Here is a 69474-nt window from a genome sequence, read left to right as displayed (position 1 = left end):
AGGCCAGCTCTCTGCTATGGCCCGGGAAGGCAGTGGAGGATGGCCCAAGTCCTTGGGCCCTGCACCCGCATGGGAGACCAGGAGAAGCACCCGGCTCCTGCCTTCGGATCTGCGCAGTGCGCCAGCTGTGGCGGCCTTTTGGGGGGTGAACCAACGGAAAAGGAAGACGTTTCTCTGTCTCTCACTGTCTAACTCTGCCTGTCAAAAAACAAACAACAACAAAGACCCCCAACACACCTCTGCTGAGCAAGGAATTGCCCTTCTCTTGTGACAGGCCCTGGAGCAATTCAGGTGGTTCCGCCGCCTCTTCTGCTGTGGCAGTGGCAGCAAGGTATTATTCACAGGGGCCATTGCTGTGGGGTAGCGGGTTAAAGCCCTGGCCTGCAGCACCGGCATTCCATATAGGCACCAGCTGCAGTCCCAGCTGCCACACTTCTGATCCAGCTCTCTGCTGTGGCCTGGGAAAATGGTAGAAGATGGCCCAAGTCCTTGGGCCCCTGTACCTGCATGGGAGACCCAGAAGAAGCTCCTGGCTCCTGGCTTTGGATCAGCTCAGCTCTGGCCATTGTGGCCATTTGGAGAGTGAACCAGAGGATGGAAGACCTCTCTCTCTGGTTCTACCTCTCTCTGGCTCTACTCTCTCTATAACTCTGTCTTTCAAATAAATAAAATAAATCTTTAAAAAAAATAAGGAGGTCATTTTCCCCAGTTGGACTGTTTAAAGAGACTTGCTTTATTTGGCTTTTTAGGGTTGAGTTATTTTCTTCTTAAAGGAGACGAATATTAACTAGGAGGTTTTAGTGATTATTTTCTTCCCTTAAGCAGATCTGCATTTGTTTTTTTTTTGCTGAAGGTAAGAAGCAGGAAAACTGCTGCTGTTCTCCTCCAGCCGCACCCTCCGCCCAGAGGTGAATTCCAGGGACTGCAGTTCAGGGTCTTCTACCTTTCATTGTTCTGCTGATGTGGGAGCAGCTACTGCCTAGCGTACACTGAGATGCAGCCAGCAGCGGGGCGAAGCAGATGGGCAGGCATGCTCCTTCCCTTTGGTTCTTCTCACGTCCTGGACTGGAAGGACCTGCTTGCTGGCTGGGGGATCGCCAGTCCTCCCTCGGGCAGTGCCTTAACCGTCCCTGTCTGGAATATTTACAAGGTCACCAGAGGTTGTCCAATCATTCCCTAACTAAATCTCCCTGTTTTTAAGTAGCTGACACTTGTCATTTACAAAGTTCCCTTTTGAACCTTGTGCAAGTGTTCTTTGTGGGGCGGCATAAGTAAGTGATTACCAAGAACAAGCCTTGGTCACTTAATCAGGAGAGCATCCAGAATATCTTAAATCACACAAACTAAGTCTTTTCAATTCATCAATTTGTGCAATATTAATTGAACTTCAGTGTGAAACATGAAATTTTTTAAGTTTTATTTATTTATTTGAAAGTCAGAGCTACACAGAGAGAGAAGGAAAGGCAGAGAGAGCGAGCGATGCGAGCGAAGTGAGCGAAAGGTCTTCCATCCACTGATTCACTCCCCAATTGGCCTCAATGGCCGGAGCTGTGCCAATCTGGAGCCAGGAGCTTCTTCCGGGTCTCCCATGTGGGTGCAGGGGCCCAAGGACTTGAGCCATCTTCTACTGCTTTCCCAGGCCACAGCAGAGTGCTGGATCGGAAGTGGAGCAGCCAGGACTGGAACTGGCGCCCATATGGGATGCCGGCACTACAGACGGTGGCTTTACCGCTACACCACAGCGCCAGCCCAAAAGATGAAATTTTACTAGCAGTATTTGACAAATTGGACAATAACAATATTGTTTAAGTAAGTACTGGTGGTTACTTACTGGAACTGGAAGGAACCAAAAATTATAATTGGCTGTCTTGCTAGAAGCCCTTACTCAAGTTTCTGTGTTATTTGGTTTTTTTGGAGTTTGGCTAATTCCTTTTTTCCCTTACATTTAAAACAACAGCCACAACTGTATAATTACCAGTGTTTTTTTTTTTTTAAACACAATGTTTACTGCTACTTATTTTTAAAGATTTATTTTTATTTGAAAGTCAGAGTTGCACAGAGAGGAGAGGCAGAGAGAGAGAGAGAGAGAGAGAGAGGTCTTCCATCAGCTGGTTTACTTCCCAGATGGCCGCAACGGCCAGAGCTGCGCTGATCCAAAGCCAGGAGCCAGGAGCCCCTTCCGGGTCTCCCACATGGGTACAGGGACCCAAGGACTTGGGCCATCTTCTACTGCTTTCCCAGGCCATAGCAGAGAGCTGGATAGGAAGAGGAGCAGTCGGGACTAGAACCAGCGCCCATATGGGATGCGGGCGCTTTAGGCCAGGGCTTTAACCCACTGTGCCACTGCACCGCCCCCAAGTGCACTCATTTCTTACTGTGGTTTCTCTTGCTCCTTTGTTAACGTCCTTTCTTGTGGCTTAAACCACTTTGGCTTTTTCTTTTAAAGTAGCACAATATGAACGTTTGATGAGTGGTCCTCTTCATCGGAAGTGTGGATGTAGTGGTGTGAACAGTGCTCTCGGTGTGTGAAGCAGCGTCCAGGTCATACCTGGAAGCAGCCACATCCCTTTTCTGTGCTTAGGAAGGAGCACTCTTGTTCTGTGCGGTCAGGTGAGTCCTGTGGGAAAATGCGAGACAAGTAGAACACAGGTATCATTGATTCCCTCCCACCAAGCTTTTATTCATCTGTTAGGGAGAAGAATCCATTTTGTCTCTTAATAGCTAAGCGTGAAATGTGATACTGAGTTCATTTAATTGTCACCCACCTTGTTTGTAGTCAAACCAGATTATGTCATTAAGAAGTGATCATCATTCAACAACACCTTAGCGTCTGAGTGTGCATAGGCTTTAACACAGTCTTTGATTATGCCAGGTATAGCATAGACAGCACGTACGTGCTCTCACTTAGAATTCTCATTTATGACACGCTCCTTTTACTGACGGATTCTCTCCCAGTAACTGACAGTGGTGATTTTATTTGAGATGTTAATAATGGCTAGTGTGTAGGAAAAGCCAGGCACCGCGCTTGGCACGTCTGTGCTTCTTCATACTTAGTTCTCTCCCAGACCGGATGAGGGACACACCACGTTCCTTTTTTCACAGGTGACGGGAGTTGGTATACTTGCCCAGAGTCACACAGATGGCAGATGCTTAGAACCGAGCCTCAGACGCATCCTCTTCTGATTATAAATTCTCCGCAGCACAGCAATGCCCTCGACAATCTTTGATAAATGAAAAAAAATCTGTGGCCACATTTTTGTTTGATTTATTTCAACAGTAAACATGTAAAGAAAGTCCACTTCGAGTCCACCACGTTGGACCGGTGTTGTGTACTGGGTTGAGTTGCTTGCTGCCCGCAGTGCTGGCATCCCCTGTGGGCTGCTGATTCAAGTCCCAGCTGCTGTAGTTCTGATTCAGCTCCCTGCTAATGTGCCTAGGAAAGCAGCGGGCTATGGCCCAGGTCCTTGGGCACCTGTACCCTTGTGGGACACTGTTGGCTCCTGGCTTCTGGCTTCTGCTTGGCCTAGCCCTGGCTATTGTGGCCGTTTGGGGAGTGAGCCAGTAGATGGAAGGACCCCCCCCCCCCCCCTCTGTAGCTCTTCCTTTTAAATAAGTAAAATAAATATTTTTTAAAAATCCACTTCATGGCCACCCACAGAGCTTAGACTACAGTCAGGTGTATATTTTTAATAGGATAGGCAGTTTATCTTTTTCTGTATGTTGGACTATACACAGTTATGCATGAATTTCAATTTTTTTTTTGCACCAAAATAAACTTGGCTTGTAATTCCATCTTCAGTGAACTTTTTGAAGTGTACTCCTAACGATGTACATCTGCGGCTTTGTGCTATAAAGTAATGACTTCCTGAGAAGTGGGCTTGATTTAAGTGAACTTGTCTGCACGTTCTGTGTTCTCTCCATGCCGTCCTGTCCATCATCCTTTCCCCTTCTTTTCTTAATGAATTTTTCTGAGTCCAAGGCAGAAAATCATGTTAAAGTGGAGTTTACTTACATTAAGGTCTAAAAGGTAAGAACTGTAATGGTTTCTGCTATAATTTGGCCTCTGTTGTATTTTCAATCTTCTGCTAATTCCTTGTGATCAAATGTTTACTACTAATTAGAAATTAACGTTCTTTATTTGAAAGACAGGGGTGAGGAGGAAGAGAGAGATTGAGATTGAGATCTTCCTTCTGCTGGTTTGCTGCCCAAATGGCTGCAATAGCTGGGGCTGGGCCAGGCTGAAGTCAGGAGCCTGGAACTCCATCTGGGTCTCCCAGTGGGTAGCAGGGGTGCAGGCACATGGGCCATTTTCCATTGGCTTCCCAGGCCCATTAGCAGGGAACTGGATCATAAGTGGAGCAACCAGGACTCGAACTGGCACTCATAATAGGATGCTGGCTTTAAGTGGCGGCTTAACCTGCTGCACCCCAGTGCTGGGTACGAAGTGAGAGTTCTTCACTGTTATGGCTGATGAGTAAATAGGATTTGAATGCTTTCGTTTGAAGATAATGTGTGAGCTTACGTGGAAGAGAAAAGGGTAGCAGCTTGAATGAGGACATTTTCAAATGATCCTGGATGTAACCATACAGAAAGAGATTCTAAATATTTTGAGAAATATGTACCAGTTTGTCTCAGGAATTGCAAATATTGATTAAAAACTGATAGCAAAGTTGAATTTCATAAAGAGTTTTCCTGTGATTTCAGGTTTCAGAAAGCCAGTGATTAGAAGACATTAGTTTTAGGAATAGTAAGCCATGTTTTCTGAACATTGCTGTATATATAATTTTTATCTCCTTTGTAACTTTTCTTTCTACAAAAGAGCTCTTTGAGTTAAAGAAACAATTTAGATTGTGACTGCAATTGTGGTAATTTGCCATCACAGCCGCACATAATTCCTTGTCTCCATACAGGTTAAATTAGGCCCCTGCTGTGGTCAGGTTGGGTAAATAAATAGAAAATGGTGATGCCTTTCAAGAATCAAATGGTTGCTTAATAGACTTTTCTTTTGAGAGCCATTGTAATTTAGATTATCTGCCAGATATATGGGTGTTCTGAACTGTTTGGTCTTCTAAAGCATTACAAGCTCTGAAGAGAAAAATCTTGAGAACCCAGCATGCAAAGGCAAACCTTAGCTTCTGCTCCTCCATGTGCTAACACATTTTTAAATTGATTAAAAATCTGGGAATTCTTATTGAAAAAACTCACTTATGATAACTCTCTTAATTGTTACTTGAACCTAGTTTTTGACCTTCAGGGAAGCGTACCTGTCAGTCTTTACACTTGGACTTCAGGTTTGTTGTCCGTGTTAATGAGTGCAGGTTGTAAAACCTACGTAGGCCCTGCCCACATCTGCACCTGAGTCTCACAGAACAGTCCTGTGTGCTGAGCATGCCTTTGCCACTATTGTTCAAATAGCACTGGTTCTCAGGGTAATCTGTCCCCCCTCGGGAGGCATGCTGGTGGCAGAGCTGTAGATCTTAGCTCAACCTGGCTCTGGAGCCCAGTCTCTCCTCTACCGTGCTGGCCCACAAGGTTATTAAAAGACACCTTTCAGGAGTTGCATTTGTTATGTTTATTAATGCCCCCTCCCTCATTAAATTACCCAGGGAAGGAAGAACTAGGTGAAGTGTCAAAGAGGGGGACTGTAATCTAGAATCTTGTGATTGCTGCTACACACTTAGAAATACCTGTTCTGAGCAGGAATCATTTCTGATGGTGACTGTTTATTTCTTGCTGAGCTATTTAAGGACTCCCTCCCCGCCCCAATTTTGAACGATACTCTTCCAGGAAAGAGAAGTACAAAGTCATTATCCCTACTGAAAGATAGGCGTGCCTGAAGTAAACGGTTTAGTTACTTACTCAGTGAGAATGGTTTTTCTATGGCAATAATTTTGTGTATGATCATTTTACTTATTTTGTAGATTTATAACATGGTGGCAACTGTGAAAGAATCAGTGCGCGCCCCCCCCCCCCCCCCATTAACATTCCGTTAGCTCTTCACATGAGAGATAGTCATAGAGACATCATTTCCTTGGGAGGTGTCGACACTGAGTGTTGAATGAGCACTCTGTCTTGATGGAGAATTCTGTGTGGAGGCTTGCTTTATTTTTGAGGGGTCAAACTGGTTGTTTATGAGACAGAATAAAGCAAATAAGAAAAGGCTCAATGAAAATGCAAGAGCATTCAACTTGCAAGTCCCTATTTCTTAACACGATTGCAGAGAGTAATCTGGGCTTGCATGTAAAAATAAAAGTGGGAGCTAAGACATGTCAAGAAAAGTTGATGTTTAATTAATAGATGTTTAATTAATAGTAACTGGGTGAGAATACAAATCGAGTCACCTTTCCCAGTGCGTTGAAGAGTTAAATCGATTGACCTGACACATTCCAATCAAGGGCTTACTCTGTGCTGGAGGCTGGATAGTTCTTTAAAATCTTTTTTTGCTTCTTCTGTAATTTTTTAATTATTTTTTTCCTCCTATTTTTTTTTTTTCTAAAAATTTGTTTATTTATTTGAAAGGCAGAGATAGAGAGAGAAAGAGAGTGATCTTCCATCTGTTTGTTCATCCCTCAAATGGCCAGGAGTCAGGAGCTTCTTCTGGATCTCCCATGTTGGTTCTGGGGCCTGGGTACTTGGGCCGTCTTCCTCTGCTTTTCCCAGGTGCATTAGCAGGGAGCTGGATTGGAAGTGCAGCAGCTGGGACTGGAACCAGCCTCTGTGTCGGATGCCGGCATTGGAGGCTTAACCGTCTATGCCACAGTGCCAGCCCTGGCTGTATGCTTTTAACAGATGCCAAGAAGCTTATTAAAGCATCAGAGAGGTTCTGGAACACAAGGGCACCTCTTGCAGTAGTGGATTCATGAGCGGCACCCAGAGGAGTGTGGAGAATTAGTAGTACACAGATAAAGTGAGCAAAGTTGGATCCTGGCTGTGATGGCTGCCCGGTATTTTCAGTATAGTAGTATTGCGTTGGTTTGTTTTCAGCAATAGAGTACTTTATAATGACTTAATAAATGACTCTAGGTGTCAACACACACACACACACACACACCTCCACTCAAACACCCACAGACCTAAACTTATTTTTTAAAAGTGATATGCTAGGACTTGTTTTATTCCTAAATTGTTACCTCTGAACATGATCTTAATTTTAGTTTTCTGGAAAGGTGCTTGTAGAAACAACCTTCAGGACTAATTGTGAGGTTTCATGAGGTACGAATCTAGTGTGCATTTCCTGGCTAGATAACCATCCCACACATCACCACTGATCATTTTCCATTTGCCTCTCTCTTTGTTAAGAAGGGGAGAATGGGGGAAACGTGAGTGACTGTGGGACAGTGAGAATGAACCTGGATGAGAAGCGTGAATGTGAGAGTATCTGTCCTGGAGATGCGAGCATTCTGCTGTGCTAGAAACAGTCACCCAGCGCGTGTGCGTGTGTAACAGTTTAAACGCTGACTTAGGTATCTTTCCCTGTGGTGGTTATTAGATGTAAATGATGGACATTTGGGATTGGTATGGGAAGTAGGGATCAAGAACAACCAGCACAATGTCTGGCACGTAGCAAGAAGTTGTCACTTCACATTACACAGTGGTACCACACCATGAATAATGGTTTAAATCATAGTTTGAAGCAACAGGTTTGGAACCAGTATTTTACTGTGCTAGTTAATATTACTAAGTTAAGAATGACATCTCCTCAAAAGTAATAGATTGAACCCAGTATCAGAACACTAAAGTGAATGGCAGAATCATAAATACAGGTGTCTACTCATTTTATGAGTTAGTCCAGTTTTCTCTTTTTGTGTTCATCTTAAGCAAAGTTCAGAATACTGAAAGCATACAAGATGAGACAGACACGACTATGAATTCTTCCAGAAATCTTTAATATAATTTGACCTTAAAATATGTAATACTGGAATATATTCTGCAAACTTAAAAAAAAAAACACTCATACAAAGAGCCTTCTATATTTCTTGACTTTTTTTTTTTTCCTTTTGGGGAGAAAGGGAAAAGGTCTGCGGGATAAGTTTATTTAATATGACATCAGTTGAATAAAGCCAGCTGTGAGTAATTATCGCTGATATTTGATTTCCAGCTGTTTTGTTGAACTGTTAGTGGTTCTCAAGGTATTTGGATATTAATTAAATGATGGCTCAGTGTAAAGAAGTTCTATTTAAAGTAGTGGCGCATCAAATAGAATGTTAAATTTCCCACCTGCTAAAGACTTTGAATTCTTTCTGCTGTATTTGTTCTTTTTAAATTTTTTTAAAAGATTTATTCACTTATCTGAGAGCAAGAGTTACAGAGAGAGGGAGAGACAGAGAAAGATCTTCCATCTGCTGGTTTACTTCCCAGGTGGCCGCAATAGCCAGAGCTGGGCCTATCCAAAGCGAGGAGACAGGAGCTTCCTCTGGGTCTCCCATGGCAGTGCAAGGGCCCAAGCCATATTTTGCTCTCCCAGGCCATAACAGAGAGCTGAATCAGAAATGGAGCAGCCGGGACTCAAACCAGCACCTGTGTGGGATGCCGGCACTGCAGGTGTCGGCTTTACCTGCTATGCCGCAATGCCGGCCCCTCCAGCAGCATCTTAACCACTAGGCTACTTGCTTGCCCCAAGATCAGATGTATTCTGGCAATGATTTTCCATATATTAAATCTATATATAACACAGAAAGAGAATTAAAAAGAATACTCTGTTTGCCTAAAGGCTTTTGAAGTCGGTTTATCAGTAGTGAACAATTCATATCAGATTGAATTTTGAACATCAAATTCTGCACACAATTTGAAAAGAAATCACAGAGGATAGAAGAAAAATACAAGATAATTAAAGAGTGAACTAAGAAGTTAGGAAATAGAAACTGGTCGAATGTGCTTCATAGCCTTATGGAAAGGGCAAAGGCGTAAATCAAACCAAGCAAACCCGCATCGAGGCTGGGTGGTGCTTGTGGGTCTGCAGTGCTAAGTACCGGGCAGACCTGCCGGGTTAGTCTCATTACTTTGTTCATCTCCCTGGGCTTCACTGTCAGAGTGGAGAGGTTAGCGTGGTTCTCTCCGGCCACCTCTCTGTCACACAAGTTCCCGAATGTAGTGCTTGTAGACGTTTTCCAGGGGTTAGGAGGAGCAAAAGCAGGTGCAAGAATAGGGTCCCTCTCTGGGAGCACAGTCTTTAACAGTGGTATCTGTATTGTCCCACAGATGTTTCTTACGTACGTTCAAAATTCCAACTATGAGAAAGGAACATGTGATAAATTCCTTTTGGATGATGCCTGGATGGATGTTTAGGAGATGAGAATAGGGGAGAGCAGGATAGAGTGGTTTGAATAGGCTGTTCCGAGGATGTGTGTTGATGCCCCTCAGGGTGGCTTGGGTGGTCAGTGCGTGCAAGGCAGGAGGCAGCGCGGTTCTTGCAAGGCAGGCATGCAGGAGGCAGGCGACCTCGGATGCAGGCTGGGAAAAGCACTGGGTGCCTGTGTGACAGTTGCGATTTGGTGGTCAGTGGAAGTATTTCAGCGGGCGAGGGGAGCAGCCTAAAAAGCTGCTTGCGTCCCTTACTTTTGCTTGCATAATAAGTGATGAAAATGGAGGAGGCCCTGGGCTTGTCCCTGCTATTAAAAATAAAATGAAAACTCTAAGACTTAACAGGATTTTTCAAAAAACCTAATTAAACGTGTAAAAGAAAAGAGTTGCTGCAAGTAGCAGCCAGCTTGAGCATGACTCCTAGGGAGGCTTCGTTGCAGTCGGGGGGCCGCTTGTGTCTAAGGCGCATGGCGTGCATTTGGGCACCATGTGAAGAGATGCTTCAGCAGGCTCGGTGATGGCGGGGGCTTGGAAGTCATCTGTGTAGGCTGAGGAGAGATACAGCCCTTTGGGAAGAGGTCTGGAGAAGAAACCCGGCACACAGGGCCCTGCGTAGCCTTCAGAGCTGTGTGGTCAGGCCTGGGAAGACCTGGGGAAGGACTGTCCAAACGCAGCACTGGCCCCCTTCCTGATGTTTTGTCTTCCCTTTCCTCATGTGTTTCTTTTTTCCTTGTTTGTCATTATTTAGCATCTTCAATGCTTTATTTAATCTTGCCTGTCTGACTAGACGGTCATATCCACAAAGATAGGGATTTTGGTCTGTTTTTTTTTTTTTTTTTTTGACAGGCAGAGTGGACAGTGAGAGAGACAGAGAGAAAGGTCTTCCTTTTGCCGTTGGTTCACCCTCCAATGGCCGCTGCGGCTGGCGCGCTGCGGCCGGCACACCGCGCTGATCCGATGGCAGAGCCAGGTGCTTCTCCTGGTCTCCCATGGGGTGCAGGACCCAAGGACTTGGGCCATCCTCCACTGCATTCCCTGGCCACAGCAGAGAGCTGGCCTGGAAGAGGGGCAACCGGGACAGAATCCGGTGCTCCGACCGGGACTAGAACCCGGTGTGCCGGCGCCGCTAGGCGGAGGATTAGCCTGTTGAGCCGCGGCGCCGGCCGTTGGTCTGTTTTGCATGCTGTTGCATTCTTAGCAGTTTACAGTAATGCTTGAAGCTTTTCCTGGCTCAGGGGGAGAAAAATATTAATTTGATTTAAAAAGATCATTGGTGATCTTGGAGAAAGATGTGCCAGTAAATTCAGGGGCAAAGGTCACATTTCCTGAGGTTATACAACAACTAGATACCTGTGAAAAGCGGGACAGTAGAGCTGCACCTGCCATTCCAGAATGCTGGCCAAGGAGCAGAACCCTGGCTGCGGAGGACTTGGGAGGGACCAAGTGAAGGCTTTCCAAAGCAGGACACTTGTGTGCTTGTAGGACTGGAAATGATGCAGAGGGCGCATTGTTAATAGTTCAGAAATCTGAGTGTATGTTGTTATTTTACTTGCAATTCTGTTTACTTGAATGGCTTACTAATTTCAAAAAAGACATTCAAAAAGGGGATAAAGAAGGGAAATACTGCTTCTGTTTTTTTTCACCCCTATTTTTAGTTTGTAAAACTTTAATTTTTGCTCAGGATACTAATAATAAAGGCAGAATAAATATTTTCAGGGACAAAAGGGTGAGAAGGAGTTTACTAGACTATCAGACTTGTTTTTGCACTGAGTCTTCAACTCAAAAGATAATTGGTCCCCTTGGGCAATACCCATACCTAAATATTTGGTGGAATTCTCACTGGCATGATAAAGCAAGGGTTCGTAAAGGTTACATGTGTATCGTTTTAATGGTGTGCAATACTTCCTTTCTTGAACAAAAAGGTAAAACAGTGCTCTGGTTTCAATGAATAAGAAATGGGACAGATGGTATTTATCTGACATATAGGTTAAGCTTGCATAACCTTATATTAAATGACATGGCAGCGCAAGCAGTTTTTAATGTGGTAGATTTAGTTTCATAAATATCAATTGTTTTTTAATTTGTTAAAATTCTCTTGAACATGAGGATCAAGAACAGTAACATTTTAAAAATAAGAAGTATTATATATACAGTATATTATCCAAGAACCTGATGCCATCGCTCAAAACATTTTTAGAATTTATTTTGGGGTCTTGATCAGAGTGGCTTAGTGAATCCCACAAAGAAGGGAACCTCTTTTTCATGCAATTTTATGTTATTTTTGAGCCTGATTGAACTTAGATGACAACTCATGCAACTTAGTTCTGGGTGGATGTTGGATGCCCTAAAAAAAGCCAAACCTGCCCGGATAGTGTGAAGACCGTGCCCACAGGTGTTCTTGAGCACGCTTACCTCATGCACATCCCAGCGGCCAGGACCTTCGTGTGAACGGCCAGGCCAGTGAAAGGCAGGAAGCACGTCCCCCTTTTTTGCGTTTTGTTTTTCCTCTCCCCAGTTCATCGTGTAGTTGGCAGTTGACTTTGGCAGCTGTTGGGTGCAGGGTGGTGGAAGGCAAGCCCCACCCTTAGCCAGCACAGCCGGTGGTTCTGCAGAGTGGGGTTTCCTTCCCGGGGGCCTGCACGTTTTGGCAGGAGGCCTCACTCTATATTGTTGTTGAGCTGTAATAAATTTAAGTAACTCAATAAATGTATGCTTTGGAAATGACATCACTGCTCTAATGCCTGATGTTAAATATAGGATCTAATCATGTTTCTATATGCACATTAGGCACAGAGAGCCACTTGTCAAGTGAAAGCAGGACAGGTCACAGATAGTTGTGATTTTTCATGTAATAATTTGGTTGGTGCAGGTATCCTGCAGACCAGAGGCCAGGAGAGCGATAGGATATGGGAAGTGTGATAACAGCTGGCAGCAACGACAGAGAGACCGAAAGCAGTTGTTGAACTTGGGGACAATACAGGGAAGGGGCGAGACCTCAGAGTGCGGGTTCTTCCCTTTGCCAGTCTCTGTTGAAGTAGAAGTGGTCATTTTTATTAGGAAAAGTATAAGTTGTGGTTAAGGAGTCTTTGTTTCTTCCCAAACCCTGCTATTTTCTGCTTCAATTTAAAGAAGTCTATTTATTTTGAATTGACAAACACTGTCCATGCTTTTGTTGGACCAGCATGTTGTGAAGTATGTGTGCACTGTGGAATAGCTCAGACCAGCATGTTGTGAAGTATGTGTGCACTGTGGAATAGCTCAGACCAGCATGTTGTGAAGTATGTGTGCACTGTGGAATAGCACTGTGGAATAGCTCAGACCAGCATGCGTTACCTCACGTACCATTGTTCTGTGCGAAGAATCTTCTCAGCACTTTTTGAGAACGCAGTGCATAGTTTACTGTAGCCAGCGTGTTGTACCACAGACTCTTGTATCTATTCCTTGTATCTAACTGAAATTTGGTATTTTTTGACCCACATTGGCCCCCGTGCCCCTACCCTGGCACCACAGCTCCAGGGAAATATTCTACGCTCTGCTTTTTAGATTCCACACACACATGAGTAAGTGCTATCAGTGCAGTATTTGTCTTCCTCTCTGGCTGTTTTGCTTAACGTTACGTCCCCAGGCTCATCCTTACTGTCACCGATGACAGCATTCCATCCTTTCCCGTGAGCCTGTGGTGTCCCGGTCTGTGTCTGTGACCACGTTTTCTTCATGCACTCCTCCACTGGTGCGCACTTGGTTGTGGTGATGCAGCAGTGAGTGTCCGTGAGAATGTCTTTCACATGCTAATTTCATGTCCTTTAGATAGAGACCCTTTAGTGGGATTACTAGCTCATGGTATTTTTAATATTTTGTGGAACCTCTGTGCGGTTTTCCATGATTGCGCTAGTTGACATTCCCACCAGTGATGTGCAAAGGTAACCTTTCTATTGCCTCCGTGTTTTTGATAACAGCCATCCTACCAGGTGTGAGGTGAGTGATGTTGAGCATTTTTTCGTTGACCTGTTGGCCATCTGTATGTACTCTTTTGAGAAGTGTCTGTTTGGGACCTTTGCTCATTTTTAAATTGGGTTATTTGTCTTGTTGCTATTGAGTTGTTGGAGTTCCCCCCAGGCCTCACTGGCGACCCCTTCTCATCCCAAACCATGGTGGAGCTTCTCTGGAATCGCTTGCCAGCATCCCAAGGCAGAACGCAAGGGTCCAAGACCATTTCCCTGGAGCTCATGTTTCCTTTCCTGCCGCAACTCCCCCCCCCCCCCCCCCCCAGCACCCACCATACTTCTGAAGGCCACGTCTCATCTTTCCTGGATCACTACAGTGAAGTGTTACCGTTGTACAGTTCCCAACCTGGCCTTGGCTTGCTCGGAGTTGTTGGAGTTCCTTGCGTGTTTTCGATAGCAGTCCCTTGTCAGGTGTGTAATTTGCAGGCGTTTTCTCCCACTCTGTTGAGTGCTCCCTTGGCTTGCACAGTGCTTTAGTCTGCTGTGATCCCATTTGTCAATTTTTCTTGCACTGTTGGGGAGTATCCAAACCAATCACTGCCCAGAGCAGTGTCCTGGAACATCCCCCCTACGTCCTCTTCTGTTTCTTCAGTTTCAGGTCATAAGTGGAAGTCTTTAACCCATTCCGAGTTGGTGCTTGCGTGTGGTGTGAGACAAGGGTCTGGTTTTGTTCTTTTGTGTGTGGGTAACCAGTTTTCCCAGCATCCTTTGCTGTAGAGACCGTTCTTTCCCCTTCGCCTGTTCTTGGCACCTTTCTGAAAACTCACTTGACCTTAAATGAGCGAATTTATTTCTAGGCTCTCTTGTGTCTGGTAGTCTACTTCTTAGGTATCTGTTATAAGACTGTTACAGCACTGTCTTTTACTTCATTTTATTTATTTTTTAAAGATTTATTTATTTATTTGAAAGGCAGGGTTACAGAGAAGCTGAGGGAGAGACAGAGAGGGTCTTCTGTCTGCTGGTTCACTCCCCAGATGGCCACAACAGCCGGAGCTGGGCTGATCGGAAGCCAGGAGCCAGGGGCTTCATCTGGGTCCCCCACATGGGCGCAGGCGCCCACGTACTTCAGCCAGGCACGTTAGCAGGAAGCTGGGTCTGAAACTAGCATCTGAGACCGGAACCAGTATTCTGATGTGGGGTGCTGGCTTTGTAGGCAGCAGCTTAACCTGCTGCGCCACAGCATCTGCCCCACTTAATTCCTTTTCCATAATCTCCACTCCACCCTTTCCAAAACTCTATCTGGTTGGATGGCTACACCGTCCCTTTCCCCTGGCTGCCTCAACTTTTCTGGACAAATCTGAATGGGAAACCATCTCTGAACACTGCCTAAAATTTCTTGAGTATGTTCGCTCATTGCTGACCAGTGGTGGTGGAAGGCTTCAATTACTTGAGTGGAATGTTCTCATTTGCTTCCCTTGTCCTCTTGAGAAACAAAAACGTCCCAGAGTAAGTAAAACTGCTGGTGGTTGGCTCCTCAGTAAAGCATTCAAGATGGGAAAAACAGATGTCAAAGTATTTTTGTCTTTTGTCCTAGAAAAAATGGCAGCAATGAGGTTTTCTATATTTAAAACCTTCTTCCTTTCAGAGCGCACTTCCTTTTTGTGAAGAGGCCATAAAGAGCCGTGTCCACAGTGGCCCCTCTGCTTTGCCTTTATGAAGACCGCCAGCCTCCCCCAGGGCTGCTGAGTTCACAAAAGGCTGATGGGGTCTCTGGGGGCAGACCTGAGGCAGGAACCTGAATGTCCTGCGGGTGCTGGCTCTTGGTGTAGAGATAGGAATTCCAGGGGTGATGGGGGCCCGCTCTGCCCAGCCCCAGTGCAGCACGGGTTCCCTGAGCTGCGCCAGCACCAGACCATCCCTAAGCAAATGAACTGAGCACCGAGCCAGAGGTGTTGACTGTGTTGTTAGAGAACACAGGGGAGGGTCTTTGCCTGATAGCCTTAAAAACTGTCGTGAAAAGTGGTCCCGAAATTGCTTTATTGTAGTGGGGTGTAGGTTTCTGTGTGTATACCATTGATGTAGCTTTTCGGTATTTGTATTTAAATGACTGTTAACTGAAAATATAGTCACTTGTTGGGGAGCAAACATTTGCCTGTGCAAATAATGTGGGGAATTAAAATCTGACGGCAAATGTGCAGTCTGAGAGATTAAAGAAATAACTTTGAAACGCAGGCATCTTTTGTCGGGTTTCTTCTTCTTGCTGCCTAGATGTGAATTCTGGGAAGCTGTAGGCTGCGGCGTAATGCATTGTTCTGAGGGGGAAATACTTGGACTGGCTTTTGAAAAAACAGGAATTGTGGACAGATTGGGACACTTGATATTTTTCTTGTTCACAAGGCAAAGTTTTTGGTGAGAGCCAGCTTGTTGATATTTAAATTTCAATCTGCTAGTGATGAGCGTGTCTCACTAAGCAGTGTGAATGGCCTGTAGGTGATTCTTGCCTGTCCCTCGCACCCGCCCTGCTCTCCTGTGTAGGTTGGAAGGTTATCCAGGGAACTGCTTCATCATTACTTTTTGTCTCAAGTTTAGGAATTGTTGAGAAACAAAGCCTGACTGAGAGCACATGAAGAATGTCCTTTTCAGGAGAAAGCAACCCAAAGAAGTTGTGGACGCACGGGGAAGAGCTTGAATGTGTCTGGTCCTGGAACTCCCCGTGCCTGTGTCTCGGGCAGGCTCAAGGACTACGCCAGGGCCTTCCCATAAGTGACCAGTGACAGAATGACCAGGCTTCCCTGGGCTTTGACGTTTGTATTGGAATGAAATCCCAGTCCTAGAGGACTACTTTTCTTTTGGGTATAATTTAGTAAGCTCAAAGCAGTCAAAAAGATCATGGAAGATGGAGTTAAAAAAAAAAAAAAAGACAAATTAAGGAAAAAGCTATGCAGGGATTTCAGAATCTTTTGCACCAAAATAAACTCGCCTCTCCATTGTTTTCCCCACGAAGTTTTTGAAATCTCCCTGTATTTTGTCTTCACGTGATTTAGGACCACACAACTATTTAAGAACATACATACGACTTCTAGCAGAAGTCGTACACTCTGCGATGGCTTTCACTCCTCACACATGCTCCATGTGTATGTTCCATGTGTGTGATGATGTAATCCTGAGGCATGAATGGCTGGGCAGCACAGGCTGCCTGGCAGTGTCCTGAGCCAACGTTTTTGTTTTCATTGCTTTGGTAATTGAATTGCCCTGGGGAGGCTGCTTCACAATACACATCTCCCTGCCAGGGAGGATGGCAATGAAGCGGCTGTGATGGGCGTGCCCATGGGCTTGCCCTCTGCCTCTTTGGTTTAGGGGCTTGGAGAGAAAGGGATCATCACACTCCCTGACCCCGGTGTCTGTGTGTCCTGTGTCATGGTGAGACCACACGCTGTTTTGAGGGGGCTCTGGGCAAGGGCTGCCACCTTGTGGCCATTCGTGGAGTCGCCGCAGTCTACATGGGTGAGGCTGGACCCCAGCCTGGGATCACTTTGACTCTTCCTTCTCAGGGAGTGCTCACCTTAGGGACCTGCATACCACCTGCCCTGCAGCAATGCCGCCTGTTCTCCCTCTGCACCCAGAACACCCACAGTGTTCTGCTAGCTGCAGAGATAGAAGGAGGTGGAAGAGAAGACAGGCTGTCTTTGTTTAAGATACAGGTATTAACCCCTGGAAGTCAAGTGACCACACAGAGCACAAACACAGGGCCTGGGGCCAGCGGGAGGGGCAGGAGAGACTCCGTGTAGTTCAGAAAGGAAGCCCAGGGAGACTGGGCGATCTTTGAGCAGGCAGACGGAAGGGAGGGCGTCTTGAGGGACTTTGTTGTAGGCGGGCCCAGAGGTGGCTGGTTACAGCTTAGCAAGGGTGCATGCAGGAGGCCGTGTTCGGGCTTTATTCTGAAGCCAGGGTTTGGATATGGTGCGCCCTGCAGGGAATAGGGCAGCCCTTCCCCCCCCCCCCCCCCCCCCCCCCGTAGGTGAGGGTCCTTCTGCAAGTTTTAGGCTGAAGTCTCCACTTTCTTCCCTGTAGGAGCTTAATTGCCGCTTGTGAACCTGCTAGAAATTCATGTTTTGCAATGTTGTACATGACAAGATTTTGTGAGGCATGTTCCCTGGCTCTACCTCTCTCTCTCAGTAACTCTGGTTTTCAAATAAATAAAAATAATTCCTTAAAAAAAATAAATCTTAGAGCCAGCGCTGTGGCATAGTGGGTTAAGCCTCCGCCTGCAGCGCCGGCATCCCATATTGGCACTGGTTCCAGATCTGGCCGCTCCACTTCCGATCCTGCTCCCTGCTAATGCACCTGGGAAAACATTGAGAGATGGCTCAGTGCTTGGGCCCCTGTGCCCATGTGGGAGACCCAGAAGAAGCTCCTGGCTCCAATCTGGCCCAGTGCTGTCCATTGTGGCCACCTGGGAAGTGAACAGTCAGGATGGACGATTCTCTCTCTCTCTCTGTAACTCTGATTTTCAAAACAAATACATCTTCAAAAAAAGAAAAAGGAATATGGATTTAAGCGTAAGTTAATGGAATACATGCAGACATTTTTAAAGCCTGCATTTTAGAGTGTTATGAAACAGCTTTTGGCTATGGAAAGTAAACTTAGGAAAATACTTAATCCAGTTCTGCCAGTTTTAAATATATTTCTGTTATTCTTTCTGGGAGGAAAACTTAAAGGGCTGTTTTGAAATTGGAAATTTTGCGTGTTCCCCTTTTCGTCATTCTTAGGGATATGAGATTCTAAACCCCTGTCATTTGGAAAGTATATTAATAACAGATGTGATGGCCTAAAACACACGTTGGTTATACTTCTCTCTAAACCTGGTATAAAAATCTGGGTTTATAAAGCAGACGATCCAGGGCCTTTGTGTGTTCTACAAGTCACACACACCCTCGGCTCTTTCTGGGGGGTAGACATGCATGCGTTAGTTTGTGACAGTTCTGATGCGCACACATATGTTATGGGTATTCAGAAGTTTAGAGTCTTAGGATTACTTTTGCTTCCATTCGGATCTCAGACTCAGCTACTGTTCTGTGTGTTGTCAGGAAACTGCAACTTCCGCGACACAGCCTAGCCAGGTAAGGATTCACCTGGCCTGGCAGATCTGGTCTCAGTAACACACCGAGGATCATAGCTGGGGAGTGAAGGGGCCTGGGTTTGAACTCTGCCCCCTCTGACCCCAGACACATACTCTTTGCTTCTCAGGAGAAGCCCTGTCTGTGTTTTTTGGGTGGGAATATGTGAGCTCTTCTAAAGGTTTGGCATCAGTAGGCAGCGATGCTCCCTGCCTGTCCACCCCTTCCCATCTGACTGCAGACAGGAGTCTTGACCCTTGGGTAGTGAGCTTCCCAACCCTCGTATTAATCATGGTCGTTGCTCGTGGGCCTTTGCCCAGAAGGAGAGCTTGCATTTTTGTCTTTGCAAGTTCCTCTCTCTGGATGCGTGAGAGTTGCTAACATTGGCGGTCCCAGTCCGGTGACCCTGGTCCCCTGAAGCAAGAGGCCCGTCTCCCTCCTCCTCCGGTTTGAAAATCCGTGGACTGTCCACCCCAGCAGGCCTGCTGTTTCTCACACAGGCACAGGATTCTCACTCAACCTGCTTCTAAACACAGTGTAAATACCTTGCTTAGGATATCAAGCAAGCCCATTTCACAGGGGAGACGGTGCACATTTCTCCTGGCGCCTGTGACTCTGGCCCGGTGTTTTTGTTGTGCACAAGCAGTGAGGAGTGGCAGAGGACAGGAGTGGGTGCAGCAGCATATGGAGTGGGGGCCGGGAGGAGGTGGCGTAGTTCCTTCTCAGCTCTCCGCAAGACCGCGCTAAAACACACGCTGCATGCAGGGAGTGAACTTCTGATGCTGGCAAACACACGATCCCGAACGGCCGGTTATAAGTGAATGATAAGTGTGCCCTGAAGCCCGCTTGGTCCGAATGAGTCTCCAGGGAGAAACTGGAGCAAGAGCCCGGAGGCTGCCGCTCTCCCTCTGCCTCTGCCGTTGGGGCGCCGCTGCACGGTGCAGATCTGCGCAGCAGGGCGGCGCGGTTAGGTTGTGAGCGCTCCTGAAAGCCCTCGGGCGGTGCTTGTGGATGCTGCAGGTGGTTTGCCTGGGGGAGAAGGGAAGGGAGGAGGGAGTCTGCTTTTCCTGGGAGCCTCTTTTCGCTTCTTTCTGGTGGCCTGTCCATCTCTTGGTCTGCTGGGAGTACAGCGAGTTTTAGAGCTTTAGTCTGCTCTCAAGTAGCATGTGTTTCTGAGCAAAGGAAGTCCTTCCTGGGGCAGAAGGAAAGGCTTATTGTTCTAAAACACGCGGCTTCCTGGTTAGAGCAAGCTGTTCCTATTTGTGCTCCAAGACTGGAGAGTTTTTTGGGGGGGCGGGGGGAGAGCTGACATTTTAAGGTTCCTTTAAAATAGTAACAGTCGTGTGCATTCTCTTTGTCTTGGGAGGTTAGACATTTCCCGGTGTGCAGGACCTGCTTGTTTGGCCTCAGCGGAAGTTGGAACACTTCAGGTGATCTCACTGCCCAGCGTTTTGTTTTAATTAGTCAAGTTTGTTGACATACAACTTTATTCTGTTTATATCTCTTTTGTTTGTGTAGAGAGAAAAAAACAATTAGAATGCAAGACTACGAAGGCCATATAGGAGAATTCCCTCCTATGTCTTTGCTGAGGTCACCTCCCTGGTTTGCACTGATTGTTGACTGGTGCAGGTTGATTGAGGAGCGGGGTTTTCTTAGCCCTCACCTATACTCTGCTTCCTTGCAGGGTAGGGGCAGTCCCATGCCAGTAACAGTGTTGCAGTAAGTGGAAGCCAGGCTGCGCCCTGAGATGGGGAGAGACGCCGTTAGGGGTGGTGCTTCCGGTGGGAAGGGGGACAGCAGAACTGCATCCCCTCGCAGGGACCTCTCATCCCCCCAGACGTCTCCCCGTCCATGCTGTGGACACAGTTCATTTCTCTTGGTTGTGCCGCCTGGAATCTCATGTTCCATGGACATGCAAATGCAGACAGGCAGCTCCTGGGGAAGGCTCCAGGTCCCCACAGACCTGCGTCTGTGTTCAGATGGGAAAGGCAGGGTTTGTGAACTTCAAAATATCGCTCCTAGAAATGAGAAAGGGATCTTCATTTTGGCTTTCAGCGTGGTGTACCTTCCCTGCACCCCCTAATTGCCGGGCAGCCTAACAGTCCTGCTTGGCTCCCAGGGTAAACTGAAGAAAAGCTTAAATGCAGATCCCCGCCCCCTTAGGTTCGCAGCCGTGCGTGCTCGTCTGTGGTCCACTTCCTTTCATCCCGAAGGACCAGAGAGAGTTCTCCGTGCCTTTGCCACAGCGCCTGTTTTCCCTGAGACCCGGCTCCGGGCTACTGGTGCTCATCACCTCGCACAGTCAGATTTTGCTGGTTGCCTGCCCTCTGGGCTCCGATTTCTTACCACTCCTGTTCGTTCCAACTAGGAAATCTCAGGTCTAGGTGGAGTCTGTCTGTAAAGTCATCTGGCTCAAGCTAGCCAGTGCTGTCTTCCGTGTAGCACAATGTCACAGAATGGTGTTCTCCTTTCCCTGGTTTGTAAGATCCTTGTGTCATAGACCATTTAAACCAAGCTTCTTTTGCATTAACATACTCTAAGAGCAATAGGAGGAACTGACATAATTGGCAAACTAACACCTAAGATGTCTGTAGTCTGGTTTGATGCATAAGGTACTCACATGAGGTAGTTCACACAGGGTTTTCTGATTGTGTGTTTGAGTGACGCACGTCCCTGGGAGGGTGAGTATTTCATTATGCAGCTGTATACAGCATGTTAATGACGTCACTGAGTCCACCGGGTCTCCCCTTCACTTGCTGGGCTTTGTGATGCAGGCTCAGTAACAACTCTGACCTGTTTCCTTGTGTCAGGGACGAAGGCGATTAGTGAGTACGGGTGGTAAGATCCCACTGTTTCCTAGGCTTTATTAACTAATCAGCAACCTTACTTAATTTGCAAGTTTTATTTAGAGTGTCTAAAGGTAAGTAATGGCAATAGTTATGTGTAGGTGCTTGCTATACAATCATGTAAGTTACGTATTCACATGAAAATTGTTTTGTCCATGTATATCTTATTGACACATGATTTATTCAGAAATGTGATCCTTCTTTAATTGTGAAACCCCATGCTATTAAAAACAAAGCAGTAGGTTAATATTGTGCCATTTGGCCAAGGAACCGGTCTTTTGATTTTGATTTTGCCTGGTTGAGTTCAGAGTCAAGTCCGCTGTTTTCAAGGCTTGTTCTCTTTCGAGGCTTTGCCTTTCCTTGGTCCTGTCTCTAAGCTTCCAAATTCTGTCTTCTGTCGTGTTTCTTTTAGACTTCTTCCTTTCAATGAACAGATTTTTGAAATCCTTTTTCTTTCTAATATTTTTCCAAATAATACTTTTTTCGGTCCGTGTAAATTTATCTGCTTGATGACTGTTTAATGAACCTAAGTATTGCATGTGTCTGTGCTTAGGTGGAAGGCAGTGTAGACTTTGGGCAGATGGCAATGGGCTGATGGGTTCGTAACAAAAACATGTAAGAATTTGGTATTGGGCTCACCATGTGAGCTCCTCAGAAGTGAAAGGGCACTGCTCCTGTGTCGCTGACGGCTTCAAGCAGCATAAACGCACGTATTTAAACCAGATCATGAGCTTTGGAATTATCCAGAAGGACTTTTCATTATAAGTCTTAAAAAAATGAATTCTTTTCATTAATTGGGACACTTTTGTTGATTTTCCCTAAATGCAAATAGAACATTATGATTAGAATTTGCTTCCAAGGAAGGAATTTTTTAGCTTTGGCAAGGCACACAGTGTTAACTGGATGGTGGAGAAGATTTAATTTCAGCTTTTTTATTTGTATTTTTACATTTCAGTCGTTACATTCACCTTTTTAAAAGACTTCTTAGAAGTCAAAGACTACAGATGAATAAAATGGAAGGCTGTCATTCACTTCATCCGATCGTTTATCACATTGAAAAATTCCTAACATTGATGCATTTTAAATCAGAATGACTTGAAATTATAAATCAAGTCTTTTCCCCCCCTGCCTCTTAACACATCATAATGTTTAGAGATTATGATAAAATATTTTAGGCTGAAAGTCGTGGTGTTCTCTTAGAAAGGTTTCTGGTTCCTCATCCAGTTACACTGTGAATTGTTGACCTCGGGCTTTGGTACACGGAATTCAGTGGCACAGAGTTCTCGTTGTTCCTGAGTCTTTTGTAAGGCCCCAAAAGCTCCTTCTTCACGGAACGGTTTAGGTTTAACCAGGGAACTGTGACTCGGACGCTGGAGGGTCCGGGACACTGTTGGAGGAAATTAGAGGAGACCTGAATGAGTGGGGACTTAGTGTTGCTGAGATGGCAGCGCTACCAGCTGGTCCGCAGTCAGCTGCAGTGAAATCTCAGCTTTCTGTTTTCCTTGTTTTTGGGGCGGATATTGACACTTTGATTCAGAAATTCAGATCGGAAATGCTAGGTGGTCAAGAGAGTCAAGACAATCGTGAAAAAGTAGAACAATGTTGGAACACTCACATGTGCTTTAAAACTCGACCCCAAAGCTGTGTAATCAGCACAGTGTGAAACTGGCATCCAGATAGGCGCACAGACCAGTGGACCAGCACTGAAGGTCCAGGAATAAACCCTTACACTTATGGGCAGTTGATCATTTTCCAGAGATTACAATACAGTTCAGTGGAGGAGAGAATAGCCTTTAGAAATAGAATTCTAGAAGAAAATACAGAAAATATAATAGTAAATCTTTGTGATCTTGGATTGGTGTTTTTTTTTTTTTTTTTTTGGACAGGCAGAGTGGACAGTGAGAGAGACAGAAAGGTCTTCCTTTTGCCGTTGGTTCACCCTCCAATGGCTGCTGCGGCCGGCGCATTGTGCTGATCCGAAGCCAGGAGCCAGGTGCTTCTCCTGGTCTCCCATGGGGTGCAGGGCCCAAGGACTTGGGCCATCCTCCACTGCACTCCCTGGCCACAGCAGAGAGCTGGCCTGGAAGAGGAGCAACTGGGACAGAATCCGGCACCCCGACCGGGACTAGAACCGAGGGTGCCGGCGCCGCAGGCAGAGGATTAGCCTGTTGAGCCGCGGCGCTGGCCTGGGTAATGGTTTCTTAAATGTGACTCTGAAAAGGACCTTCAATCCAGAATTCACAAATCTCACAATTTAATGATAAAAAGACAACTCAATTAAAATATGAAGAATTTGAATATTCACCTAAGATTATATAAATGGCCAGAAAGCATGTGAGTTAGTCATTAGGGAAATGCAAATCGAAACCACAATGAGATATTACTTCACACCCAGTAGGATAGCTAAAGTAAAAAAGATGGACAATGATAAGTGTCAACAAGCATGTGGCAAAACCAGAATCCTTTTGCAATGTTGATGGCTTATAAAATGCTACAGCCTCTTAGGAAAGCAGTTAGCAGATCCTTAAAAAGTTTAGCAGAGTTACTGTGTGAGCTAGCAGCTCCCTTCTGTGGAAGTCTACCCATGAGAACTGAAAATGGCATTCAAGCAAAAACATATGCACGTGAGTTCACGACAACATAGTAGTAATAGCCAAAAACTGGGACTAACCCAAATACCCATCAGCTAACGAATGGCTAAGCCACTGTAGTCTATAGTCACAGTGGAATATGACGTAGCATTAATGAAGAAAGTGCTGATCCATGCTATAAGATGAGTGGACCTCCAGAAACATCATGCCACGTGACAGAAGCCTACCCTCCAAGGCTGTGCATTCCACTGTAAGATGCCATTTACAGGAAATGTCCCGAACAGGCAAATCTGGAGAAGGAGAAAGTAGACTTGTGCTTGCCAGAGTTTATGGAAAGAGAGAATGAGGAGTGACTCTTTTTTTTTTTTTAAAGATTTATTTTATTTGTAAGAGTTACAGAGAGAGAGAAGGAGAGGCAGAGGAGTGGGGAGAGGGAGGGAGAGAATGAGAGAGAGGTCTTCTACCCTCTGGTTGACTCCCCAGTTGGCCGCAACGGCTGGAGCTGCGCTGACCTACAGCCAGGAGCCAGGAGCCTCTTCTGAGTCTCCCACACAGGTGTAGGGGCCCACGGATTTGGGCCATATTCTACTGCTTTCCCAAGCCATAGCAGAGAGCTGGATTGAAAGTGGAGCGCCAAGACTGGAACCGACGCCCATATGGGATGCCGGCACTGCAGACTGGGGTTTAACCTGCTGCACCACAGCACTGGTGCAGCACCAGTGACTCAGTAAGAGTCACTCATTACTTAAGTCTTTTTTTGTACCTGCTACAATGTGATCCAAAAAGCAACATATATTTTCTTTTCTTTTTTTTTTAATTTTTATTTATTTATTTATTTTTTTTGACAGGCAGAGTGGACAGTAGAGAGAGACAGAGAGAAAGGTCTTCCTTTTTTGCCGTTGGTTCACCCTCCAATGGCCGCCGCGGTAGGCACGCTGCAGCCGGCGCACCATGCTGATCCAATGGCAGGAGCCAGGTGCTTCTCCTGGTCTCCCATGGGATGCAGGGCCCAAGCACTTGGGCCATCCTCCACTGCACTCCCTGGCCACAGCAGAGAGCTGGCCTGGAAGAGGGGCAACCGGGACTAGAACCCGGTGTGCTGGCGCCGCAAGGCGGAGGATTAGCCTATTGAGCCGTGGCGCTGGCCATATTTTCTTTTCTAAAATGGAAATATTTCAAATATGTGTACCTCTTTACATAAGAAATATTATTTTTGTAGAATCAAAACAAATTGAATATACATTCATTTTTAAGTGTACTTTTGAAGTAATATGCATTGATTTTATAGTAAAATAATTTTATTTAATAATGATGGTATCCTATATATATATATATATATATACATATACTGGGAAATTAAAACTTTGCAATGGCTATTTTGATGTACAAGTCAGAAAATAGGTGATAAAGAACAACTTAAGAAGATTATTTTCATAGATTAGTTTGTTTAGGTAGATTTTGTGCTTTTCACATAAGTGGTTATAATGGAGGACCTTTGTGCAATTCCTTTCCCTTGAATAATGTTTAAAGTCTAAGAAAACATGTGCTTAACGGGGGAAACAGTGGTATCGATAGCTTGTTTTTGCCTGCAGGTCGAGTGATGTCTTTGATAAACTTCTTTCCCTGGAAGTCTGATAATCTCTATCTTTTCCTTTCAACAGGATCTGGAAATAGTGTATTCCTATTTACATGGTATGGAAGCCTTGTCAAACCTGAGGGAGCATCAACTCAGGTAGGTCATTTTCATATTTTCTTAATGATGGAATGTTAGAATTTTGTATTACTTCTTTTTTTTTATTGTTAAGAAGTAGGCTTAAAGAAAAGGTATGAGAACTCCCCTTCCTCTAGCCTCTTATATTTGGCTTTATAACTTTTCCAAAATTGAATTGAATTGCTGACATTCCTATTTTACGAATATTCTTCCACTCCTACCCTGGTGTGTGTCTCTCTCACCCCCTCCCTGCTCGAAAGTCATAACCACCATTTGGTGAACATGCCAGAAGGGGCCCCGCTTGCCATTCTGGTAAATACAAGTCTGCCTCTCACCCCCACACAGATACACTCGAAACCAGATTGTTATAATTCAAAGAATGATTCGGTTCATTATTTTTGTATGTTGTAGGTCTTTGTATGATTATGTTTATTGCATTAAGTAAACTGCCCTTCTTTTGGGTGGGGAGCAGAATATTTGTTTTTGCAATCACTTCTGTTGTTTAGTAATTCAGTAACTTTATTTAGGGTTATCTGGACTTAATATATAGGAACAGGCGTAGGGGAAGGTTTTAGGGTACAGCAGCTGTAGTGCCAGCTGGGACACTGACATTTCTACATGAGAGCTGGCTCAGGCCCAGGTTTTTCTGCTCCCCATCCAGCTCCCTGCTAGTGTGCCTGGTGGCTCAAGGACTTGAGTCTCTGCCCCCAGGTAGGAGACCCAGATGGAGTTCCTGGCTCTGACTTTCACCTGACCCAGCCCTGGCTGCGGTGGCCATCTGGGGAGTGAACCAGTGCATGCGAGAGCCTCTTTCTCTCTCTCCTCCTCTCTATCACTCTATCTGAGGAAGAAGAGAAAGGAAGCAAGCAAGGAAAGAAAGAAAATTTCAAAAGTAATAAAGGATAGGAGTGGTTTTACCGTAACTGTAGTAGGTGGTTTACAGATAAACACCAACAGGGACCTAATGGACAGGTCAGGTCTCCTCCAGTCCTGACCTGTAGTTTTTAATTATGAAAGGAATTCTTGTCCTATATATTTCTCCCTTACTCTTTCAACACTAATTAATTTGTGAGCATGTCAATTTTGTCTTTAGTTGTTAATTGAAAAAGGTACCGAGAGGATTGAGCACTTCTAAAATTAAATTTTTAATGAAAATCATTTAAATTTAAGTAGATTGCAGATTAAGTGTTTAAAAATTCAGTCAAGTTTTATTAGAAAGGGCAAAACCATTGGGGTTTTAGAAGATGGCTCAAATTAAGGCAAGAATAATTTTTAAAGCGTATAACTTTGATTTTATGTCTTATCATGACAAATTTCTTGAGAAAAAGCTATAACACCAATTGTTTATATAATTGGATGCAGTTAATCTGCAAAACTAAAACTGACACTTCTGTTGTGCACATACACCATGCTAACGGGGGCTGGCACTGTGGTGTATAGAGCTAAGCCTCCGCCTACAGGGCTGGCATCCCATATGGGCACTGGTTTGAGTCCTGGCTGCCCTGCTTATGATCCAGCTTCCTGCTAGTGGCCTGGGGAAGCAGCAGAGGGTGACCCAAGTGCTTGGGCCCCTGCATCCACATGGGAGACCCTGGAGAAGCACCTGGCTTTGGCCTGGCACAACCCTGGCTGTTGCGGCCATTTGGGAAGTGAACCAGCGGATGGAAGATTGATCGATCTCTCGCTCTCCTTCTGTCTGTATTCCTGCCTTTCAAGTTAAAAACACACACACACACACACACGTGTAGCATTCAGATACAGATGCACTGTGTGTTTATAGTAGGCATGCATTTAAAATTATTTAGGTAATAGTTATTTTATACAGTGGAAATAAAATGTTTAATACTTACAGAAATTTCGAGAATTCCAAAAGTGGAAATACTACATACACCCATCATTTAGCTTGAGAACTATCAACTTTGCTTTTAGAGGTCACTTTGGTTAGAAATAACCACTTGCTTCAAGGCTGTAGAAGGTTCATTTTGGAGCCTGTTCAGACCCTTTCTTGGCATGAGCTTACAGAGAGTGGCCTTTGAGATCTTATTCTGCCGGTGTTGAAAATTCACATTTATGGAAAGCATCTGCTTAGGCAAACATGAGTTCTTTTTTAGAGCAAGATCAGGATACCAAATGAATACTAGCAGTAGCTTGGGTTATAATACTACCGTTTCTGGGAGTGATACTCCTTTAGATCAATGGGTTTTTTTTTTAATTTTGTAAAGGTTTTTTACCCCTGGATTAATGGAGAACAGTCAGCTAAGACTTCCATGCAACATGGTCATGTGATTACAGTGGGAAAATGCTCTTGATGAAGATTTCCCTTTGCCCGTTCGGGAGAGGACGCTGGAGCAAGGGCACTGTTGTCCCATGAGGAGGAGAGAGGGTTTCCTGCGTGGGACGCTTCAGCTGCTTGTGTTGTAGCCGCTCCACCTGGGAGCCAGCAACTGATTCCCAGCACTTAGGGCCATTCGCTGTGCTGTGCTAAGATCACGCAGTTGTAAAATTTTCCTGTAAAAAGTTAATTTATTTGAAAGGCAGGTTGACAGAGAGGAGGGTGGAGGAGAGGTCTCCTCCATCTTTGGTTTACTCCCCGCATGTCCACGACAGCTGGGCGGGGCCGGGCTAGGTCATGAGGTTGGCACTGCATCTGTCTTCGTGTCCGTGGCAAGGGCCCACGTGTTCGAGCCATCGCCATCGTCCATGCTTCCCCAGGTGCATTCACGGGACCAAAGCACAGGGCGAGAACCAGCACTCTGATGTGGGTGTCCCAAACGGTGGCCCAACCTACTGCCCCCTGCTGCTCACCCCAGGATAGCACACTTTGTGTGATATGAAGCTTTTCAGATTTTCACTTAGAAATGACAGATTTTTTTTTTTAAAAAAAACCACAATTTTAGTAATAGTTTAGTGTTTCTACTACCTTAACTCACGTGGACTAGAAGTGTTGTATTTGCCAAAGGGGTAGAGGTTCAGAACAGAGACTAAAACTGCGAAAAAACAGACTAATTGTTTGGAACTAATGAGAGTTGCAAACAAGCATCTACTGGATTAAGTATTTTCTTCAACATTATTGATGAGTATAGTTGTCATCATACAGGCACCTTTAGATCATTAAGTAGCAACTAAGCCATGGTTGTTAAACTCTTTAAAGAATTCAGGGACGATCCGTGTGCTTTTGGTGAAACATTTCCTAACAATGTTTAAACACAAAAGCATTTTGCTGCTTACCATGTAAGAAATTTTACCATGGCTTTCTGATAGCACCAGATAAATGGATTCTGTAAGCAGTGAGCAATTGCATGCCTGCCGTGCGCTGGAGAGTGATATAGGTTGTTGATGTCAGCCAGACCCTTGGCATCACAGAACATCCATGTTCCTGGTGGAGCAGACCACTTGAGGGCAACAGATCACTGTGCTTTTCATTCAGATTTCGGTGTGTGGGGCATGGTATGAATGGATGCTGGGTTGCCGTGACTTCAGAGCCAAAAGGAGGTGACGGTAACTGGGGAAAAATGTCTGCCGTGTGCAGGTGCCCCACAAGTGCTGTCCCAGCAGCATACTTGGTGCAGCGGGAGGCGAGGCCATGGTGCAGTGAGGTGGTGTAGGTGGGTAACTGGTGTAGTAGTTGCAGCAGTTAGTACAGGACTGTGTTCAGGGACAAGCAGCTTGGGTTTTCTTCTAAAGACTGTGGCAACAGAGGTATGAGATGACCTGCTTTTCTGTACGGAAACATCTCTCTGGATAAGGGCATGGAAAAGAAAAGGCAGAAACCTATACCCAGGGTGCTGCTAAGACATAGTAGTGGGGTAATGCTAGTTCCTACTGGATCTCAGCTGAGGAGACGGTAAACAGGATCAGTGTTGTAGGATGCATTTTGGAGACAGGTGCTGGCAGAAAGATGGAGAGAAGAAAGGAGAGGAGTGCAAGCTGCCTCCAGGGTTGAGGGCCTGTGTGTTTGGTGCTGGTTTTGGGGGAGGAAATTCGAGTTCTGTTTTGGGCATTTTATTATATTTAAAAATTTTTTTAAAAGATTTATTTATTTGGAAGTCAGAGTTTTACACAGAGGAGAGAGAGGGAGAGAGGTCTTCCATCTGCTGGTTCACTCCCCAGTTGGCTACAACGCCTGGAACTGGGCTGATCCAAAGCCAGGAGCCAGGAGCTTCTTCCAGGTCTCCCATGTGGGTGCAGGGGCCAAAGGACATGGGCCATCCACTATTGCTTTCCCAGGCCATAGCAGAGAGCTGGATCAGAAGTGGAGCAGCCGGGACTTGAACTGGCGCCCATATGGGATGCCAGCACTTCAGGCCAGGGCGTTAACGTGCTGCGCCACAGTGCCAGCCCCAGCTGTTTAGGACATTTTAAATAGGAGGTGTCCATCATGCATTCAAGGGGCTTCCTGGAGTAGACATTTGGATGAGTGAATGTCTTGGCGGGAGATGAGGTCTTGGACATTGCTTCGGAAGTATGTATACAAGAAAAGGGGTTAAATTTAAAGTCACAAACTGAGATTGCTTGGGTATCTGACCCAAGAACAGAGGTACAAGGACAGCCTCTAAAGGTGACAACGTTTAGAAGTCCAGTAGCAGAGTGGGATGGGGAGACTCCAAAGGAGACCAGTGAGTCAAGTGCAAAATCCAAAGACAGAAGTCTGAGGAAGACAAGTGGTACAAGGAGAAAGGACTAACCCAGTGCTGAGAGGTGCGGTTCTCGTAGGAACAGATGGGACTGAGGTGACCAGGAGCGAGCGGGTGACTCACAGAGCCGTTTCGGTGGAGCTTCAGGGACCAGCTGAAGGGGCAGTGAAGGGAGGTGAGCGAGCGGACACAGGACATAGCTGTGCAGGAGACTCTGTGACGGGCCGGCAGAGTACAGAGGACAGCTGGAGGGGGCTCTGGGTTAGGAAAGCAGGATTACCGGCTGCATGGATACTGCTGAGCTCGTTTGTGTGTCACTGGGAGCGAGTAGTGGAGCAGCAGACACAGAGGGCGATGTAGGCGTGCGGACACACAGGGCTCACGGGGCAGGAGAAATAAGATGCAAAGTGGGCATAAAGAGGCAGGGCAGAGACTGTGACTTAATTTAGGACCAGGTATTTTTAAAGATCTATTTATTTATTTGAAAGTCAGAGTTACACAGAGAGAGAAGGAGAGGTGCAGAGAGAGAGAGAGAGAGAGAGAGGGAGGGAGAGAGGTCTTCCATCTACTGGTTCACTCCCCAGATGGCCACAACAGCCAGAGCAGGGCTGATCCGAAGCCAGGAGCCAGGAGTTTCTTCCAGGTCTCCCACGTGGATGCAGGGGCCCAGGGGCTTGGGCTGTTTTCTGCTGCTTTCCCATGCCATAGCAGAAAGCTGGATCGGAAGTGGAGCAGCCCAGACTGGAACCGGCGCTCATGTGGGATGCTGGCACCACAGGCGGCAGCTTTACCCACTACACCACAGCGCTAGGCCCCTAGGGCCAGGTGTTTTTAGACTCACCACTTGTGAGCAGCAGCCTTTCCCTTGAAGAACTGTGATTAGACCAGTGGGGAAAAAATTGTGTGTTTACTGACATGTGTTCAAGATGTACTGCCTCCCTGTGGTGAAGTGGACATGCAGGTGCCATGTTTTGAGGGAGGGGGGCAGTAGGGTGGTGGTCATGTGGCTGTGAGAAGAACCAGGGAACAGAGCAGCCCTCATTGGCTCCGTTTGTTGGACTTGGCAGAGGGGATATGGATGTGGGTTTGATCTGCAGTTCAGAGGATGGTAGCCCCCATGCACCAAAATGCAGGTGCTGTGAGAACGCTCACTCCTACAGCCAGCTTTTGCTATGCTAGTTCCTTCATAGAAGGAATAGGCATTCTCTGTGTTGCATTTCTGTACTTTTTTTTTTTTTAATATTTAATTGGATTTAATGTAACAGGAAGCTTCTTAAAAATGCCATTCTTCAGATCATTTTAGACACTTAAATAGTATTCATGTTTTCCATAATTTCCCCCCCCTGGGAAAAATTAGAGTTCTAATGCTCTGTGTAGTCATCATTCATAAAAAAACTGAGTTAACAAATGCCCGCTTTTGTCTGGAATTCCGTGCAATTGAATAATGTTAATGTTGAGCTGTGCAAGACATTGTCACTTTATTTTTTTAAAGACTTATTTATTAGAGAGAGAGAGAGAGAGAGGTCTTCCATCTGCTGGTTCACTCCCCAATTGGCCGCAACAGCCAGAGCTGCGCTGATCTGAAGCTAGGAGCCAGGAGCTTCTTTGGGTCTCCCATGCAGGTGCAGAGGCCCAAGGACTTGGGCCATCTTCTACTGCTTTCCCAGGCCACAGCAAGAGCTGGGTTGGAAGTGGAGCAGCTGGGAATGGAACCAGCGCCCATATGGGATGCTGGCACTGCAGGTGGAGGCTTTACCTGCTACAACACTGTGCCAGCCCCGAAATTGTCACTTTTGAAATGGATAGGTTTTCCTTGCTAATTTTTGAGCTCTTTCTCATTCACCATTGACCTTGGGAAACATTAGTTTATTCACATGCCACAGTCCTTTTCCCCATAAAATAACTGGCAAAGTTGACATCTTGGTAGGAGTTTTTTCCCTAACATCTTAAGCATATCTTGTTTTGTTCTGTATATTTTGTTAATTCGGATACCAGAAGTATTCATGTTGAGGTTAGTAAATGGTTGTATTATATAAAACATTAAATAAAAATGATGTTAATTTGGTTCCTTTAGGTTTTTAGCGGGTTTTTCAGTGCCAGATGTTGAACTCATGTCTTCATCTCTTTTACAGGTTAATGTGTGAAACTGTGAGATACGAAAGACACGAAGCAAATGAGGTTTTATACTAGTAAGTGTCTCCTTTCTGTTTGTAGAATGTATAATGAATGTAGTAACTAAATTTCCCTAAATTATCAATGGAGTGTTAGTAACAGTGGGCTCAGCATTAGCTTGTTTTTTAATGGTTTAGATATTTGAAACCTTTGAACTGTTTCCTCTCATAAAATAAAGGCTCACAGTCCTTTCCTGGTAAGTTCGTGTTTGAGTCTGCATCGTTATCTCTGGTGAGTGGGCCAGAGATAGTATGTCACATAGCGGAGCATGTTGACATTGTTATCATTATGGAATACGAAACAGTACTGTCCTCCCAACAGAACAAAGCATGTGTTCCCACAGCCACAAGAGAAGAGATGCGAAGTAGCATGAACATTAGTTCAGAAACAGGGAAGCAAGTTGCCCTCATCTCTCTGAGTAGCCTTTCTTCCTGATGTAATACTGATGCTTTAGAGATACATTCTAGATCGCTGTAAAACATGAAAGCTATTTTTAAAGAAGGTGGTGACATGCAAGAGATCAGTGCGACCATAGGAAAGACACATAGACGTACTTGATGGCATTTGCCATGAAGGACTCCTGTTCTGTTTAATTTTTGCTTCAGTTTTACAAAGCACTAAGTAATTACCACCTCCCAGGCATATCACAGAGACTATTGAATGAAATGTCCTTAAGGAATCCATAGTCTTTTGAATGAGGTAGAAATAGAATAAAAGGAAACAAGGAAAATGATTAAGCCCAAACAGCTGAGTGAAGAAGTGTGTATGAAGGGTAAAAGACGTATACTGGAGCGCTTGAATGACATGGCCTGTCTACTGAGCTCTGGGCATGTGCCCTGCGGCCGGAGGGAGGCACGGGGGCCTGGGCCCTTGCTTAGAGCCTTGTGAGCCTGTGGCAGCTCTCATGCCACTGGCCTGCAGTGAGGCTCGGGGTGATGAGTCAGAGAGGAGGCAGGCTGGGGTCACACCTGTTTGTGCATGCAGCTGGACATGAGTGATTTCCCTGCTAAAGAACATAAAACTATAAACACTTTGTAGAGACTGCTGGAACTCACGTACAGACCCCAGGAATTCATCCTCTGGCCTTGTGAGCTTGGGGCTGCTTCTCTTCCATCTCTTGTTCTCCCTCTCCCAATTCCAACTGGGTTACTTTGAAATGAATCCCAGACATTGTGTCAACCTATCCATAATACTTTGATGTGTTTATTTATTTGTTTGACACACACACACACACACACACACACTGCTTCCATCTGCTGGTTCCCTCCCAAAACATCGCCCTTTTGGAGCTGAAGCCAAGAGCTGGAAACTCTATCCAGGCCTCCCCTGTGGATAGCGGGAATCCAGTTCCTTTAGCCATCACTGCTGCCTCCCAGGGTCTGCCCTAGCAGGAAGCTGGAGCCAGTGGATCAGACGCCCAGGCACTCCAGCGTGTGACGCGGTGTCCTCACGGCTAGGCTGCAAGTCCTGTGCGCGAGTCTCTTAGTCTGCAGCTTGGTGGCCAGTTTTCAGGCAGCAGAATCGTGTGAGCAAATGCCTCCTCACCCTGCCAGCCCCTCACAGGTGGCACCTTGGCTGTGTGGAAGTGGGAAGGGTGGGTTTGGGTGAGTGGGGGTCAAAGGAGGCAGTCTCAGTTGTCAGTGAGGTGGGAAGTACTTAGCTGAGGCAGAGAGAGGCCCTGGGGGAGCTGGATGGTTTTAGCAGAAGATAGAGGGGCTGGCATTGTGGAATGGCAATGCCAGCATCCCATAGAGGCTGCAGTTCCTGTCCAGTTGTTGCAATTACGATGCAGCTCCTGCTATGGCCTGGGAAAGCAGCAAAGGATGGCCCAAGTGCTCGGGCCCCTGCACCCACGTGGGAGACCTGGAAGAAGCTCCAAAGGCCTGACGCAGCTCTGGCTGTTGCTGCCATCTGGGGAGTGAACCACCAGAAGATCTCTTTCTCTCTCTGACTGTGCCTTGAAAATAAATAAATAAGTCTTTAAAAAAGAAGAGGAAGATAGGACCTAGACCGTTTTGGGTTGCAAACTGTTAAACCAGGAGCCGTTCTGCAGGCAGTTGTGGATAGCCATCTCCAGCTCAGAAGGACGTGGGCCCAATATGGAAGTGGAATAAAAATCCAAGGCAGAATCAGTGATAAGAGAGTGACCACAGAGGCAAGGGCCCTCTACTTACTGACTCTCAAAACGTAGGATGTAAATAACTTGAGTGTGTGTTTCCTGCTGGGGCAGTTTTTGGTGGAATGTGCGTGCAGATGGGCCACGTGGAAGTCTCTGGGAGTGCTGTGCCTGTATGGAAGCAGGCTGGTGGGAGCAAGCACCCTCCCCCGTTATTCTCTTCCGCTGTGGCGCCATGCGGGCAGTGTAGATGACAGAGTGACCGCAGGCATTTCACAGCCCTGTCCCTGTCCTGTGTGCTCTGAGACCTGCCTTGGACGTATTCATTTACTTACCCTGTATGGGGTTTTGTGAGGTAGTTGCCATCATCTTGATTTCACTCACAGAGAAACTGGGCCTACGGAAAGAGAAGGACCGTGCCCGAGGTGGTCCCACTGCCGAAAGCGGGACCTGGGTGTGGGCCCAAACGTGATTCTGCAGCGTTAGCTCTCGCCCAGTCACCCGCATTGCCCAGCCCTTTTTCATGTCGTGGCACCATAGAACAATGGTAGTGCTGTGTGCATGCTGGGATAACACTGACTCCCACCTGCCCCGGCCCTCCTCAGGGGTGGTAGTGGCTGTGGAAACCCACCTGCAGTACTGCCTGCGCTACCATGAACCCCCAGCAGTTCTTGATCCTCATTTAGAATGATGCTGGCTTGCAGTGCCTTTAACATTCCTGAAGTTTTCAGGTCGGTTTCTATAGTGCATGTGTGCCGAGCTCCAAAAGGCTCATGCAAGATGGAAACGGTAATGTTTTTTGGAGACGCGTGTGGCCTGCCTGGTGTTAAGATGCCCGTGTCCCAGGCTGGCCTGTGGTATGCTGGGTTAAGCTGCTGCTTGTGATGCATGTTGGAGCACCGTTTGGAGGTCACTGCTGCTCCACTTCCAGTCCAGTTCCCCGCTAATGTTCCTTGGGAAAAAGTGGAAGCTGGCACAAGAGCTTGGGTCCCTGCCCCACCATGTGAAGAACCTGGATGGAGTTCTTGGCTCCTGGCTTCAGCCTGGACCAGCCCCTGCCATTGCAGCCATTTGGGGGGAGTGTAGCAGTAGATGGAGATCTGTTTTCTTTTCTCCCCCTTAAGCCATGCCCCTTCACTCTGCCTTTCAAGTGTGTGTGTGTGTGTGTATTTTTTTTTTTAAAGATGCCCATGTCCCGCTTTGGAGTACCTGAGTTTAATATCTCGCTCCCGCTCCTGATGCCAGCTTCCTGCTAATGTAAATCCTGGGAGGCAGGTGCTGGTGGCTCAAGTGGTTGAGTCCCTGCCACTCCTGTGAGAGGCCTGATGTGAGTTCCTGGCTACTGGCTCCAGCCCCAGCCCAGCAGCCATCATGGCCATGGGGGGTGTGGACCAGCAGATGGAAGTACTCTCTGTGTGTCTCTTTGCCTCTTCAATAAAGCAAAGCATAAAAAGATAATGTTTATTAAGGTATAAAAGATCCATACATAAAGGGATTTTCAAAACATTCATGAAAAATACGTAGCATCAAAATAAACTTAACTTAAACTTTGCTTTTTTGCAAACCTCCTGACTGCCCCCCACAAGCCTTTTGAAGTACCGTGGAACAAGGTCATGTCTTAGATAATCCTCAGTCAAATGCATTAGACTTGGTAGCCAGAGGTGATTGTAGCCACTGCTCATGTTTGGTTACAATTAAGTAACAGTGTTGGTATCCGGTAAATCATCTCTTCACAAGACCAGAAATTCAGAGACTAATTCACACAATCAGATACTTTGTATTTGGCCAATCTTAGTATAATGAATGATATTCTTCTGTGGCCCTGTATGGGCCTGTATGGGTGGTGTATAAAAATCTGTGTTATTATTAAGTGATAACTTAATAATAGTACCCCTTTTGGGGCACCTGTTGTTAGGATCTCGTGAGGAAACAACTTGTTTTTTCATGTTCTCCCTGGAGCTCGTAATGTCGTCAGAATATCAAAGACTTTCAGACTTTGGTCTTATGGCCAAGAGGTGAGCAGTCATCTTCCTGATTATGGTTGTGTGCTGGTGACTTCGCGTCTCTGGCTTTAATACTTTCGCCAGTTGACTGTAGTCTTCTTTTGATCTACCTGTGTGCCTCATTTTCCTCCTCCATAAAATGGAAGCAGTAATAATAGCTCCTGCTTTGAGGGCTGGCGAAGGATCACCTGCAGTCATGTGCACCAGCTGCTGAGAGCAGTGCCTCCAGGACAAGTGTCAGCAACCTTCCCACCGACGTGATGGTTGCATTTTGGCCTCCCATGTTTTTAGTTGCTTTTAAAACCTTTGTTTAGGGGGGGCAGTGATGCAATGGGGTAAGCCACAGCATGCAATGCCCTCATCCTGTAGGGGTGCTAATTCAAGTCCCAGCTGCTCCACTTCTGAGCCAGCTCCCTATTAATGCACCTGCAAAAGCAGCAGAAGATGACCCAAGTGCTCCGGTCCCTGCCACCCACGTGCAGGACCCTGATGAGATTCTAGGCTCTTGGCTTTGGCCTGGCTCAGCTTTGGCCATTTGAGGAATGAGCCAGTGGATGGAAGATCTCTGCCTCTTTGCCACTTTGCTTTTCAAACTAATAAAATTCATACTAAAACAAACAAAAAACATTGGAAATGTGTCTCCCAATGAAAAAAAGAAAAATGTTTGTTAGGAAGGAATAATAGTAGTGATACTATAATGCTCATGCTGTTACTATTTTAACATAGGCAAGATGACAAAAATGCCATTTATTTATTTATTTTTTTTTTTCCAAAAATGTCATTTTAAATTGTGTAGCAATTAGGGGGAAGAGTGGTGGTTCTAATAAAATTGCATTTTGAAAGAATGTAGATTTGCCCATTTGGAATTAAGCTGTGTTTATTGCATTAGAAGGTTGGGTGAAATTGCCTGGACTTCACACAGTACAGAAGACGGGTATAGTCCACCTTTCCTTGCGTATCATCTACTCCGTGTTAGGTGTTTTGCTGTCCTGGGCACCTGGGCATGATAGTGGATAGCAGCAATTCCTAGCTGAGGGAGCTTAATTTAGAATTGTCCTTTAGAATCCAATCTGAAATGACACAAACATGGATGTAAAAGCACTCAACAAAAAGTAGTGAGAATCTCCGAGCACCACCCATTAGTGAACGAATCATTAGTTGGGAAATCTTTTTTTTTTTTTTTTTTTTTTAATTTGCTAGTACCTGGAGTTATCTTGAAAAACTGAATTTTTGAAGCTGTCTTTTCTGCTTTAGTTTTTAGGTTAATGACAGCCATCCTTACTCTTTCCATGTAACAGTGTGACATGTAAAGAACTCAAAACCTTTGCAAGGGGAATTCAAACACTGGAAAAAAATTTTTAAATGTATACATATATGCAAATGTGCGTGTGTAACTCTATAGCTCAGTGTCCGTTTTGCATGTATACGAGGGGGCTTCAAAAAGTTCATGGAAAAGGCATGTTACAAATAAATAAGACATGGATTTCAACTAAATAAACTTACCTTTTTTTTTAAACTTTTATTTAATAAATATAAATTTCCAGTGTACAGCTTATGGATTACAATGGCTTCCCCCTCCCATAACTTCCCTCCCACCCGCAACCCTCCCCTCTCCCGCTCCCTCTCCCCTTCCATTTGCATCAAGATTCATTTTCAATTCTCTTTATATATAGAAGATCAATTTAGTATAAAGATTTCAACAGTTTGCACCCATATAGAAACACAAAGTGAAACATACTGTTTGAGTACTAGTTATAGCATTAAATCAAAATGTACAGCACATTAAGGACAGAGATCCCACGTGAGGAGCAAGTGCACAGTGGCTCTTGTTGATGACCCAACAAATTGACACTCTAGTTTATGGCGCCAGTAACCACCCTAGGCTGTCGTCATGAGTTGCCAAGGCTATGGAAGCCTTCCAAGTTTGCCGACTCTGCTCATATTTAGACAAGGTCATAAAAGACAGAGTGAGGATAGTAACCAATGATCCTAAGAGTGGCATTTACCAGCTTTGAACAATTATACAGCATTAAGTGGGGAAGAGGACCATCAGTACACACAGGTTGGGAGTAGAGCCATTGGTGGTAGAGCAGAGATTATGATTACAAAGGAATGAGGCCCAAGTGTGCTAGACAGGGTCTAGAACAAAAAACAGAGTCATTATTAGAGGAGCTAAGAAAGGTGCTGTCTAAGCTACAATTAAGTTTTCTGATTTAGAGGCAAACAGAACCTGATAGAAGGGTCTTGATAATAATCTGGTGGGCTTTAGGCCTTGTAAGTTAAGAGGCCCAGACCTATCTATCTCTTCACATGGGGTATATCCTATGGGAAGTGTGAAGCTCCTAGGGGAAGGCACTCTGTTGACTTTCATTACTTGGCTGGCCTGGGAGGAGAGCTGGCCAGGTAAAGGCAGGTGGCATCTCTAACAAGAAATTTACAGTTCTGCCTGCAATGTTGCTGACCCTACTTGACCATCCCCTCAGCTGCAGTGGTCACTTTGGAAGTTGGGCTGAGTGAAGGGCTTTTCAGCTTAGAGCCAGTAAGATCTGTGGCTCTGACCTGGGCATCCTTCAACTCCAGTTTTTGAAATTTGAGAGAGTAAGAGACAGAATGTGTGTGTATATGTGAGAGAGAGAGAGAGAGGGGAGAGAGAGAGGAGAGAGGACATGCTCCCCCATCTAATGATTTTCTCTCCAAATGCTGACAGCACGGGCTGGGCCAGGCAGAAGCCTGTAGCCAGAAACTCAGTGCAGGTCTCTCACGTGGGAGCAGAAACACAGTTACTGTCTGGGACCTGGAGTTAGGACCTAGAGCTGGGCATCCAACCAGCTACTGTTGAAATGGAACTCGAGCTTTGTTATGGGCGTCCTAACCGCGAGGCCAGTTTTCTGCCCCAAAGCTGTCTTTACACTTCATTTTTCCATGAACCTTTTGACGTACCCTCATATATACTGGAACCCCCTCCTATTTTCATAGTACTTGGTTAAGGGGGGTATCCTGTTTTAACCCAGGGGAGGAAATTGTTCATCCATAAAAGAGCTGCACTAAATCCAGAAGTGCCCAACTTATACCTGTGTTCTCTCTCTCTCTCTCTCTCTCTCTCTCTCTCTTTATTTAAAAGATTTATTTATTTACTTGAAAGTCAGAGTTAGAGGAGAGGCAGAGAGAGAGGTCTTCCAACCTCTGGTCCACTCCCCAATTGGCTGCAATGGCCAGAGCTGCACTGATCCGAAGCCAGGAGCCAGGAGCTTCTTACGGGTCTCCCACATTGGTGCAGGGGCCCAAGGACTTGGGCCATCTTCCACGGTTTTCCCAGGCCGCAGCAGAGAGCTGGATCGGAAGCGAGCAGCCGGGTCTAAAACCTGCGCCCGTATGAGATGGCAGCACTGCAGGCGGCGGCTTTACCTGCTTTACCTGGTGCCACAGCACCAGCCCTCACCTGGGCCTTGCTCTCAGCAGTCTTGGTGCTGATTTGGGTCCCTCCCTCCCTCCCTCCCTCCCTCCCTCTCTCCCTCTCTCCCTCTCTCCCTCTCTCTCTTTCTTTCTTTTTTGACAGGCAGAGTGGATAGTGAGAGAGACAGAGAGAAAGGTCTTCCTTTTTGCCGTTGGTTCACTCTCCAATGGCCGCTGTGGCCGGCGCACCGCGCTGATCCGAAGCCAGGAGCCAGGTGTTTCTCCTGGTCTCCCATACGGGTGCAGGGCCCAAGGACCTGGGACATCCTCCACTGCACTCCCGGGCCATCTTTTTTTTTAAAATTTTATTTATTTATTTGACAGAGTTATAGACAGTGAGAGGGAGAGACAGAGAGAAAGGTCTTCCCTCCGTAGATTCACTCCCCAAATGATAGCAACGGCCAGAGCTACGCCAGTCCGAAGCCAGGAGCCAGGTGCTTCTTCCTGGTCTCCCATGCGGGTGCAGGGGCCCAAGCACTTGGGCCATCCTCCACTGCACTCCCAGGCCATAGCAGAGAGCTGGACTGGAAGAGGAGCAACCATAACTAGAACCTGGTGCCCATATGGCATGCGGGCGCTGCAGGCGAAGGATTAACCAAGTGATCCATGGTGCTGGCCCCCCAAGATTTGGGTTTGATTTGGGGCAGACACCCGGCTTCTCTGCAGGGTGGGTCATCCGACACTGTCTGCTTCATCCCCCTACCCCAGCCCCCCGCCCCGGCAGTACCTTGCCCTCTGTTCTAGGTGCCCCGGTTTCTGTGTCCCTGTTTACATTTGCCTCTTGTCTCATGAGGAGCACACGGTGGTCCTTGGGCGGCGGTGTTTTCTGCCCGTTTTCCCACAGGCTAACCGTGCCGCAAGCTCTTTGGTCCAGAATGCGTCCCACAGCCATCCCACGTGATTGCACTGTTGTTTTTCCCTTCTGATCTGGCCAGGCCTTTGTTTTATTTTACATTGCAGTCTTGATTTCTTAAGTGATTGCACAGCACTCATGGACGACTTAGGCATTTGAATGGCTTCTTTCTTTTTCCCCCCCTGTGAAGCAAAATACTTCAAATCTTCTTTCCTTTCTTACCGAGTGACACCTAGCCATGATTTTGAAGTATCTTTCCTGTCCGCATTTCCATAATTAAAGATTTGTTTACTTTATTGAAGTGTTTTCATATTTTTTCTGTACTTTTGTGCATACGAAGAGTGAAATTTGATGTTTTAATTTATTCAAAAAATATGTCTAAAAAATTGGGCTTTGCATAGAAGTATAGGACAAGGGTGGCCCACCCCCTGGTGGGCATGTTCTGGTGTGCACGTGTATGGTATGACAGTGTGGAAATACAAGCATGCATATAAGTGTGCCCACACACATGTGTACTTCCACAGGATTTTTTTTTTAACATTGGTTTATTTATTTGAGAGGCAGAGGCAAAGAGAGAGGTCTTCCATCTGCAGGTTCACGCCCCAGATGGCCACAATAGCTGGAGTTGATCCTATGCAAAGCCAGGACCAGTAGCTTTTCTCTGGTCTCCTATGTGGGTGCAGGGATGTGGGCTGTCTTCCACTGCTCTCCCAGGCCATAGCAGAGAGCTGGATTGGAAGTGGAGCAGCCAGAACTTGAACCGCTGCCCATTTGGGATGCTGGCACTGCAGACGGTGGCTTTACTATACCACGGCGCCAGCCCCCACAGGATTGTTTTATGTATGTTTTGTGATATTTCAGGCTTCCTGACAACAGCGACATTTTTATTTTATTTTTTAAACAAGTTATAACTAACTATTCTTTATATCTTTAATTTCTGTCAGCAATTTTTAAAAATGCTCGTTTATTTATCTGAAAGGCAGAGTTACATAGAGCAGAGAGAGAGAGAGAGAGAGAGAGAGAGATCTTCCATCTGCTGGTTCACTCCCCAAATAACTAAATAGCTGCAATGGCTGGAGCTGGGCTGATCCGGAGCCAGGAGCTTCTTCTGGGTCTGCCACACTGGTGCAGGGGCCCAACGACTTGAACCATTTTCCACTGCTTTCCCAGGCCATAGCATAGAGCTGGATCAGAAGCGGAGCAGCTGGGACTTGAACTGGCACCCATATGGGATGCGGGCACTGCAGGTGGCGGCTTTACCCGCTGCGCTACAGTGCCAGCCCCTTATTGTATCTCGAGTCATAGGATTAGTAAGGAACATTGTATTTCTCTGAAGGACTACAAGGGAAAAACAGAAGAAATTTACCTTTTCCTGGCGCTGCAGTTGGTGACTTTACCCATCACATGCCAGTGCTGGCCCTGTGATGTTTTAAAACTTAGTGCTAACTTTTAAAGGAAAATGCTTAATTTTTATGGTGAGCAGAAGGCTATTTAAATGAAAACATCAAAAATTATAGTTTGTAAATTCTGAGGGTGTTGAGACCATGTTTATGCTTCAAGCCATTTATTTTCCTTTTTATAAACAATTTAAAAATTTGTTTACGAGGCGGAGAGACTCCGAGATTTTCCACCTGCTGGTTTACTCCTCCAATGCCTGCAAAAGCTAGGGCTGGGTGGGCCGGAGCCAGCAGATCAGAACTCCATCTGGGTTTCCCTTGTGGGTGGCAGGGACTCAAGCCTCTTTAATGTGCATTACCAGGGAGCCAGACTTGAACCCAGCACTTCACTGTGGGCTGTCCCAAGTGGCATGCGAGCAGTCCAAATGGTGGCTTCACCTGTGGCATAGCACCCTCTCTATTTATCTTGTATTTGCCATACATAGCTTAGGAGTTTGCATGTAGTGTCGTCTGTCAGTTTTTGAACAGTTTATTGGAGGGGAGGGACCCCCCTTGACATGTCAGTAAAGACCTTCATTGTGGTGAAACTTCCGCACACAATGGCTGATCACATGTCATTAGGCGTTGGAATCTTTGTATCAGTTTCCTGTGAAACCACTGAACACACCCCCTGTTTAAAGCAGCGCCTAGCCAGATGAAATGGCCTGCTGTGTGCTTTCTGACAGGTGCTGGTGCAGGGTGCTGTACGCCGCTCTGCGGTGTGCCTCCTCCACTGTGGGGACTCCTCTGTCACTGTGATTGGGCACACCTGGGTCTGTAGTGCTCTCTCCCGGGCGTGTGTTCTGTTTAACCTCACGGGGACCCAGCTTATGCCAGGTGGGGAGCAGGTATATCAAACTGCAGTAGAAGACAAATTTGTGAATTGACTTTATGATCCATTGGGAGTTTCCAAATTTGACTGCTTTTTTATATTTGATGTTATTCCTTGAGTCCTTGGACACACATGGAGTTAAAAGAAAAACTCCTTGAAAATAGAATTAAAAATTTATTTTTGTGCAAAACCAAACAATACTTTAATTCTATTTTCTATGAGCATTTTGAAGCATTGTCACATCCCTTTTCCTACCCACAGAAGAGCTGGATCATTGATTTGATAGATTATAATCAGTGTGTAGTTTGCATTGACATTTTTCATTGCAGAAGAGTTTATTGAATAATGTCCTAATTTCCAGGGCCCCGCTCCTTCATTTCATTTTTAGAACGAGGTCTGTAAATGTAAGAATGACCGCGTTAAGGAGCCTACAGAATTTCTGGCTTTATTAGTTCTCCGTTTGTGTTGTTCACACAGCTGGTGAAATGCATGATAATGATTAAAAACCACTTGGATGTCCACTCTGTCTCCTGTTTCAGCTTAACGCTGGAATGTCCTCAACATTTCCCTCAGCCCTCAGAGCCCACAGGGGCTCCTGACTGCCCCTGTGAGGATGTGAGGTCTCTGCTCGCGTTATTGAACTGACAAAAGGGGTTTTCTGAAAAGCTCCGTGTTCAAATAATGCCTCTTTTTTTCCTTCAGTTTAAAATTTTGAAAGTGAAGTCAGTGCCTTATGATGTGTTATAAATACGATTTTTAAAAACATTCCATTACCAGCTTGATCTTTCTTCGAAGGGCAGACACATAGGGACAGAGACAGACCACCCATCCCCACATCGCTGCACCAGGCAGGGCTGCGCCAGGAGCCAGGAACTCTGTCCAGGTCTCCCACGTGGGTAGCAAGGACCGCAGCACCGAGCCATCACCTTCTGTCTTCCAGGAAGCTAGAACTGGGAGTGGAGTTGAGACTCAAATCCAGGCACCCCACTAGAGGAATGTGCACTTCCCCATTGGCATCCTAACTGCTGAGCCAAATGCCCACTCCAGGTTCCTTCCTATTTAGAACTGTTAGGAAGAAGGGGGAAAATTTACCCTTGACTTTTGTTGAAGTTCAGGGTTTTTTTTTTTTTATTCTTTTTTAAAACAGTTTTTAAAATTTTACTTGAAAGTCAGAATTACAGGGAGGCAGAGGCAGAGAGAGAAATTGAGAGCTCTTCCATCTGCTGTACACTCCCCAGATGGCCACAACTGAGCTGGGGCGATCTCAAGCCCGGAGCCCGGAGCCCATGCGGGTGCAGGAGCCCAGGCACTTGGGCCATCTTCCACTGCTTTCTCAGGCCGTAGCAGAGAGCTGGAATCGCAGTGAGCACCCAGGACTCAAACCCGTGCTCGTATGGGATGCCGGCACTGCAGGTGGCGCCTTTACCTTGACTTTTAAAAATGTACTTGTTTTTATATTGTGAGAAATTGTATAAAATTAATGCAATTAATTATATAAGAAAATGTTGCTGTTCTGAAGAAGGAAAACATAAATGCGGCAGCGATGTGTGCCCTTATGGTTCTTTGAACCTGATGTTATCATTAGAACCCTTACTGGGCCGGCGCCGTGGCTCACTGGGTTAATTCTCCGCCTGTGGCGCCGGCACCCCGGGTTCTAGTCCTGGTTGGGGATCTGGTTCTGTCCCGGTTGCCCCTCTTCCAGTCCAGCTCTCTGCTGTGGCCCAGGAGGGCAGTGGAGGATGGCCCGAGTCCTTGGGTCCTGCACCTGCATGGGAGACCAGGAGGAAGTACCTGGCTCCTGGCTTTGGATTGGTGCTGCACACCAGCCGTAGCAGCCATTTGGGGGGTGAACCAACAGAAGGAAGACCTTTCTCTCTTTCTCTCTCACTGTCTAACTCTGCGTGTCAAAACAAACAAACCCTTACTGTGCTATGTTGCACTAACGTATCTGGTCAGCTTCCGTTGTAAACGCTGGCCGTGCCAAAATCAACAACACAGCTGTGTCTCTGCGCTGGTAGAGGAAGGAGCCTGCAGGTAGTCAGGAAGCCTTGTGACAAGCGCAGGACTGGAAGTGGTGTCATGTTTGTGAGATACAGGGAAAGCACCGAGTATCTGAGAAGCCATGTGCACGCTGGAAGGCGGCGGTCGTTCGTTCGAACTCTTGTTTTAAGCCGAGGAACGCTGTGTTCCCAGGAAGCCCTCTGCCCGATGCTGGGAGCTGTCAGGGCTGAAAGAGACAGGAGCGGCGTCGAGTCCCAGGGACTGGACATTGAACAGCTCTGGTCTGAGATTATCCCCTGGAGCCCTGTGAGAGCACCAAGAGGGTGACTTGGAAATCGTTACCTCCACTGTGGCCTTGGGGCGCCACCCCTAGATACCTGAGACGTGAGCGGGGCGGGCGACTGAAGTAGCAGCTTAGGTGAGCCGGAGCCAGGGCTTCCCCACACAGGCTGGGGCAGGGAGCCTGGAGAGCATGGAGGTGGGTAGTGGGGAAGCTTGGGCAGATGCCCATTCCCAGGCGTGTCCTTGGCTGGGAGCTGCTGCTGACACAGTGGACAAGAGAGGAAGCAGGTGTGTTACTGGTGGTCTCCACTCCACTGGGATTCCTCCCTGCTTGTCTCCGCTTGGCTGTTGGTGTTTTTGTTAGTCTCCATTTCGCTTCCTTTCCTGGTCTTTACTAGCCCAAGATGCAGGACCAGTAGCAGTGGGGGTAACATTCCTGTCTCCTCTTGTCCCCAGAGGCTGCCAGCTTTCCCTTTGAGCCTGGTGCTGTGTTGCCATAGTGTTGTGGTTATGTCCTGCTGAGAGAGAGAGAGAGAGAGAGAGGGAGGGAGGGAGGGAGAGAGAGAGACTGAGAGGGAGGGAGGGAGGAGAGAGACAGAGAGAGGGGGAGGGAGGGAGAAATGAAGGGAGGGAAGGAGGGGGAGGGGGGAGAGAGGAAGAGAGAGACAGAAAGAGAGAGAGAGTGAGAGAGTGAGAGAGTGAGTGTTTCCATCTACTGGTTCACTCCCCGGATGTCCACAGTGGCTGGAGTTGGGGCAGACTGAAGCCAGGAGCCAGGAGCTTCTTGGTCTCCCATGTGAGTGGCAGGGGTCCGAGTACTTGGGCTATCTTCTGCTGTTTTTCCCAGGCCATTAGCCGGGAGCTGGCTCGGAAGTGGAACCGTGTGTAGACTCCAGCACCCATACAGGATGCCAGCGTCACACGTGGCGGCGGCCTGACCCACTGCCACATCGCTGGCTCCCCTCTTCTCGTCTTAGTGCCCTTGTTAATGGTGCACATGTGAGGCACTGAGAGATGCTGTCTCTCCCCTGGGCCTCAGGCTCAGCCCAACGCCATATTGCACCTGCTCTGCTCACCTGTGGCTGCACCCTCCGGACTCCACATGTCGTCGGCGTCATCTTGGAAAGCACCGATGTCCTGGTTGGTCCGGAGTCATTTGGATTTTGCCTGGGCAGCCTTGAGTTGTCCTTCATGCCCCCAAAGACTGAGCAGTCTGTGTCCGTGGCAGGCAGGAGTCCTGCTGTGAGCTGCAGGTTGTGCTGGGGCCAGGGTGCTTTGCCCAGTCACGTCTGCCGGTCTCATGTGCTTCTCTCTTGTCCACCGTGCTTCATTGACTTACGCAGCCTTTTCCAGCTAAGTTTTCTTGTCTGTCTGAGTGATGGGTGGACAGAGAGAGCTCCCCATGAGTGCCTACAATACCTGGAGCCGGAATGCAGTCCTGGCCAGGTGTCCCACGTGGGTGGCAGGAGCCCAGTCAGGGAGCCACCAGGCTGCCTCCTGGCGACTGCAGTAGCAGGAAGCTGGAGTCAGGAGCCAGAGCTGGGAATTGAACCCAGGCACTCTGATATAGGATGCAGGGATCTTAACCAGTATCTTAATTATGAGGGTGAGTTCCCACAGAATTTTTCATACTGTGTTAACTACTGAAAAAAGTCGCCTTTTCACAAGACAGGTTGTGTTCTTGCCCCCTGTTAATGTCCTTGCTGATACGGTCAGTTTTGTCTTCATTAGCTCTCTGCTCTTCCAATCCTCTCGTCAACTTACACCTGATCACTTGCGTTAGCTTCCTTTATGAACAGCACACACAGCTTTTTCGTGTGGAGGCAGCGCCACCTTGTGGACCCCTGGAATATTTAAGTTCTTTCAGTCTGGCTTCATTTTCCCAGTTACTGATGGATTGGAACTAACATCTTTGGCTCTCACAAACATTTAAGTTGATGTTTATTCATTAAGAAAATACCTGAGTACCAGTCAAGCACCGCACAGTGTTTGGGAGTATTCGTGATTTAGAAGAGTGTAAAAGCTAGGGGAAACGCCTAGAATAATTGACACTCCACAGCTGCTCCCTGTGCCCTGGCAGGCTGGGAGGGAGAGGACTCACTGTACCTGCAGATTCTAAACCACGGTGAGGATGGTGGTAGAGGTGAACCTGGAACTCTGAAGGGTGAGCACCAGCCTCACCAGATCAAAGGGCTGTTTAGGAGCTCGAGCAGTAAGTGTGTTCAAAGGCCCTGGGGCATAGGCGGAACAAGAGTGTGGTGCCGCTGCACACCGTGAAGCTCGCAGCGTGGGAGCCTTAGGGTTTGGTCCCTCTTTTGGGTGAGAGTAAAGAGAAGAAGGAGAAAGAGAGTTGTATTTTCTGTGTACCTTTTACAGATACTGTTTATTAACATTGCGAAGAAGGTGCGAGTGTCCCATTCCACAGTTGACAACCTGGCCCTCAGGTCCTTCCTGGGTTTGCCCTCGATCCTGATAAGGAACCATGAGTTGTGAGCAGAAGCGAGTTCCAGTCTGACGTAGCTGACACATGCTAGCTGACATATTGCCTAGTCCCTGCCTACAGTGGGGTTCCGTGCAGAAGGAGGAAGAGCAAGCAATCATTAGAGGAAATACAAACCAGGCTGAAATTAGATGGGATAAGTATTCTGGAGTTTGGTAAACAGTTAGTAAGGAGATAGAAATACAAAGCTTTTGGGTGTGACTTGGATGCGCGCATTTAGTATTGGATTAAGGTGCCCATGTCCTGCATCAGAGCTTGGGCTCAATTCCCGGTTCCAGCTCCAGGCTCCAGCCTCCTGCTCATGCATACCCTGGGGGACAGCAGTTGATGGCTCAAGTGACTGGGCTCCAGCCACCCACATGGGAGAATGGGATGGAGTTTCTGTCTGTTGACTTTGGCCCCAGCCCTGGCTGTTGTGGGCATTTGGGGAATGAACCAGCGGATAGAGGGAGGGAGACCCCCTCTTCCCTTTCTCTCTCCACACCCTCACACCCCACCCCACCTCCCGAACAAAGAAAAGGAGAAAGGGAAAAACATGGTTTGATCCATTGTGTAAGGCACAGCACGGTTCAGAGTGGCAGATCCTGTGAGATCCTAGACGGGGCTGGGTCAGTGGGGCAGGGTGAGAGGAGGGAATGAGGAGGAGGAGGAGTGGGATCTGAGTATCTCGAGGGACACTGCGGAAGGAGGGAGCTGCTGGCGTCGTGGGGCCGCAGGTCAAGCTGCTGCTTGTGATGCCGCATCCCAGATCTGAGCGCTGGTTCTAGTCTGGCACTTCCCTCCCTCCAAGTCTGCCCCCTGCTAATGTGCCTGGGAAGGCAGCAGACGATGGCCCAAGTCCTTGAGCCACTGCCACCCTTGTGGGAGACCAAGGGTGGCATTCCAGGCTCCTGGCTTTGGCTTGGTCCAGATGCAGCTGTCTCACCCATTTGGGGAAGGAACCAGCAGATGGACGATCTCTCTCCTACTCTGTCTCTTTCTCTGCCTTTTATATAACTAAATAAACATCTAAAAAGCCCCATACCTTCCTTCCTCACCGCCTTCCCATGGCTTTCCTGATACAAAGACTCAGCCCTAATTCCCAGGTGCTGGAGCGATCCCTCCTACTGTGCTCTCTGCCCACTGGAAGCGCGCTTGCCAGTCACTGCAAGTGTGTTTTACGACTCATGCCAGACAAGCTGGGCTTATAACCTTGGGCTTCCTTTGTTCGTGCTAACTGCCTTCCGAGGTGACGGGAAGTACCTGGAAAGGTGGACGGCGCTAGCTGTGTTCTGCGCAGCACTGTTAGTCTGGGCCATGAAGCCCTTCATTACACTTCTCAACGTGGGAAGCCATTAGTTGTCAGAGAATGATTATCTGCATGTAAGGTTCCTGTTCAGTTACGCCCTGGAGCAGCTCTTGGGGTTCGCCACAGGCCACAAAGTTACTAAGTGGTGCTCTGCTGTGACTTCCCACATTCTCGAGATTTCCTTGGCCAACACTGACCTTTTTGTGCTAAAGGAAACTTTTGTAAGAACAGATTAAAATAAGGTTACAGAATACTCTGTCTTTTCTTCTTTCTATTTCAGTGGTTATCATTTGTTTTTAAAAGGCTGAACTGGGTTTGAGTCTGGCAGAATATGTCATTTTTACTTGGCATAAGTTAGAATTCAATAACACTGTCATATTAAGAAAGACAAGTACTTTTTTTTTCAGTCGCTAGGTAAATGAATGCCAGTTGCAAAACCTAAAAGACAGGAGAGGACAGGATGATATCACTTGTGTTTTTATTTTTTAAAGATTTATTTTATTTATTTGAAAGTCAGAATTATACACAAAGAGAAGGAGAGGCACAGAGAAAGAGAGGTCTTCCATCTGCTGGTTCACTCCCCAATTGGCCGCAATGGTTGGAGCTGCGCTGATCCAAAGCCAGGAGCCAGGAACTTCCTTGGGGTCTCCCATGCGGGTGCAGGGGTCCAAGCACGTGGGCCATCTTCTACTGCCTTCCCAGGCCATAGCAGAGAGCTGGACTAGAAGTGGAGCAGCCAGGTCTAGAACCGGCACCCACGTGGGATGCCGGCACTGCAGGCGGCGGCTTTACCTGCTACGCCACAGCGCCGGCCACATCTCTTGTTTTTAAGTATCTCACATCATTATTTGCAAAGTGGTTCCTCTTGGGAACCGAGGTCCACTTGTCAGCATTCTCCCTCCATGTCTTCTGGATCCACTCTAGAAGCAGGCAGCGCGACGAGCTGATCTGGTGAGGGGCAGGCAGGCGTTTGGGCTGCTGGTTAAGACCGCGCACGTCCTGTGTAAGACTGCCTCGGTTCGGTACCTCCTTGGGCCCCTGACTCCACTCTCCTGCTAACGCAGACCTTGGCAGGCCGCAGTGGTGGCTCAAGGAACCCGGTGCTTGCCACTCACATGGGAGAGACAAATGGAGTTCCTGGCTCCTGTGTCTGGCCATTTGGTTGGGGTGAACCAACAGATGGGTGCATTCTCTCTGTCTCTCTGCCTTTCTAATGAATAAAAGTGGAAAAAAACTATTAGATGATGGTCAGAGGTCTTACTAAAAAGCCTAATCTTTCATAACTATGCATAGAACATGAAGCCATGTACCAAACGTAAGTAAACAAATGTAACAAAGGACTTGCCGGAAAATCGACACGCACTTCCTTGTGGTTTACTCCTTGTGGTCTACTCCTTGCGGTTTACCTGTCATCCGCTGGGCTCTAGAGAAGCACAGGTTTTGTTTTGTTTTTTTTTTACAGGCAGAGTGGAGAGAGAGAGAGAGAGAGAGAGAGAGAGAGAGAAAGGTCTTCCTTTTTGCCGTTGGTTCACCCTCCAATGGCCACTGCGGCTGGTGCATCTCGCTGATCCGAAGCTGGGAGCCAGGTGCTTCTCCTGGTCTCCCATGCAGGTGCAGGGCCCAAGCACTTGGGCCATCCTCCACTGCACTCCCTGGCCACAGCAGAGAGCTGGACTGGAAGAGGAGCAACCAGGATAGAATCCGGTGCCCCGACTGGGACTACAACCCGGTGTGCCGGCGCCGCAAGGCGGAGGATTAGCCTGTTAAGCCATGGCGCCGGCCAACACAGGGTTTTTTGTTTTTGTTTTTAGTTACTTTATTTGAAAGGCAGAGTGACAGAAAAAGAGCCAGTGGGATTTTCTACCTGCTGGTTCACTTCCCAAGTGGCTGCAATGGCTAGGGCTGGTCTGAGCTGAACCCAAGACCCTGTAACTCCATCTGGGGCTGCCATGTGGGTGCCAGGGCCCACGTACTTGGGCCATCTTCCACTGCTTTCACAGGTGCATTAGCAGGGAGCTGGATTGGAAGTGGGGCAGCCAGGACTGGAACAGGCACTCCAGAATGGGATGTGAGTGTTGTGGTTAGCTTTTGTGTTAACTTTGGGAAGGAATGGGGTATCCACCATGGTTCCTTGGTGCCCCTCTCTCCCGTCGGACTGTGTTTGTGGTAGCGAGAGATGGAGCTGGCTCCTTAGAGCAGGACACAGAAGTGACAGGTTGAGGCCAGCCGCGCCCTGCTACAGCAAGAGCCTGGCTTCCCAGGCCTGGGAGCCTCCATATCAGTCTTGCATTGCTGGGGCCCAGACTGCTGGATATGTGCAAGAGAAGTGAACTCCTTCCTTTATTCAGCCGTTGCTTAAGAATAGATTATTGTTCTACTGAGTAGTTGCTTAGGCCTGTGTCCCAACTAATCCATTTGATAAACTTGGCTTTATAAAATAACTTATTGGGGCTGGTGCTGTGGCATGGTCGGTTAAGCCACCACTTGCAGTGCCGGCACCCCAGCTGCTCCACTTCCGATCCAGCTCTCTGCTATGGCCTGGGAAAGCAGTGGAGGATGGCCCAAGTCCTTGGGCCCCTGCACCCATGTAGGAGATCTGGACAAAGCTCCTGCCTCCTGGCTTCAGATCATCTCAGCTCTGGTCATTGTGGCTGTCTGCGGAGTGAACCGCCGATGGAAGACCTCTCTGTGTCTCTCCCTCTCTGTCTGTAACTGTACCTCTCAAATAAGTATGTAAAATCTTAAAAAAACTTATCTATGGTAGAATGCCCCATAAACAATGTCAGACGGTAAGCAGCAGGTCAGGAAAAAAGATACTCACAGCTTTTGTCTTCAAAAGGTATTTTTTTAAGTGTTCCTAGACAAAAATCTCACAATCAATAGAAAGTCAGTGAAAGGTTGTGAACTGGTGTCACGAACGTAAGGAAATAGATGCTCATATAAGAAGAAAAAACACAGATGTAAACACATAGTAAGCTCAGTTACTCATCTTCACCACGCACACTGGCAGAAATCCGCAAGTCTGTTAAAAGCCTCGGGGACCCCAGGACCATGTGCTCGCGTCCCCATGCCTTGCCCTGTGCCCAGTCTGCTTCAGCCCCAATGCCTGGCCTGCTGGGCCCCTTGCGTTGCACCCCGCGCCTCCTGCCTTTTGCCAAGAATTGCGGGGATCTTTTCATTGTTTTTTGGAGGATCCTCGTCAGCTTAGCAAGCCCTCAATGTAAAACTGTCATTGGTTAATAAGTGTAACATGGCTTGTAAGGTTATGGGCAAGTAGGTGGGCTTCCACATTGCTAATAACCTATAGAGTGCCATTAGATAGTGCCTATCAAAAGTACAGTGTTGGCCGGCGCTGTGGCTCAATAGGCTAATCCTCCGCCTGTGGTGCCGGCACCCCGGGTTCTAGTCCCATTCGGGGCGCTGGATTCTGTCCCGGTTGCTCCTCTTCCAGTCCAGCTCTCTGCTGTGGCCAGGGAGTGCAGTGGAGGATGGCCCAAGTGCTTGGGCCCTGCACCCCTATGGGAGACCAGGAGAAGCACCTGGCTCCTGGCTTTGGATCGGCACAGTGTGCCAGCCATAGCGACCATTTGAGGGTGAACCAATGGAAAAGGAAGACCTTTCCCTCTGTCTCTCTCTGTCCACTCTGTCAAAAAAAAAAAAAAAAAAAAAAAAAAAAGTACAGTGTTGTATGCCTTTTTTAATTCTAAGATTTTTATTCACTTGAAGGTCAGAGCCATCTTGCATTTGCTGCTTCACTCCCCAAATGCCCACAATAACCAGGGCCGGCTGAAGCCAGAAGCCTCAGACTCCCATCTGGGTCTCCCGTGTAGATGGCGGGGACCCAGGTCTGTGAGCCGTCACGTGCTGCCCCTGGGGTGCGCGTTGCAGGAGGCCAGACTTGAGGCAGAGCTGGGCACTGTAGTGTGGGATACTGGCTCCCCGGGCACCGTCTTCACCACGGCACCAAATGCCTGTCCCAGATGTGCCTTTTTTTTTTTTTTAAATACTACATACTTTTTTTTTTTAAAGGTTTATTTTTTATTTATTTGAAAGAGTTACAGAGAGAGGTAGAGACAGAGAAAGGTCTTCCTTCCGCTGGCTCACTCTCCAGATAGCCGCAATAGCCAGAACTGTACCGATCCAAAGCCAGGAGCCAGGAGCTTCTTCCTGGTCTCCCACGTGGGTGCAGGGGCCCAAGCACTTGGGCCATCCTCTACTGCTTTCCCAGGCCACAGCAGAGAGCTGGACCGGAAGAGGAGCAGTCGGGACTAGAACCGGTGCCCATATGGGATGCCAGCGCTTCAGGCCAGGGCATTAACCCGCTGCGCCACAGCACCGCCGCCCCGCCCCCCCCACCCTTTTAAGGTTTATTTATTTATTTGAAAGTCCGAATTACACACAGAGAGAAGGAGAGGTACAGAGAGAGAGAGAGAGAGAGAGAGAGAGAGAGAGGTCTTCTATCTGCTGGTTCACTCCCCAGTAGTCCACAATGGACAGACCTGTGCTGATCGGAAGCCAGGAGCCAGGAGCTTCTTCCAAGTCTCCCACCTATGTGCAGGGGCCCAAGGTCGTTGGCCATCTTCTGCTGCTTTCCCAGGCCATAGCAGAGAGCTGGATCAGAAGTGGAGCAGCTGGGATGCCAGCACTGCAGGTGGCAGCTTTACCTGCTACGCCACAGCACCAGCCCCACCATATGTGCCGTTTGACCTAAAAGTTGCTTTTTTGTCACATTACCTTCTAGTTGCTACAGTTTTGTTTTTATATAATCGTGTATGATTGAAAACAACTGAAGTAGGGGTTGCTTAGGTCAAGTATGGCACACGCGTTCTATGGAATGGAACCCTCTACAGCCATAAGAATGCATAAGAAGACCTCCCAGTTACCAAAACAGAAAGAACAATGTGTAGAGTGTGGAGAAATGGGGGCTATGGGCTGGCGCTGTGGCATAATAGGTTGAGCCTCCACCTGTGGCGCCAGCATCCTGTATAGGCATGGGTTTGTGTCCTGGCTGCTCCGCTTCCTGTCCAGCTCCCTGATAATGGCCAGGGAAGGCAGTGGATGAAGGCCCAAGTGCTTGGGCACCTGCACCCACATGGGAGATGCGGAAGAAGCTCCTGGCTTCAGATCTGCCCAGCTCCAGCTGTTGTGGCTATGTGGGAAGTGACAGCCGATGGAAGACTTTTATCTCTGTCTCTCATTCTTACTCTGTCTGTAACTCTACCTCTCAAACAAATAAATAAAATCTTTAAAAAAAAAAAAAAGAAATTGGGGAACATGGTAGACAGTGCAAAGTGTTGGGGAGACTGAGTTTCACGGATGCTTTTTCTATTTTTTTTGTATGAAGCAAGTGAAAATATTTTCTATCCAATAAGTGGAACTTGAAATTGTAGATGCTGTAAGTTTAAGGAGCATTTAAGACATTTAAATATACTGATGAGCATCTTCAGCTTATTCCATAGATAAGAGTAGTGCCTTTTTGGTCCACGTGTTGTGCCGCTGTTATTGACCATTCTAAAAGTGACGTGACCGTTGGGTTCTATGTGTATATGTTTTGAATTTGTTGTTGTTGTTACGGATAATCATCTGATTCTGTCACCTTTTCTTTTCAGTCCTGATGACATTGGGACCTGCTGGTATATTCTTCTCTCTGGCTCCGTGTTCATCAAGGAATCCATGTTTCTTCCAAGGAGCAGGTAGTGTACAGACGCTCTGTAATAGACGGTCCCGAAGTTCTTTTGTGGGAAGGAGTTCTTTTGTAAACTTCGTTCTCTGTTTCCTCTGCTGCTGACACAAAGCAAGGCAGTATGGTGGGGGCTATTGACACACAAATCTTATAGGAAATGACTGTTCCATGTTGTAGACCCTGCTGTGAGCTCTCTAACCAATGGCGGGAACAGACAACCTGCTGGGGAATGTGTGTGTCACGTGATCATCAGCTGTGTTCCGGGCACATTTGTTCCTGGGGAGTGGAATGGGCCTCAGTTGTGGTATGTGAAGGGGAGCTGACCTGCAGCATGGCGGTCAGTCTCTCAAACATCCAGAGACGGGCAGGGGGAGGTCGCTAAGGAGGCCGGGGCCTGGGAACGGAAAGCCAGAACTGACACAGAGTTCGCACCAGATTCAGGCCCTGGCAGGCCCTGTCTGCACCTTCTGCCTTTCAGGACCATCTGGGCTCCAATTTTCGCGTCTGTCCTTGAGCTGGCTTCCCACTCTCTTAGGCTGTGGACTTCTTTTTCCCCTCCACTTTGGCTTAGACCTGCTGACTGCTGCTTTATGACCTTAGGTGCCTAACTAACGTTTATGGCATACGACTGTGGTGCCTGTGTCAGGTCTTTGGATCCTTCAGGATAAGATCTGGCCCGGCTCTCGGTAGATGAGCGTGTCTGTCCCCATCCGCTGTGGCCAGAAAGGGTTGGGCTCATTAATTGTTTATGTGACTGCCTGTATTCAGGTTCCCAAAGCTGTCAGCTACTGAGTTTTGGTGTGGTTTTTTTTTTTTTTTTTTTTTTTTTTTTTTTTTTTTTTTTGCCTCTTAATTGCACTTTTTTTTAAAAGCAGGTAAATATTTCTATTTTGAATAAAGAGCTTTTAAGCAAAGCATTTGTATCCTAAATTACTAAATACTTATTTTAATAGGCTAACAATCCCCTTGTTGTTACTTGACTCCTTTATAAAAATATTGAGATATGGTCCTGATAAATAATTGTGATTGGGCCAAGGGTCATGTTCAGAATCTATTTTAAAAATGTGGACGATTTTTATAACGAACCAGTAGGACAGGGAGAGGTAATTTTATACTGCAGAGAGCGATCGGCCGGGGCGTGGCAGCCTGGGGGAACAGGGTGGACCCTGGCTGGCTGGGATGAGGGGGAAGGCATGCCAGAGGCAAGTGACAAAAATAATCTCTGGTGCAGCCCTCATGCCTTTGTGCCCCTCTGTGTTTCCGAGGTCAGGTCAGGAGAACGGTCCCGTGAGCGAGGGAAGTGTTGCTGCCTGTCCTGTTCTCGTTGTAGCAGTGGTTCTGGAGGTGGGGATAGCCTGGATGGAGGTGGAGTAGGGGGCTTGTAGTGATCATTGTAATAACATGATGGTCACACGATAGTTAAGGCTTCCAGTCCTGCTTTCTGCTGTCTACACTGTGAGGTCATTCAGCTTTACAGGTGTCCTGTTTGAGGTAGGGTTAGTTCTGACCTGCGTTTTACAGATGCAGAATCTCTGGTGGACCAGCATAGGGGTCCTTGTATCTCCTGGAAGTCTTTCTGGAGAGCCTGGAGTAACTGTGAATCCATAATTGCAATTCCAGGAATTATGTTTCCTAGAGGGATGCAGAGTGGAATAGCAAACCCTGCCTTATCTCTATTGTCTGAACTTGGAAACAGAGGATAATAGGATTTAGACACTGACATATTGTTAAAAATTGCTTATAGGTTTAACATAAAAATAGTAACTATGTAAATTTTTAAAAACGATTTATATATTTATTTGAAAGGCAGAGTTACAGAGAGGCAGAAGCAGAGAGAGAAAGGTCTTCCATCCGTTGGTTTATCTCCCCAGATGGCCACAGTGGCCAGAGCTGTGCCAATCCAAAGCCAGGAGCCAGGAGCTTCTTCCAGGTCTCCCATGCAGGTACAGGGCTCCCATCTTCTACTGCTTTTGTAGGCTATAGCAGAGAGCTGGATGGGAAGTGGAGCAGCTGAGACTTGAACTGGCACCCATAAGGGATGCCAGCACTGCAGGTAGCAGCTTTACCCACTACATCGCAGTGCTGGCCCCACTATGTAAATTTTTAAAGATAAAATCTTCTTATCCAGGACAATCATTCTTTAACATTCCAGTGTTTTTCCCACTAGTCTTTGTTTTTACATGTATGTGCCACATGTTTAATATCATATTTTATATATAATTTCATATTTTTTCATTTAGACACTATGTGTACATATATATGCATTTCCTCTTAATATTAAACTACAAATTTATAACTTTTAATACCCATTTATTGCTCAGTTTTTTAAAACTTTGTACAGTTTAGTGAATAATAATAAAAGGTAAATTTTTAAAAAAGATTTATTTATTTACTTGAGAAGTAGAGCTACAGAGAGAGAGAGGGAAAGAGAGAGAAAGGTCTTCCATCCACTAGTTCACTCCCCAAATGGCCACAATGACCGGAGCCGCACTGATCCGAAGCCAGGAGCCCTCTCTGGGTCTCTCATGCGGATTCAGGGGCCCAAGGACTTGGGCCATCTTCCACTGCTTTTCCAAGCCATCGCAGAGAGCTGGATCAGAAGTGGAGCAGCTGGGACTTGAACCGATACCCATATGGTGTGCCACAGGCAGAGACTTAACTCGCTATGCCACAGCGCCAGCTACGTAGGGTAAATTTTTGATACTTCTTAAAATAAGTAAGGCAATGAAGAATATGACTTGAAATGTTTGTATCTGAAAGGGAAGACTGGTTAGGGACTTCATACCCATCCTGACGTAGAGTCTGTTAATGCACACCAGAGCCCTTGCACGGTGTAGGAGCCTGGGATGGGGGCTTGGGACTGGCCCCTAGCTGGCCGGCTCAGCCTTTCAAGTGACAGTTTGTTCTGATTTCTGGAAGGGGAACCCCGTGTTCAGAAGGCTGCTGTTCTGGAAGAGAGAGGACTTGCAGTTCCAGCCTCCTGCCTAATTATTTTAAAAGATGACATAAGTTACTTTTTCTTTGGCTGGATGTCAAATGCTCGCAAGCCACCACTTTAAAGGGATAAAGGAAGGAATGGTATTTGGGACTGAGTGACAAGCTAGCACTATATATAGGCCATTCCTTCACGTTGCACCTGGTGGCATTTGCTCTGTCCAAGTTGTTTGTTTCCTTTGGGGACGTTGCCTTAGGAATAGTTCTGAGATTGTTTTAATGAAGAGTCTACTGATTCTCCACCAAAGGTCGACATGAGTGGTTCACATGAATTTCTCTCTCTAGAGAATCTTGGGTTTTGATATGGATTAGGTGTCAGTAGTGGTCCAATTTTATGAAACAGCTAGCTCACAGATGACTCTCCTCATCACCTATGACTTCCGTCATGTAAGCCTGGAGATTGGTTATTGCTGTGTCTCCTCATCACCTATGACTTCCGTCATGTAAGCCTGGAGATCGGTTATTGCTGTGTCTCCTCATCACCTATGACTTCCGTCATGTAAGCCTGGAGATTGGTTATTGCTGTGTCTCCTCATCACCTATGACTTCCGTCATGTAAGCCTGGAGATTGGTTATTGCTGTGTCTCCTCATCACCTATGACTTCCGTCATGTAAGCCTGGAGATCGGTTATTGCTGTGTCTCCTCATCACCTATGACTTCCGTCATGTAAGCCTGGAGATTGGTTATTGCTGTATAGAGTAAGTAAGCTGAGCATTCTCTTGAAGCTGCCAGTTCCTTCTGATGGGTAATTCACCTTATGAATTTCATGTCAAAGCATTTTGAATAACATTTCCATGTTTTTAGTTCTCAGGCTTTGTCTTGACCCCTAATTTCATCAGGCGTGTGGGGGGAGGTTATGTTTTTGCAGAAAATGTGTCATTTGGCTTCAAGATTTCATTAGGCTTATTAAATCCCCAGTTGATATTTGTTAGTATTTTGTGTTTATCTTGTTTCCTTTTTTTTCATTTTTTGTATTTTTCTGCATGAGGGTGGTTTTGTTGAGGGGTAAATACTGTTCCTTGGCAATCTTTGTAAACTCTGTAGACCTGCTGAATTCCTCTGACACTAAGGGACTGTTAACTTTCTCTGTCCAACTTAACAGCAGTTCCGGTGACAAAAATGTTGTTTTTATGAGTTTTATTGTTTGTCTGTTAGCAATCTGTCACATCTTGGAACGCTGACATTTGTACCAGTGGCTTCGATGTTTTCTATTTTTATGTTGTTAAATATAATAATGCCCTAAGATAGGGCTAAACTGTTATTTGTAGTGCAGTTTGTCTTCTCGAGGCAATGTGTCATTCATAGTTATGTTTTTTTCTTAAAGTTTTATTTAAATGAATTCAGTTTCTTCCTATCAACAGGAAGGTTATGAGCAAAGGTGATGAAGGAGTATGGTGTTGGGGCGGGGCCAGAGGGAATATTTGCCAGAGAAGATACAGGAACCTTGTAAAGCACATGCATTTTACCCACCTGTGAACCTGTGGCCACTGCGTTGTGCAGGGTGTGTGCTGCCTACCCCTGTGGTCGTTGTGGGTGCATACCTTGGGATAATTGACAGAGAGAGGGCAGCAGGGAAGGACATTTTTTGCCCTTCATTGTTCCAAAGGCATCATTTGCATTAGCTGTCGGGCTGGGAAACGAGATGAAAATTATAAAGCTGCAGGTCAGAAATGGTTTCCCACTGTACCTTTGGTTGATGAGACATAGTGAATAGGAAGACATTAATAATGCTTACTGTCCTGGCCGGCGCCGTGGCTTAACAGGCTAATCCTCCACCTTGCGGCGCCGGCACACCGGGTTCTAGTCCCAGTCGGGGTGCCGGATTCTATCCCAGTTGCCCCTCTTCCAGGCCAGCTCTCTGCTATGGCCTGGGAAGGCAGTGGAAGATGGCCCAAGTGCTTGGGCCCTGCACCCGCATGGGAGACCAGGAGGAAGCACCTAGCTCCTGGCTTCGGATCAGCACAATGCACTGGCTGCAGCGGCCATTGGAGGGTGTACCAACGGCAAAGAGGAAGACCTTTCTCTCTGTCTGTCTCTCTCACTATCCACTCTGCCTGTCAAAAAAAAAAAAAAAAAAGCTTACTGTCCTGAAGTGCCCAGAATGAGCGCATTTAAAGAACTGCAGTAGACGTTATTATGTTCTTTAACATTTCTTAGTTCTTTATTTTATTTTATTTTTTTATTATTTATTTGACAGATAGTTAGACAGTGAGGGAGAGAGACAGGTCTTCCTTCCGTTGGTTCACTCCTCCAAATGGCTGATACGGCCGGAGCTACACTGATCCGAAGCCAGGAGCCAGGTGCTTCCTCCTGGTCTCCCATGCGGGTGCAGGGCCCAAGCACTTGGGCCATCCTCCACTGCCTTCCAGGGCCACAGCAGAGAGCTGGACTGGAAGAGGAGCAACCAGGACTAGAACCCCACACCCATATGGGATGCTGGCACTGCAGGTGGAGGATTAACCAAGTGAGCCACAGAACGGCCCCAACATTTCTTCGTTCTAAAATTGCATCACTGTATGAATTCTGTCACAGCATAATAATTTGAATCAATTTTATTTTTTGGCCACTGACATCTTTGAAAAACTAGGAATTCTAATTTGATTACTAAGATAGGCTTACACTGTGTCTTAAAATTTATAACTTATTGCCTAAATTATTTGTTAAAAAGGAAGATAATTTACTCAGTTTTTTTTTATTAACAGAATTTGAATTTTTTTCTAGTGACTTCACAGTCATTGAAAAATTATTTGCCAAAAAAAGCAATAGTAAGCTAGATGTTTTAAGACATGAACCATTATTGCTATATAGACTCTTTGAATTTATGTTGATCACAGTCTAGGAAAAAAATACTGTATTAGAAGTACTGCATCTGATCTTCTCAGTAGAATTGATTTTTTGTCATAGTAGTCCCCAGGAAAGAACCGTTTAATAGATACAGTCATGTATACCATGTTTAATCATAAATAGCATTTTTATTGCTCTGATACTGTAACACTTTATCTTTGATGCAGAGTGATTGATAAACTCTTTCTTCCTATTTGTGCGGGTGGACAGTGTAGGGAGCCCATAAGACTGGGGGGAAGGATAAACCCAGGCAAGGTGTGAGCCAGGAATTTGGGGGGTGCTGAGAGAAGGACGGCTGTTGGGGTGGGATTAAGGCTGGGCATCAGGGGAGTTAGGACAGAGACCTGTACAGAGGGTGCAGGCATCCAGTGCGTGGACTGCAGGGTCTGGTTTACCGGGGTGTGTGAGGTAGCAGACCCAGGAAGCACACTAACCTCCACACTGCAGGCTCCACGACAAGCTGGTCCCTAACTGGCATTGCACTCAGTGGCAACTGCTGTCCACCAAAGTGCCATTAAAATTGAGAGTTTGTTCATGGATTTGTCTCATGTTTATGAATTATTCTTTGTCATTGCAGCACAGGTTTGGTAGATTTCAAAGTCTGAGTCGTATTTGCGTATTATTTCAAAGATAAATTGAAACTTTGATCAAGTGTCACTGTGTGATCCCAACATTGAGTCCTGGGGTATACAAAGGAGATACAATGATCTACCTCTGCTATCATATAACTTAGCATCTGGTTGGGAAGATCAGGCAAGTTGTATGTGAAGCATAAGAAACATTGCTAATGTTTTGTTAAACAGATAGTATACTGTAAATCAATTTAGCAAAGGCCATACAAAATGCAAATAAAATTCTTTCCTTTGGAAGATATGGGGTATTTTAATGTCTGTGACTTTAAATCAAAAGTGACATTTAAAGAAGTCAACTTTGAGTTGGGGTTTAGGATTTGATTGTTGGAAAGGAAATCCAGACATAGTACAGAACATGAGTGAAGGCACAGAGGGAGAGCACGTTAGTGGCGACCAAAAGCTTGATTAAAGACAACATTGTAGAACAGAAGTGCAGTTTAGGGAGTGAAGTAGTTGTACAGGCATCGGTAATGGTGGCGTTAGGCAGTGATCTAGTTTACAAACCTGTGTAACTTGATGGAAAGCTAGAACTGTTAGTGAATTCAGTCTCAAGTAACATTGGCAGAAGGCTGAAAGAAAGGTGCACATTTTCTGTTTGGACCTTGTTGACTGTGTCCGTTTACAGTTAGCGCTTTTCATTGACACAAAATATATTCACAATTTAAAAGGTAAAATTGTGCCATAGTACTCTTAATAGTCATGTTTTAAATTAGAGCTGGCAGCTATAATGAGGATAAGTAGAGAAACAAGACATTTAGCTAATCAATTCTGAGAGGTTGAAATACTATTCTCATTATGATTAGCATGACAAACAATGAGCTACTTGATTGTAAAAATCACAAGCCTACTTTCTTCTTGCTGGTGCTACGTGAGAAGTTAATTGATTGCTGTGAGAATGTGGCTAGTTTTTTTTTTTTTTTTTTTTTTTTTTTTTTTTTTTTTTTAGTACTGAAAGAGCATAAATCCAAGGCTAAACGATTCTGTATTTATGTGATAGGGGCTGAAGACAAATTTGAATTTTCCTATTTCATGTGAAGTACAGTATAGGATTAGAAAATTATATTCTTCAAAGAACACAAGTTTGTCGTAAGTCATTTTATACCTTATCACAGATGGAATATGGCATTTGTAAAATAGTTCACCAGTGAATAATTTCCAGAAGGGTAGAAGTACAAACATGTAAAGAGAAGTGAAGAGTGGAGTTTGGAAGTTGTGCATTGAGGTATTATTTACTTTCAAGTATGAGGGAAAAAATCACAACTATGGAAACATGGAATTGAACGTGGGAGGAAGAGGAGAGTTATTAGAGAACACACGGGAAAAAGCAAAATTATGAATCATCATAAAACTGTCCTCATTAGGTTTTAAAAAATATGAGGGGACTTAAAATAGTTCTTGGGAAATAGAATTTTTGCAAAAAGAAATTGAAATCCGCAGGTGTGTATGTGAGAGAGAGGGAGAGAGAGATTGATTCATTCCTCTGGGACTTGGCTGTTGTCCCTTCGTTCTTCTACTGCTATTTACCCGACACCTAATCCAACAGCAGGTAAGAACTGGCATGCTTGGACTGAAAGCTGCAAAGCCTTCTACTTCATAGGCTAAGTATTTGTTAAGTTCAAAGATAGTTATCAAGAGTGTGTGATACCTATATTATTCTTTTGAAAGTATTAACTTGTGAAAAACTTGATCACTACAAAAGAGCATCCCAGTAACTTCTTGTCTTAGTATTGTTTATCAAAAGCCTTATCAGAAGTGATGAGCACTAAGACCAGAACTGATTTTTCCCCCCAAAGACACCTTTATCTAGGGAATACAGACGTCATGCACTTCCTAAGTACAACTTTAGGAATATAGTCGTTCTTCCCACCGTACCCACCCTCCCACACCTCCTTCTCCTCCCTTTCCCGTTCTCATTCCCAGTCCCATTCTCCACTAAGATACATTTTTGATTAACTTTCTTTTTTTTTTTGGACAGGCAGAGTGGACAGTGAGAGACAGAGAGACAGAGAGAAAGGTCTTCCTTTGCCGTTGGTTCACCCTCCAATGGCCGCTGCGGTAGGCGCGCTGCGGCCGGCGCACCGCGCTGATCCGATGGCAGGAGCCAGGTGCTTCTCCTGGTCTCCCATGGGGTGTAGGGCCCAAGGACTTGGGCCATCCTCCACTGCACTCCCTGGCCACAGCAGAGAGCTGGCCTGGAAGAGGGGCAACCGGGACAGGATCGGTGCCCCGACCGGGACTAGAACCCGGTGAGACCAACTCTGTACTAAGTAACGAGTTCAACAATTTGCATGGAAAAAAAAAACAAAAACCAAACCAAACCAAAACCAAACCTTGTTCTTCAGCAGTAGAAACAAAGGGGTCCAGAACTGACTTCTAAAATCAGTCATTACGCTAGGTTATTAGGGGGTCTGTGAGATTCCTCACCTTGATGCTTTGCTCAGGATTAATGAGCTCTTCTGTCCTGACCCATGTCCTAGACGGCTCACCTGCATCTCCTTATGTCCTCAGACTTCTCCCATAACACTTTCATCCTATAGTGTAGGAGTGAGTGAGTGCCTCTTGTGTGCTTGCTTGGAATGTGATGTCAAACTCTACAGACTCATCCAAGCCAAGCAAGACACAGCATCTCGAGAAGGAAGACGGGACAAACTGTCCGCGCTGCAGCGCGATTCGGGAATGTGGGAACAGAGACACCACCTGGGTATCTCTGGCAGCTTTGAAGTCACAGGTGACCCGACAGAACCAGGATCGGCGGAGTGGCCGAGCTGGTGGAAGATGAATCTTCTGTCATGTCCAGACGTTTCATGGTGATGAGGAGCAGGGCAAGGGCTGGTGGGAGCAGTTGTTGTGAAGTCAAGAGGGACTTGTTTGTTTGAAATTAGGAGATGAACGGGTAGGGGTGTGTGTGTGTGATTGTGTGTGTGTGTTGATGGGATGAACCAGTAGAGAGGGGTGAATAGACAGCACAGGAAAGAAGAGAAGTGCTTGCAGAAGTAGATGAAATCTAGATGGTGGTGATAGGTTATAGCTCTTCTTTCTTTTTGAAGATTTATTTATTTCATTTTTTAAAAGGCGAGTTACAGAGGAAGAGCAGGAGAGAAAGAGGGAGAAATCGTCCATCCACAGGTTTACTCCCCAAATGGCTGCAGTGCTAGGGCTGGGCCAGGAGTTAGGAACTCCATTCAGGTCTTCCACGTGGGTGGCGAGGGCCCAAGCACTTGGACCATCTTCTGCTGCTTTCCCAGATGCATTAACAGGGAGCTGGACTGGAAGTGGAGCAGCTGGGAGGCAAACCGGGGCCCGTATGGGATGTGGGTGTCACAGGTGGCAGCTTAACCTGCTACACCATAACACTGGCCCGGATGTTAGCTTTTCAAAGAGTGAGAGCACGGCACGCTGTTTCGTAGGTTGAGAGTGAGATAGATCAGTTGGCAGATTGGGGAGTTCGGTGATGGTATGGGAAGATTAGAAAAGTGAGGTTGTGAAACACAGGGAGGGGTCTGGCGTTGTGGCGTATTGGGTAAAGCCGCTGGCTGCAGTGTCGGCATCCCATATGGGTGCTGGTTCGAGTCCCAGCTTCTCCACTTCCAATCCAGCTCTCTGCTGTGGCCTGGGAAAGCAGTAGAAGGTGACCCAAATCCTTGGGCCCCTGCATCTATGATGGAGACCAAGAGGAAGCTCCTGGCTCCTGGCTTTGGATTCAGCACAGCTCCAGCCATTGTGGCTAACTGGGGAGTGAACCAGCGGATGGAAGCACTCTCTCTCTCTGCCTCTCCTTCTCTCTCTGTGTAACTCTGACTTTCAAATGAAAGAAGCAGAGTGAGTGCCGAGCTCACACTCTCTATTTGTCATCATAGATTTGTGGTTTTTCCTTCTTTTTCTAGCAACTGTCAGCTGTTTGGGGGCAGGCATGGAGGAGTGGGAGGTTGGACTTTGTGCAGTGCAGTGAGAGAGGCATGCAGGAACTGGGGCTGCAGGTTGAATGCCCCTGTCTTCATGTGCATTTTCTCCAAGCCCTTGGACTCTAGGTTGCATTTCTGGCACATAACACACAGCTGTGAGTCTGCTTTGGTAAGCTGCTGGTCACTTATCCTTGAGAAATTTCTGTGTCTTCCTTCTGTCCTCTTTTTTTTTTTTTTTTTGAAATGACAGTCTGTCAAATCAGATGCCTCTGTCCCCACTGCTGCTGTCCTTGTTCCGATGTCACCATGCTTCAGTCCTTCCATTAAGCCACCGTAATCACTGTTGAAAAACTCAGAGTGTTTTGGTGGTGGTGGTGGTGGTGGTCTCTTGTAAAATGTGTCTCACTGGCTTCGCACTGCCAGACATAAATTCTGGACTCTGTGGAGCAGCCACAGTACTGTGCTCCGCCCACAGCACTCTCATACACTCGCTCCAGTGACACCAGACAGGTCCCTGCGGTCTGAGCGCCCCACTGTGGCCGCGTTCACTCTGCCTCCACTCACTCACTGTGGAAACCCCTGGTTTCATTCTGTGGGATGCCTTCCTCCCATTCCTGCCAGGCTTAAACACTCCAGATCTGTTGCAAAACCATAACCTTTCCAGGGGCATGGACCGTACGGTTCATCCTCGCTTCCCTAGGGCCCAGGACACAGCAGGCGTTTAATAAGTGTTTGTTCAGCATTGTATTTTGAACTTGTCCTTATAAAAAGTCACTGAAAGTGTCTGCCAATATCATGACAACATTCCCTTTCAGAAATAACCTTTCAACTGCCTACTGTTTATTAAATGCCAGGGTGCTATGGAGGAGGAGAGGAGGTTGCCGGTACTGGAAGACAGAGTCCAGGGGGAACCAGTAAGAAGTCGATACTGCCTGACCTGTGCAGGTGTTCGGGAGAGGGAGGAAGTGAGACGGTGTCTTGCCAGGTGTCCATGTGCTCACTGTGTTCATTGCAGTTAGCGTTGGCTGCATAAACACAGCAGGAGCTAAGTTCTGTCTCACAGTGTGAAAGGGTTACTGGCCTCTGTCTCTCTCCTCTCCTTATGCTAGCCCTTGCCTACTGTTTGCAGGATCAGTTCCTACCCCAGGTGGAAGGGGAGCTCCGGCTGTCAGGTCTGCACTGGAAGCCAGAAGCAGAAGGGAACCACAGGAGCAAACAAGTTACCCTTTCTATCCAACTCAGATTCCTTGGAACGGCATTTCTATTTATACTTCATTGTCCAGAATGTAGTCCCGTGGCCACCTCAGGCCACAGGATCCAGGGACATGCAGTCTTTTATTCTGCAATGTGATGTGCTCTGCTAAAAATAATCATATAAAAATATCCTCCTAAGGAGAGAGAGAACGGACATCAGAGTAGGCACCCAGCAGGCTCCACTCTACTCACTCTCACCGTTTCTCTCCCATTCTCTAGTCTTGTTAATTCTCTTTGCTACATCATTCCTCAGCCCGGTGCTCATGCTGCACATCAGCTTAGCCATATCCCACCAGGTCTTACATCATCCGTAATTCCTTCTTGCCCGACTTAAAGTTCAGCAAGTTCTGGTAGTCCCACAACACCTAATGCAAACCTGTATGCTCAAGATTTTAAGGAATTGCCGGGAGAGAATTCAGAATGAGGAAAAGAAAATCATAAAACAAGCATAAACGTGGTGTGACTGGAGTTGATGATGTCGAAGGGAAAATTTAGTTGCATTTGATATAAATGTAGCCTGTTTTAAATTTGAATTAAAGCAGGTATGTAAATCAAAGGAGTCATGTAAAATCTGTAAATGAAGCCAATGGGATATATGAAAATGCTGCCCCCTTGGGTACTTGTTGTACTTTTTGCTTCAGCATGAAATGGCTTCATCCTGGAAAGCTAACATGAGTTTTTTTAGCATTATTTAGAGTAGTCTTTCCGCTTTTACATCATGTTCTGAGGTGATACCTGATGCACAGAGCAAAACTGTTCTCTAGAGAGGGAGTTCAATTGCTGGACCAAGTTGGGAATTTGGTTGCTATAACTACGACATCCCAGATGTGCTGTACACATGAAGGCAGGCTCCTGTGGTCTGGGGAGTGCTGGCATCGGTAGTGTCTTCACGAGGTAAGTAGCCTTAGAGGGAGTGATCCTAATGTTTTTTGTGTTTAGTTGATGCAGTATCTCAGTCATGTGATGCTGAAGTTGGCATTTATGACCCTTGGTATAAATGAGCTCATGATAGTTCACCCTTAAAGTTCTAATTTGCAGGGGTGGTTGGTTTTCTTTTCTGGAAATAGACATTATTATATTTTATAAAGTTTTAAAGTCTGATGTGTGTGTCAATGAAATACCATATTGTTCTTCTCAGTGAGACGTCTGCTGAGTACGGAGGATCTCACAACCTTTGTTTGTGCCATAGTGACTTGTGCTTTTGGAGCTGGGGAGGAGGGCTGTGTACGTTACTGCTGTAAGTTATATGGTGCAGTATGTGCCTCAACATACTTGTACAGCCAGTCAGTTTGGTTTGGATGAAGCAAGTTTACTTTCTGTAGTGGGGACGCTGACAAAATAACGAGTAGGGATATTGTTAAAAGAGCAATTGCCATATGAAGCAAATTATACTCAGTGAAAATGGAATGTCTTTACTAAAATAAGAATTTCTAATTAATTATAGTTCAGGGACACTTATTTTCTTATGAACTGAATTACACATACATTTTAGAGATAATAAAAGTATATTTGAATGATAAAGTGACCTTATCTTCTATTATGTGCTCAACTTAATATTTTTGCTGTGCTGTAAATTGTTGAAAAGCACTTGTTGAAAGAAATGAGATGAAATAATGTCTCAGTTATGTAGACAGTTGCTTTTTATGCAAGGATTTAAATAAATAACTTAGAGTTTTGAAACTGTCTGTTTGATGTTTATTACCAATTTGAATATTGAAGGATGAGTTCATAATACTAAGAACATTTTTTTCCTTATTTTCTTACTCTGGCCAACCCATGTGTGGCTTTATAGTAGTTACATATTTTTGCAATTAAGTCCAAAATAGAACTTCATGTAATTAGGTAGTTACATAAATAGCTTCTCTTAGTGATACCTTTATCATGTTTTTTGAGTGGGATATTTCAAGATAGTTCTCTCTAACGACTTACCATATTCATGATTTAAGCAGGGGTCGTGGACATCTGGCCTGTAGGTTGTATGCGACCTACAAAATCATTTGGTCTGGTCCTGCCAAGGCGACCGCAGGTAGGGCTTTACACAGTAAATCCGTATGGCCTGCAGATGATGTTCCAAGTATCCAGGTAGCCACTGGCAGAAAAGTGGTTCCCCACCTGTGATTCATGGTTACAAACGGCCTCGTGTTTTAGTATATAACTTGGTTAAGATAACTTTGGTATTTCTGAAATAAACACTTTCAAATAGGGCAGTGATAAAATCTGCACTTTCCTGTGTTTTATTATTATGTTAATGTTCATTAAGGTGAATTTAGAAAACAACCATTGCATATTCAAACTTAATTAATACAAATAGAAAAATCTCAGACAGTATTCCATTTCATTCATTTACATTGTATATATTCCTGCATATATATTTAAGACGTGATTTTTTTCCCTTCTTGCTATTATGATTCAAATAGTCTAAAATAATAATTAATTGCTTACTTAGAATCTTGAGACCATTTCAGGTTACCACGTTGTCATTGGATCTAGAATTTTAACCTACTATATATAGAAGCTTGGAAACACAGTAAATAGTTGTCTATGAATAAGGCATTCATGTTTCATGACCATTATCCCATTTTAAGTGAACTTTTAAAGACCTTTATTTATAGTCTTTCAAATATAGTAGAGAAGAGCTGCTTGATTACCACTCCAGCCCAGGAAGTATGAATTTTAATTTTTCTAAGAATATGCTTGTAAAAAAAACATTCAGTTACAGTCCTTGTGTGTGGCAGAAAAGATGTTTAGAAGATGAAGCCCTGAAGGGTTATTGCCCAAGGTAGCGTTTTCCAACCCAGACTAATCATTGGGTTCAGATGGCTTAGGATGAGTAAAATACTGAGTCCTGGGCCCCAGCCGTCTTGTTTCACTACAGCTGGGTCAAACTGTAAACTGTGTTAGAATCTTGGACGCACACGGTCAGTCGGATTTGAATGGAGAGGCTGGACTAATGACACTGAAATCCATGTGGGACTAAAGAAGCAGGTCAGTAGGACTGAGAAGGTCCCTGAAAGCTTGGGTAGAGCGGAGATGAGAGGCGGGAAGCTTATTCAGTGTTCTTGGAGCATCACACTAAGGGCCTGAC

At 46.2% G+C, this 69474-nt stretch overlaps 1 long non-coding RNA gene across 1 annotated transcript; it reads left to right on the top strand.

The window, feature by feature from the left end:
- Window positions 1–25456: 25456 nt before the first annotated feature.
- LOC133755442 (uncharacterized) lies at window positions 25457–54849 on the top strand. Its single transcript, XR_009865405.1, has 3 exons — window positions 25457–25530; window positions 32276–32332; window positions 54689–54849. It is a non-coding gene; the product is annotated as an uncharacterized LOC133755442 (long non-coding RNA).
- Window positions 54850–69474: the final 14625 nt, after the last annotated feature.

This window comes from Lepus europaeus, unplaced genomic scaffold, assembly GCF_033115175.1.
Source record: "Lepus europaeus isolate LE1 unplaced genomic scaffold, mLepTim1.pri SCAFFOLD_473, whole genome shotgun sequence".
NCBI lineage: Eukaryota > Metazoa > Chordata > Mammalia > Lagomorpha > Leporidae > Lepus > Lepus europaeus.
This window is presented reverse-complemented; position numbering and strand designations above follow the sequence as displayed.